The 59,935-nt window shown below is 39.9% G+C and overlaps 3 protein-coding genes across 6 annotated transcripts; all 3 read right to left on the bottom strand.

Moving 5' to 3' along the window:
• Positions 1-349: 349 nt before the first annotated feature.
• LOC145441260 (lactadherin-like) lies at positions 350-13,199 on the bottom strand. The gene is made up of 5 exons (XM_080319080.1): positions 13,004-13,199; positions 10,953-10,982; positions 1,197-1,325; positions 970-1,136; positions 350-618 (listed from the first exon to the last, which is right to left on the bottom strand). Exons 1-5 carry the CDS (start codon positions 13,008-13,010, stop codon positions 481-483), a joined length of 471 nt encoding a protein of 156 aa, XP_080175206.1. The 5' UTR covers positions 13,011-13,199; the 3' UTR covers positions 350-480.
• Positions 13,200-16,427: 3,228 nt separating this feature from the next.
• On the bottom strand, positions 16,428-48,980 carry LOC145440215 (uncharacterized). Of its 4 annotated transcripts, none has more exons than XM_080317787.1 (3): positions 48,491-48,980; positions 48,268-48,393; positions 16,428-16,957 (listed from the first exon to the last, which is right to left on the bottom strand). In XM_080317787.1, exons 1-3 carry the CDS (start codon positions 48,630-48,632, stop codon positions 16,875-16,877), a joined length of 351 nt encoding a protein of 116 aa, XP_080173913.1. In that variant the 5' UTR covers positions 48,633-48,980; the 3' UTR covers positions 16,428-16,874. The 4 variants fall into 4 exon arrangements, with proteins under 4 accessions (XP_080173913.1, XP_080173912.1, XP_080173910.1 ...); XM_080317786.1 differs by lacking the exons at positions 48,268-48,393; positions 48,491-48,980 and adding exons at positions 19,564-19,689; positions 19,789-20,013; XM_080317784.1 differs by lacking the exons at positions 48,268-48,393; positions 48,491-48,980 and adding exons at positions 19,564-19,692; positions 19,789-20,011.
• LOC145441567 (retinoschisin-like) lies at positions 35,647-37,467 on the bottom strand. The gene is made up of 4 exons (XM_080319464.1): positions 37,422-37,467; positions 37,076-37,204; positions 36,854-37,020; positions 35,647-36,499 (listed from the first exon to the last, which is right to left on the bottom strand). The coding sequence occupies exons 1-4, from the start codon at positions 37,465-37,467 to the stop codon at positions 36,362-36,364; spliced, it is 480 nt and encodes a 159-aa protein (XP_080175590.1). The 3' UTR covers positions 35,647-36,361.
• Positions 48,981-59,935: the final 10,955 nt, after the last annotated feature.

The following is a 59,935-nucleotide window of genomic DNA, read 5'->3' as shown; positions in this document are numbered from 1 at the left end:
CAAGTACTGCATTTTCAAAATGCGTGACTACAACTAGAACTCACATCCTTTAAAATTACTAAAATACAATTGAGTAAACTCCATTCCGAGGCAACTCAGTTATTTTCAATGCATTGGAATTGGATCCCCTTTCCATATGAACACTCACACATGACGCCCGAAACCCACCACGTAGCCACGCCACTATTAGCAGTGAAGACTCTGAGCTAGCAATGGTTACAAGGATATGACACAACAGGACACCGGTTCCATTATGAGCGCCCAATGATGATACGTGTTTTGTAGTTTATATTCCTTTACTAGAACGACAACTAGAGCTACCAACTTATGAAAATTCGCAACCAGAACTAGAACTACACAAAAAGTAGCAATTACGTGATCGTAAACTAACTAGATTGGTATTTGGCCAAGTGTCATCGTCTGGCGATGAGCCAGTACGTGATATATAAGTTACATCCGAATCTCGATTCTTGAGATCCCTCAACAACCTCTCATTTCAATCCTCATGCTCATGTGTCTGCGAAACGACACAGGGTGAATTCGGACATATCTGGCGTAGATTGGTGCAGAGAGCTCGTTCTGAACGATGGTGCTTGCGTCAAAGTTTCCAACGAATATCTGAATTCAATACTTATAAAAATGAGACACTGTCGGCAAAACTTTATCGTAGAATTGAAAATATATTCGTATTGAAATAAGCCCGAATATTGTTGGCTGACATTCGTCAGGGATAATCGTCAGGAACTACCATTGCAATTTAATATTAATAATATTTCGGGGCTATTGAGAGCTAGCCTGTGAAAGTTTAAACTATATCTCGCGAATAACGATAAAACACAGCTTTCCATTTACACTGCTCAAAGTAAGACCTGTAGCTGATGATACTGATAATATGAGAGATATGACAGTTTACATGTCGGAGTGCATTGATCATGCGAAGAGCCAATTTCTATTGACATCGATACTCACTTTACGACTGCCGAGTTCTTCGTAATCTTGCATGTTCGAAGTACTATTTCCATATGATAACCGATAACTCGTGACCCATTGTGCATATTGTACCCTTCCTTGGGTTAAAATGGCTGTGATTGTTCTGGCAACCAGGTAATCGACCTGTATCCATTGATCTCCTTCATCTAAACCCGAAAAGTTGAGTAGTACTAATTTTTCTCCACTCCACCTACAATCGAGATTACTCGTTGCTGCGCACCAGGCTCCTCCGGAATTGAGAATTGCTTGTTGAAAAGGACAGGAGTAATGTACGGAAGAAGCATTTAACTGTGAAAGTTTGACCAAGCCGGTGGAAATTCCTACGTAGCACATCCCTATCAAAAACAACACAGGTGTTGATCATGTGTTTCCAATAAATGCATTTTATAACTTTTAACGTTGATGTATCAATTCTAATTTTTGTAAAGTGAATATTGTCATCACAATTTATGAAGTTGGTCATTTCTACGAATGCAAAAATTATAATGGAAAGGTGAAAATTTCGACTACATGCGTTCTCGACAATAATGCGACAAACCATGCACTGAACACCGTGGCGTGGCAAAAACAGCACTTGGTCAGGCCCCAAAAAACGCTGGTTTTGGGCCCCCTTAAAGTAATAAAAAGGCCGTGTTATTTTTGGCATTTCGGGAACCAGATGCGAAAACTGCCAAAAATGAAAATTTCTAAATGCCAAAAATAAGGCTTTTTCAAAACATAGGTTTTTATGAAAGTTGTAGATTAGTGATTCCCAACGTAGGCGATATCGCCACAAGGGGGTGATTTTGATAAACAAGGTAGCGAAAACACAAGGGGGGATTGGGGCGATGGGGGGTTAAAATATTAAAACGTCCTGTAATTTTATATGTATATTATGCCCCCTATCTAAAACGCACCCTGGAAATGACATGTAGATTCTGTAAAAAGCCTTCCCCATGTAGCAAAAGTGTAACAATTATAGTTACAAGAGGTCACTGTTTCCATATAGCTTAGTGCAAACCTTGATTATTGCCATTGTAACATTTACACGCGCAGTGCTTCAAATTGTTACGTGATACGTTTCCAAATCTCGCATTCGTTAAACAAGACACGTGATTGCCAGTCATCATCACCCATAAACAGGCCTGTTTATTTTTGGATTTCTCCAAAAATAACAAAAACAGCTTAGTTTTGGATGTTTTCAAATTTTAGTTTAGGAGAATCTCCAAAAATAAGAATTGAAGGTGTTTTTAAGCCCTAATACTACTAAAAAACTTCACCGAAAGTATGTTATTATCATGTATTCATGTCCTTCAACACATCGACATCATCAGTGATCTTGATCTAACTTTCCAATACTTTCTTCACAAAGTCTTTGGCCTGAAGAATGGCTTCCAAATAAAAATCAGTCAGTGACGCCTGGTAGAGACCCTTCTCACAGTTGATTTTCGAGAAATCGGCTTCGACCGTCGCAGTTGTGGGAAACATCAAACCATATGGGTCCAAAGAACTGTCGGATGGTTTCAAACTCTTCAATCTTCCAAACCTTTGCTCCTGACAAGTGCTGAAAGTGACGTCCATTTTGTATCGGAGAGATATGGATTGGAATTGGTCTATGATATTCTGTATCTACTCAGGTGCCCACCCCGGTGTTTGTCGATCAATTCACTGAGCTGCAAATAAAGTAGCATATATATATATGTATCACTCTTGTTGATAATATTAGAATCTAAAAGAGCAAGAAGTGTTTGTTCTGTCCTGCCTACAAGGTTGCACCACAGGGCAGGACCCTTTCATTGTCGGCAACTTCAATTTTCTTTATGCCGTCGATGAGCCCTGCAATAAATTCTCCTTGCTGCCTCGAACGTGGACTGCTTCTCCTCTCCGTCGATATTATCGAGAACGTTGAGGACTGCACAGTGCATACCCCTGATCCTCCACGAAGTTGCGTGCCTCAGTGAACTTGATAGCCCAGCACCGTCTAACCAGAAAACCTTCCTTGCCGTAGGTGTCATTGTCCCAGTCCTCAGCTGGGCACTGAGCTTGAAGGCGTTCGACCAGGCGATGGAGCTTCTCTTGCTGCTCCACAATCAGATGGGCAAGTCCCTGAAGCTCCGTGACGGTGGTGCTCAGCTCCGTGGCCATGCGATCGAGGACGATCAGTTGGATCCACCACTGCGGCTAAGGTGCACAGGCCGGACTATTCTCGTTTATAACTCCGAGGAGTTGGGTACGGTGTCTAGTTAACCAAGTGGTCATCTTCTTAATTGACAACCAACAGGTGTCAACAAACTTGGGGTACGTACTTTTCATCTCCTGGATCAAGTCCTGTTGCTGTCTGAGGTAACCAGCATTCAGTCCCATCATCGTGTGGACGACGTGATTGCTGTAGAGGTGGCGGTATTCGGCCTGCGCCACAAGGTCCAGTGGTGCAGCCCGCACCACACTCGTACGATTTCATACCATGCCGCCTCTTCAACCCTTGTCGCCACGCCTGTGGTCCTTCCAGTGAGTGGATGTAGCCTACTTTTCGCGTTTTGGAGACCCCCTGCCTCACACACATGCTGTTTTGCGTGTGCTTTTGTGAGTTTCCTGGTTGTTTCAGCAGTATTTGCACTGCTCTGACTCGTTTATTTCACTAAAAAACTTGAAAAAAATCAATTAAAAAAAGCTTATTTTTGGATGTTTTCAAATCTTATTTAAGTCGGTTGTCCCAGTTCTTAAAAAATCATTGAAATCTAAATCTGTGAGCAGCGATCTGTTTACTAAATCCACTTTTGGTTCAATTCCAGGACAGACAATGCTGATTGCTGACAGCATCATAGCCATGTTACCTTCAAACACGCTTATAGATAAAATATAAATACCCTAATTCTACGCATACAGACAACGAAACTATCTAAGACACGCGCGAATCGTTTTTTATAAGCACATCACTGAAATAAATATAAGAGGAGTTGCCAATATGAAATCACACTCGCGATCCGAATTATGTCAATCTCATTTTGGATTTCCGTGATATTTAGCATTTGAAACCTTTCAAACTGCGTGGGCCTTGAGATCGGGCTGTCGCGCCAGAAATGAAACATAAAAAACCATAGGAAGTTGTTACCTTAGAACACTGGTTCTCAAACTTTTTAAGACACGCCCCCCCCCCTTATGATGGTGAAAGATTTCGCGCCCCCATTATCGTCATACCACAAAACGCAACCAGGATGCTGGCAAACCCAACGGACAGATTGATGTCATGGAAGGCTACGACTGTGAATGAGAGATTTTTAAATATGTAATTCAGACTAAATACAGAGCAAAAACTTTGAATTGGATGTGAGTCGCACTTAGCGCGAAAAAATTTTCAGTTGAGCTCAGCTTCACACTCACTTCAGATGCTTTAACGCCCCCAATGGGGACGCGTCCTCCAGTTTGAGAACCACCGCCTTAGAATTATCATGATGAAAAATATTAAGAAATAGTTCAATCAAGTCCCTGCAGTAATTTTAAGTACGCATTTTGTCAATATTAAAAAAAAAAATTATTCAAACTCTCGCGGGCCGCACAGAACGGTGTTGCGGGCCGCATGCGGCCCGCCCATCGTAGGTAGCCCACCCCTGAGCTAACTGGAAGCGCCCAACACTGAAAATACGACTTATTTGGCAGGACACAGACTGAGATGAGCGATTGACAATGAACATGAAGAAAGGTGTGATTTTAGGAGACAAAGTCGCTATAATGTTGCGCATTATGCAAGGAAAATTACGGTATATTTAATTACCACGGCAAAATAACGCTCGTGAAGATGGCTTATTCTGCATATGACGCAGGAGGTATCTATTTTCGACAGAATAAGCATTCTTTCGCATCATGGGATGCAAAATGATAATATTGATATGAAAATGCGATACTAACCCTTTGTTTAAGAAGACCCAATTTTAGAGAATATATTATCATGGCATGGCGCCCTTCCACATTTGATAAGGCTCCAAGTTTAGGCGAAGAACAATACGTAGACGTTGTATCGGATACGGTTTCATCACTTTGCGAGATTAGTATACGTTAATAACAAATATTGTGGATCGTAAAAAGTTATATTTACTGTAGCTTTATTTTCGGAAAATGGAGGTATTGCTACACTTGCTTTTATGCTTCAACATGTATGTTCTGCAGACAAAAGAACTGAAAGTAATTAGAACTCAAAGTATGATACTCGTAATTGAAACAGAAATGCAAATACCACTTCTAAAAAGCCGAAAATTTATTTCTTGTCTTTAGTCCATAAAGCTTCAAAGGTGACCTGCTGAAACAGGTGTAGCGTTAAAAAAACAGGATTTTCCAGATTAGAAAAACACGTAATGGGCTGCTAGATCACGATATGATAGGTAGGGGGAGACCGGGAACAAATGTAACACTGGGCAAATGTAACAACCGACCTCACCGCTAGTTGGATGAAGAAATCGCCTTCATATTTTAAGTGCACATGCGGTAGTTATGTCTTCTAATATACCTGAAGTTACGTCGAGCTACGACGCGAAACCCCGGAATAATTTAAAAAAAAACGAAATTTTGGACCCTTGAGTAAATATTTTCTGATCTGGAATAATTTGTTCTGAAGAATAAAACCTCAAGTGGTTACAATGCAATACATGTAGCTGGAAAAATGTTACCATAGTCTACCGTGATGATAGGGAAACTGGACACTCGTCGCCGGGAATTCCCCATCCTGAAACATTATTCATGGTCGAGCGTGTCAGGGGCAATTGTAACACTCTGTTACTTTGGCCCTGTTACAATATCTTTTAAATGCTGAATATATGTGTTCATACGTTGGTATAACCATTTATCTACTGCAGATGAATCTTGCAACAGCCAGAAGTTAAATACCAGAACAGACTCTACCTGGTCATACCAATTCTACAATGATACTCTGTCGGAACGGCCATACAGAAGTGGTGATGTGAATCTTAGTGTCCAGTTATTTCCGTGTTGTGTCGACCTTCAATGGTCACTGAAGAACTTGCCCATGACTGAATCCTCATCCCCTGACTTTGAGCATGGCCCACTTACATTGTGTCATCTGGTGTGAACAATTTATTTTAATTTTGTACGGAGCAGAAGAATACCATTAGCTTTGATGCCACACAATATTGTTTTGCTACACTATCATCGGCCCATTCAACAAATATATTCTAGCCAGGTCGGTTTCGCACCTTCGCAGATGACCGAATGCCCAACCAATTATGCACGCTGAACTACAGCACCTTGTTAGAAGATCAAAGGCCATTAATTCTGCCATCGGCAACCATCTGTTAGATAATCCGATTTGTGCGAATAATCATCGAGACCACCGATTTCGAATCGTTGGGCGAGGCCGTTCACAATCCCATTTGTGTGCTTTGGCATCGACTTTTATCAAAATACACCAACCAAAACTCTGTCAACAAAAGGAGTTCGTGTACCACCTAAAAATAGCACATTGAACGCTCTCTCATTCACGAAATTTCATGCTGGTGACGTCATATTTTTCGATACGATTGTTGATATACAATGTTCTTTCCAATTCTCTACTGGTTGCTGACGATTACCCCTGACGAGTGTCAGCCGAAAATATTCGGGCTAATTTCAATATGAATATACTATTAAAATGATACTTTCGTGAAAACATATTTGTCACTCCATCAGCAGACATGGGGTGAGTACTTTACGAATGTAATCGGTTGTGTTTACGATTACTTCGGAATCAAGCGATTACGATTACGATTACAGCAAAATCTGGAAGTATTCGATTACGATTACGATTACATGCGAAAAGTATTCACGATTACTCACGATTACATTTATTTGTGCTTTTTATAACCTATTTTTGAAGACACATTGGAACACAATATAACTTGCGATGAAAAGGCCTCATGAGAGAACAATTTTGTTCTTAAATGTGACATCATTCGCTTGTTACGTCACTATATACCATATACTTGAAAATTTTCGTCCCGCTTCGCGATTTCATGTCGCTTGAAATCCTGATTTTAATATGCATACCCCTTCCTATCAATAAAATAATACGCATAATTTATAGAAATCGACATTTTGGTGCCGACCACTACCGCGTTACACAGAGGTGGTCAGCAACGAAGTACTTCTACTTTTTCGAAGTACTCAAGTAGTTTTCCTCTACTTCTGGTACTTACTCAAGTAGATCTGATTTTCGCTACTTCTACTTCTAGTTCTTAATATTTTGTGATCCACTTACTTACTTTTCGCTATTTTCAGTTTGTCAAGTAGAAGTAGTTCAATCTTCCAATTAGGAAGATAGTCTGATGAATTTCGGAGCTGTTTTCACGGAGTATTAACATCTAATTTTCATAAAAATTTAGTAAAGCACAGAATTTTCGTCGCGCTTCGCGCGCAGTGGATACGGAGTGACCAGTGTTGTTTCACGAAAGTATCGGTGAATATAATTTAGGTGGAGGGTTGGCGTGGTTCCGTTCACACCACATTGTCGCCCATCACTCATATGAAATAATTCATCACAGTATATATGGCTCATCATAACGTTTGAAACTGATGTTTCGCAATCTAGCATTTTCTTGTCATATCGTGATCTAGCATATATGTCCATGGCGTGTCCTAATCTGGAAGAGTGTACTTTGACTTTTTTTTAGTTTTAGGGCTGTTTTAGCATACCACCTTTGAAACTTTCTGGACTAAAACATGAAATACATATTCTGCTTTTAGAAGAAGTATTTATATTTCACTTTCAATTCCCAGTTTCATATATTTTGAGTTATAATTAATATCAGTTCTTTTGTCCGAATAACATACATGTTGAAGTATAAAAGTAAGTGCAGTAATGCCTTAAATTTCTGGAAGTAAAGCTACACAATATGGCATTTTTACGGTCCACCATATTTTTGATTAACGTTTACTAATCGCGCAAAGTGTTTACACCGTATCCTATACAACTTCACCATATTACTCTTCGAATAAACTATACGGGCCTTATAATATGGAAGATGGCGCCATATCATGTTATTTTCCAAAACGTGTTGTTCAAGAAAACAGAGGATTAGTATCGCATTTCCTTATCAATACTATAATTTTCATCCCATGATGTGGACGAATGCGTATGCTATCGAAAATTGGATACCTGCTGGTATGCATCAATATGAATCAAGCTCGTCACCTATCACATAGCTCAATTTGCACCTTTTTATAATCCATCCAATCAGGATCGTTTTCACAACTACTTACTTACTTGAGTACTTTCAAAGTCAGTCAATTCTACTTCTACTTCAAGTAGTTTTAGGTTGCTCATGAAAGAGGTACTTCTACTTGTACTTGAGTTGATTTTCTCGTCGGTACTTCTACTTCTACTTGAGTAGCTTTCTTGACTACTTTGACCACCTCTGGGCCGTTACAACACACCTATCCTAACACTAGCCCCACAGGACCATGCAACCCGGTGTACCCACAGAGGAAAATGAAACATCCCGTGAACAAAAGACAATCTGTGTATGCGTCTCATGAAATATGTTTTTCGTTTAGTTTAGTTTAGTTTAGTCTGCTACGTTTGGACGACTCCAATATCTTTTGACTATAAAGCAGGTGGGAGATTGTGAATTACCAACATGCAACAAAGTAATAATATAAACGGGCCCGTCCTGAAATGTTATAATTATTGATTACACACCGAATCCATATTGTCTCAAACGTGTCTTTTAGTTGCTGTGAGGGGGTCGATCGTAAAAGGGTGGTGTAGGGGAAGTGCCTCCAGACGTTTGAATGATCACCCTACGGGGGCTGCTGTTTCGGTCCAGATTCAGCAATACAACGCACACTAACATGGTGTATAAGCGAATGGCTATGGCCACAGATTCAAATGTTGAGTAAAGAATTGCGAAATACCGATTAGTGCCTGTTTCATGTACGGGCATATGAGAATAAAATAAAGTGAAGATAAAATTCAGCAATATTGCATAATATTTCTCGCAGTTGAATGATGAACAGACGCCTTTACGCATGCATATTGCCTACAATCCATTTAACACCTGTATTGCGAACTGCCTTTACTCGCAACAGCAAATAACTGCTGGGTCATGATTTATATCAGCAGTCGGTGATTTGTAACGATTCGATGTGGAAATCGTAATATTTGAAGAGTGCAAAATTTCAAATCTTTGTCCAGTGAACGCGGTCATAGGCCTATTACTCGCCAAAAAGCAACGGTAAAACTGCATGATCAAACATCAATAGAAACGTGACATTCGAAACTAGGCAGAGTGGTGGTTATTATTAATAGGTGGATATGTTTGGAGTATATTGTTAACCTGATATACGGCATGCCGACGATTCTTACAATCCCACGACTACCTATACATTGAATATCTATTACTATGTGTGGATAATTCGTTACGTAGTGATCGACGAGCAAAGCTACTGCTTGTGAAGTGATAATTACCAACGGCGTTTGAAAAGCCGACCTGCTACGAGTAAAATAGTATAAGATCGCACTCTTCCTCGTTCACTATTCAATTTCAGTCAATAGTCACTTCACAAAGTAGAAGTAATCGGTCTTTCACCAAGAAATCGATAAGACATGTGAAATAATCGATTACGATTACGATTACTTGGGATTTTTTCGAATGTTATCGATTGCGATTACGATTACTTGAAAATGATCTAGTCGTCGTAATCGATTACGGATACGAATCACGATTGCCCCATGTGTGTCCAGCGTCCATCACTATTACGTGCGAAGCGCAACAAAATTTGTGGGCTTTAATTGACTTTTCTGAATATTAAATGTTGGTACTCTGTGAAAACAACCATGAAGTTCCTCAGGCTATCTTTCGTATTGGGGTATTAAACTACTTCTACTTGACAAACTGAAAATAGCGAAAAGTGAGTAAGTAGATCACAAAAGTAGAAGGGGAAGTGGAGAAAATCAGATCTACTTGAGTAAGTACCAGAAGTACAGGAAAACTACTTGAGTACTTCCAAAAAGTAGAATTACTTCGTTACTGACCACCTCTGTATACCACTGAGCTTATTTGGCAAGGACAGGATTATTCGGCGTTTGGACATAGCAATATCGAAGGTTTCGGTGATCGTGCTTCTATCATTATGTGCAAATGTTTCATCGCCGACGATCTCGCTGCGAGCGCACAAGCGAACTCGCAAGGCGGAGGACACGTTATCTCCTAATTAGGAATATAGTTAGACTCAATTATGTAAATTACGCGTATCCATAATTTTTAGGAGGGGGCTCCAATACTAAATGCAAGAAATCGAGTGACAATAAATCATGCGGAGTGCTAAGAAAAATTTCAAGTCATATAAATCTGCTACGAAATATTTTACTTTAAGGTCACAAACGAAGATTTGCGATAAATGTGGCTGGCCTCTGGTTACACCAATGCGTCGGAACTGATGTTTTAGTTATCATTAAATATCGCGGTCAGGCTAATCAAATTTTGGTTTTTAGAACTAATTTCGACAAATTACCTCGCGGGCCACATTTAGTTACTACTAATGACAGTAATTTATGGTACATAAAAATCCTATTTTAAATATTATTTTATTCATCATTTTAGCAAATTCCGACTCCGACTTCAGTCTGTATTTTTCTCACGACTCCGACTCCGACTCCAGTCACAATAGCTGTCACGATTCCGACTTCGACTCCGACTCCATTGAGTGAAAATTAGCCCAACTTCGACTCCACCGACTCCGACTCCAAAGCCCTGCCTATCACTGAACGATTTGTTGAGGTTGGCTTTCTCTTGGAAAAATCGTGGGTTGGATCATCGTCTTGGTACTGGTAAACTATCAAAGTACACAAACATGAAAAAGAATTTCCGCGCAAAATTTGAAAGATTTACACACCATACCATATCATACTTGAACATTTCCATATTCTATACCGAAATTTTGTTCCACACTATACAATATTTCCATACCATACCATGCCCTGCTTATATGCAGCATACCTGGATATCGTCCCACTGTCTTCAAGAAATCTGTAATACAACGGTTTTCGAAAGTATTATGTAGTGCAGTGGCTCTTAACTATCGAACATGGAACCACCAACTGTGTGACGCTGATAGGAGGAAATCATTCGCAGAGCAACCATGTACCACGAACCCAGGTAACAACAACCAAAGAGATGATTCAGTAACGATGTGTAACGATTTTTTTTTTATCAATAACGGCACTAATTTTCAATTGTAATGCCACAGGGGATTGACATTGTTACATGGCTTCTTGAGAATAACAATCGAAAATACTGGGCAGATAGGCTTTCTCAGACGAAGGGGGTTTTCGACACCTATGTTAATCTATAGATAACTAACTTACGTAGGTTAGATATCTATAGTTAATCGGAACAAAGAATATCTTTGACCAGGACTACATCGTCTTGTAGCATATTTACGGTCGGCGGTCATCGTCATCAGAATATCCAATTCCGTTTCAGTGATACTGATATATCACTATGCGTGCTGCAACTAATGAAGCGACTACGATGTGTTGTGGATATTGCCTTCAGGCAACGTGTTAGCTTTTCCACAAATGATTTTAATTTAGGTCTACTATACTATAGGCTACTATCGTAACCCTACGCGTGTGTGTTACACAGTTATACAGTATACGGCATTAGTTGAATCATTTGGCCTCGATATACTGTACAATGTGTAATTCTGATGCGTTTTAACAATCTGTGGGGGGAGTTAGCGTAATGGTGACAACAAGCGCCTTCCACACAAGCGGCCCGGGTTCGATCAGCGTCGGAGGTTTGTCTGGGCTCCTCTTCTCCCGCCTCGCTGTTCTTATGGCGACAAAAAAGCCCAGACAAATAGACCTGATGAAAGAAAGCACTCACAAGGAATAGAAAGAGCCGCGCCCCAAAGATCAACATCGAAAAGAACTCGGACATCGGGCACTAGGCTGAAGTCGATGCCAGTTTGAGAGACCGCAACTGCGTGTCGGTCGACATCCTCTTACCTGTTCATTACATTACATTGTGTCTTCTCGCATTGTACATTTGTGTGTGTCTTGTTCAGATGAAAATATAAACCTGACGATTATTGATTATTAACAGTGCTAACCACTGCAGCATAGCACCACTGCAGTTCATTTATTACGCAACTGTACACTATTTTAATGCATTGTCTGCGTCGAAGCACGACCATGAAACGAAATTTTTGATTTTTCGCTTAGTTCGGGCAAAACTGTTTCTCCGTCTATTTTGACCAAAAGGGAGCTGGACCAAAGTGTCCGAATTAGGTGAAGTCGACTGTAATTTGTTCTGTTGGAAAATTTCCATTGACGACATGGCTTTTGGAATCATTTGTAAAAGTTTGCGAAACACATACGCGCAATTTTGTTGTTTTCAAACAAATTAACAGCACCGAACATGGTGAAACTCCATAGAAAACAAGGATCTTTTAGGTTTTGGGATCGTCTGAAATAATAGCAATGGCAACAACAGATAATCGGGTTATTGAAAACACTAAATATAGTGAAAATTTGCAACAGTCAATGATGAAATAGGTACCACCACATTGCCTAATAAATCATTACTAAAAAGGGGTTTATCACGTTGGCGGGTGTTGATCGACTTGGGTGAGCCAAGCTTGTCGATCGCAATTCGCCACTCGTGAACTGGATTGGAGTCCGAAATCTCGTAGATGAACTGAAACGGGCTTAGTTTATGGTTTTCTGGAGCTTCATGGAATGAATTACTTAGAATCATGGCGTTCGCAAACTTCAACTGATTATGAAATTATATTGTGATGCGAGGAGATCTTACGCAAACGCTATGACAGAAAAACGTTCTCATACGGCGGTGACACTCAGAGGCTTAACATACAATAACGCTACTGCCGTCGTTGTGTAATTATTATAATAACAGCAACAGTAATGATGATAATACTAAAAATATGCCAACGCATTATAAACAGCCACATTGACAAAGTTGAGGCCTGGTACAGCCTTCGGCAGATAAACAGTTAGATACTGTATCCTAGCTCATCCGTTTACTTTCCATCGTGGCGATGATCTTATCCTCCGACGTCTTAATATCATTCCTGGCGGCGTCATTCAGCTCTGCAATTATAAAATTTTCATGAGCAGAACGCGATGTTGCAGTACATTGACATAAATTATGTGCATCGTGTAAGTGTCGGGATGACTCTGATTATACTCGAGTCGCGTTTTCTGAATAGTCAAATCCGGCAAATTTCCGACTTGGTTCAACTTGGTGTTTCTGTATTGAAGGCTAATAGGATAAGGCCATGATTTTTGCTAATTGAGAAGGCCATGAGAAATGATAGTTTGAAAGCCTTTTTTAAAACTGTCTTCATTTTGTGATTGCTAGGAAGAATACCAATGATAATATTAGGCAACAATTTTGAACGAACAATTTGTTGACTTTGATTTTGCATTTGATTTAGGCCAGGGGTCACCAACCTTTTTGCAACCGAGGGCAACTTTTGCGTAATGATTGAAGCGGCGATCTACTATTTACTCCCGCCGTTTACCCGTACCACACTGAATTTCCGCTTTGATATTCATAGCACTGGGCAGGACTGGACATCATGTTATCTGTTTCTATAGCAGTCAGTGGGAATCCTGGCATTGTATGATATCAACTAGTGCGCTGTACCCAGCTGGTATTTAACTTGACACTGCAATTCTGAGTGAGTGTTCCAGAAGAGCAATAATTAAGCGTGTTTTGTGTTTGTTTTTGATGAAGGTCATGTCCGAAAAGGCTGATTCACAACGATAAGTTGAACCATTGACGCTTGCAACCTTTATAGTTGATGCGCAATGCGCATACACCACTGTACTTTTCCGTATCAACAATGCACCAAACGTTTGCTGCACAGTGAGCTGGGGGTCATTTTGCAGTGTTACAATTTCAATCTCCTACTGTTTTGCATCCAGAAATGACAAGATTTCATTATACCGGACAGCAGCAACGATTACAGAAAGTTAGAAACATGGTATATTAAACTGCATTGAGTGTAACAGAAATAAGCCGTGCCAAAAGATGCAATACGTAATGGGTATACAGATACTGAAAATCTGCTAGTACTTCACGGCTGTCTGAGTCCGAATAGTAATATTGTTTACTACTTTGGCATTGTCCTGATCGTCGAGCTATCGTAACGGAACCCCCCACCATTTCAAGAAGACCGTGGAAGGCATTCCGTCATGTCACCTGTATAGGCAATGCGCCGTATCTTGAATTTCTGGTGATTCTATCACATACTTCTATATATTACTAATTGTAATCGAAGATATTTTTAAGTGTTTATATATGTAAGTTACATGTTAGTGATGTGTTTTAAACAAGAATAGATGAATCAATCAATCTACATATTTAAAAGCTCACTGGTAATAATCTGACGAATATTGGTAAATGCTGCTATTCCACCTATTTTTGGAATGGGCTCGCGGGCTACTCATCTAGTCCTCGCGGGCTACCTGGTGCCCGCGGGCACCGGGTTGGTGACCCCTGATTTAGGCAAATTATGGCGTGCTGATTGCAAAAATGCCTTTGTTTTTCTTCCATCACTTCAAGTTTTCACTCTTCCCCATTTGCCCAAAATATGCACATTTTCACGAATTTAGCCACATTATTTTCGATAGCATTTAACAATTCACAATTTTACCACCTAATAAGTTATATAGCAAAGGGCTCAATTGAATTATCAAGAAAACGGTACTGGTATCGATCTAGGCCGATGCTTTCAACCATTTTTGTTAGAGGATGCAATCATCCGAGGGTCTTTCACACACATATTTGATGCACACTGCAGCATATTGCATGATATGTAATGCCACAGTGGATTGACATTGTTATATGGCTTTTCGATAATAACTTTTGAAAATACTTCCTCAAATACTCACACGAAGCGGGTTTTCGACACCTATGTCAATCGGAACAAAGAATATCTTTGACTAGGACTACATCATCTTGTAGCATTTTTACGTTCGGCGGTCATCGTCATCAGAACATCCATTCTATTTCAGTGGTATATCACTATACGTGCTGCAACTAATGAAGCGACTACGATGTGTTGTGAATATTTCCTTCAGTTAACGTGTTAGCTTTTCCGTAAATGATTCTACGTTAGGCCTACTTTACTGTAGGCTACTATCGTAACCCTACGTGTGTGCTACACAGTAATACAGTATACGGCATTTGTTGAATCGTTTGGCTTCGATATACTGTATAATGTGTAATTCTGATGCGTTTTATCAATCGGTGGGGGGGGGGGGGGGGGGAGTTAGCGTGATGGTGACGATAAGCGCCTTCCACACTAGCGGGCCGGGTTCGACCAGCTTCGGAGGTTTGTCTGGGCTCCTCTTCTCCCGCGTCGCTGTTCTTATTGCAACAAAAAGCCCAGAAAAAAGACCTGATAAAAGCATGCACTTACAAGGAATAGAAAAAGCCGCACCACAAATATCAACATCGCAAAGAGCTGTGACATCGTACACTAGGCTGAGGTCGATGCCGGTTTGAGAGACCGCAACTGCGTGTCGTTCGGCATCATCCTACCTGTTCATTACATTACATTGTATCTTCTCGCATTGTACATTTTGCGTGTCTTGTTCAGATGAAAATATAAACCTGACGATTATTGATTATTAACAGTCCTAATCAATGCAGCATAGAACAGCTGCAGTATATTTATCACGCAATTGTACATTATTTTAATTCATTGTCTGCGTCGAGGCTCGACCATGAAACGAACAATTTGATTTTTCGCTTAGTCCGGGCAAAAGTGTTTCTCCGTCTAATTTGACCAAAAGTGAGCTGAACCAAAGTGCCCGAATTAAGTTTTGTTTTTGTTTTAATAACACATCATTCGCACTTATCGCTATTACAGTCATTTGCGCCATTACATGACTTTCATTAATGTCAGATGTGTTTTTGCTTTTGCTCCTTCAACGTGATCTTTAGCTGCCATCTTTCAATAACTCGGCTATCCCTTTCTCTGGGCTTTTTAAGGCGCTGTGTTTGCAGTGGGATCGGCGATTAGGAGCCCAGATAAACCTGCGACACATAGAAACATGGCAGAGCCGAGGCCCGAACCGGTAACCATTGGTGTCGCGACTGCAGTGTTTCACCAACTGCGCCACCCGCTTCCCCTGTCCGTATTAAGTGAAGTCGACAGTAATTTTTTGTATTGGAAAATTTCGATTGGCGACATGGCTTTTTGAATCATCTGCAAAAGTTTGCGAAACATGAACGCGCAATTTTGTTGTTTTCAAACAAATTCACAGCACCGAACATGGTGAAGCTCCTGAGTAAACAAGAATCTTTTAGGTTTTGGGATCGTTTGAAATAATAGCAATGGCAACAACAGAAAATCGGGTTATTGCAAACACTAAATATAGTGAAAAATTGCAAAAGTAAATGATGAAATAGGTATGCTATCACATTGCTTAATTAATCATTAGTAAAATAGGGTTTATCACGTTGGTGGGTTTTGATCGACTTGGGTGAGCCAAGCTTGTCGATCGCGATACGCCACTCGTGAAATAGATTTGATTCCGAAATTTCGTGGTAGAACCGAAACGGGCTTGCTTTATGGTTCTCTGGAGCTTCATGGAATGAATTACTTAGAATCATGGCCTTCGCAAACTTCAACTGATTATGAAATTATATTGTGATGCGAGGTGATCTTACGCAAACGCTGTGAGAGAAATTCGTTCTCACACGGCGGTGATACTCAAAGTCTTAACAGACAATAACGATACTGCCGTCGTTGTGTAGTTATTATAATAACAACAGTAATGATGATAATACCAAAAATATGCCAACGCGTTTTAAACCGCCATATTGACAAGGTTGAGGCCTGGTAGAGCCTTCGGCGGATAAACAATCAGATATTGTATGCTAGCTTATCCATTTACTTTCCATCGTGGCGATGATCTTATCCTCCGACGTCTTAATATCATTCCTGGCGGCGTCATTCAGCTCTGCAATTATACAATTTTCATGAGCGGAACGCGATTTTGCATTACATTAGCATAAATTATGTGCATCGTGTAAGTGTCGGGATGACTCGAATTATACTCGAGTCGCGCTTTCTGAATAGCCATATCCGGCGAATTTCCGACTTGGTTCAACTTGGTGTTTCTGTATTGAAGGCTAGTGCGATTACACCATATTTTTTCTAACTCAGAACGCCATGAGAAATGATAGTTTGAAAGCCTTTTTTAAAACTGTCTTTATTTTGTGATTGCCAGGAAGAATACCAATGATAACATTAGGCAACATTTTGACGAACAATTTGTTGACTTTGATTATGCATTTGATTTAGGCAAATTATGGCGTGCTGATTGCAAAAATGCCTTTGTTTTTCTTCCATCACTTCAAGTTTTCACTCTTCCCCATTTGCCCAAAATATGCACATTTTCACGAATTTAGCCACATATTTTCGATAGCATATAACAATTCATAATTTTACCACCTAATAAGTTATATAGCAAAGGGCTCAATTGATTTATCAAGAAAAAAACGGTCCTGGTATCGATCTAGGCCGATGCTTTCAACCATTTTTGTTAGAGGATGCAATCATCCGAGGATCTTTCACACACATATTTGATGCAAACTGCAGCATATCGCATGAAAAATAAATGTTACATTTACTATCAGCTATGGGTCCAATGCCCCGTTCAGCTTGTCCAGTTTAGATTGAAACTCCTATACGCTCGATAATTTGGATCAAGATGAAGATCTTAGGGATAGCAGGCTAATGATGAAGACTTGATATCGAAAATGATTCAGAACGTATATAGAGTAGTTCATCAACACAAGTTATTGATCGGACATAAGCTTAGGAACTTGGAATATAAATCTTTGGAACTTTAACATCCTTACGAAGTGAGAAAAGATTAAGCTACTTGGCAAGGTGGAGAAAGTATCTCACTTTCGATCAGGAGAACAGCTTTTGCTTCCTAGGCCTACTTTCGGTAGCTTTGTGTATTATCGTGATACTGGCATAGGCGTGATACTGTTACCATGGATTACTGGAAGAGTTAAGAATTCTGATTTACAAATCAGGTGAATGGCAGATGCATATAGGTAGCTCAAAAAGAATCCTGAAATGTGGCATTCTCCAAAATGCCAACGTCTTAAGAGCAGTAACAATTGCGCACTCAGTTAGTCTTCGTGAATTATAAAGAAACATTGAGAATAATACAGAAACATTGAATTCATGCGATATCAAGATCACGATTGGATCATATGTGTCAGCTTTGAAATATTGTGTTTTCTTAGTGGTCAGACAACAAGGATGAACAATTGAACATATATCCGTGATACACATGTGTCACGGTCATATGATTATGTCGGACAGCAGACATTTAAAAAAAAGCTAAAATCTCCAAATAATTTCCATGAAAACCTTGACATAGCCGGAGATGGGCAAGGAGAAAATATCCTCCACCATCTGAAGATGACTGGAGCAAGGAGTGGATTGGAGCTTACATATGTTAGCTGACTATTGCTCGAGTATCAAACTAGATAACCCATATAATTATTGGTTACTAGCGTAAATTTGGACTTTTAAACTTGCACTTTATTTCTCCTTTAGAAGCAATATAAGTTTACATCAACCATGCGAATAAAGCGGCGCAAATGCTCATTTGAAGTCTATTGATTTACTTTCGACTGCTTGTGGTTTTTGCAACAGTTTATACAATAAACACAAAATATTAAAAGTAGTGCTATAATGTGGGGTATGAGACAATGTGGTTGGTGCCTAACCCAAAAAATTGACGTGACGGAGAAAAATGGAAGTCATTTTTGAATTCAGTGCCCAAAAGTTAGTCAGAATCAATTGTCTAAAGTCAACAAAAATTGTGTTGACCAGTGTAATCATCAAATAATTGAATGGTGGAAAACACAATAGAAATTCGTTAATATTAACAATGATATGGTTATGAAATTTATTCATTGTAATTGTGTCTAAAGTTAGGTTTATCACATTGGCGGGAGATGTTGACTCACAGGCCATGCTTAACGATCGCAATACGCCACACGGGTAATGGATATTAAAATCTCTTTTCGGAACGAAAACAACCACCATTTATCGGACGCTGTTGTCGCTGTGCTGGAGCGCGTGAATATGAATATGGTATCGTTGGGAATAATATGGCTCCGACAACGCGCCAGACTGTACATTGTCCCTTTATCTGTATCAAGTCAAAACACTCGGTTTATGGCTTTGCATAGTGCACAATCCTACTTGAATGGCGGCATCTGACTACCTATGGCTGGCAAATCGATTTCAGAATGTTGAATGTTAATACCCGGTTTTAATCATAGCCCCTTTGTATTCATCCTTGATTCCCCTTCCAGAACATGGTCAAACAAGAATTCGTTACCTCGTTTATTAATACAAAAAGTAGTGGTATTCATTTACCTATCGGTTAAAATCAAGCTGATTTATTTGACTGATTAGTACCGTGAAATCTTACAAAAAAATATTAAAAATTCAAAGTTTCAAAAATCTAAATTCCAACTATTCATTATTTTGAACTTCTTCATACACGAGTAATATCCAATATTGCCAACATACCACATTTCTGATTGTTTCGACTCGACATCCAGTGAAATTGCACACCGACAACTGCCAATGTAACAATGAAGAAGACCACCATCACTAAGAAAATAATTCGCAATTTCCCGTTCATCTTGGAGATCGCTGCTGAAAAGGAAACAATCCTTATTCATCAGTTTACTATGTCATATTCTGGTCTCCGTATTTAAGGGGATATAATTATGGGCGGAATGAAAATCGTACCTTCGTTCTTCTGAGTTGACAGTGTTTTTGGAACTTCTTGGGAATTCGGTGGTGGACCCTCTGACACTGAGAAGACTCGTTGGGCGGTAATCCCCTTGCCACCACACTCATAAATATGTTCATCTCCATCAAAAGATGCCATTTTCCTGTCAAAAAAGGATATTCGTGCCTATTGCGCCAATTGTTCGACTATGTGAATTTGTAAATATTCATGACACGAAAATGATGTTCCTAATGATGATGAAGTGAAAAGTATGTTAACGGTTGGCATGAAATACAAACGAAATATAATATGCCGCAGGAAGATTAAGTGGAGCATAGTTTAGGACACAGTCTCGCTGGTTGGCTGCTGTTCGGCGTCTATGATCAATAGGGTTGTTCAAAAATAACTTTTTGCCCGGATTCCAGCCATTCACTGACTAACTAGTAGAAGCGTTAGTTTTTCGTTGATAATTCTCGGATTATCCTTGATTAGCGGGTAATCCGAAGAATTATCAGCGAAAAACTCAAATAACTCCGCTTCTACTAGTTGGAATTGAGTCAAATCTGTTTTGCATCGTCTTTGAAGACAGCTCAACAATCTCATGTGGTTGACAGAAAAATTTGAAATATATATTTTTCCATATTCCCTATTAAATTAAAAATTTTAATTGAATCTACGGAGTCTTATGCATGTTAGAATTGAACCAAATTTGGTGTGCAGCGTTTTTTAGGGTAACCTGACAATTTAATCAGTGAATGGCTGGAATCCGGGAAAAATTATTTCTGAACAGCCCGAATGGTCAATGGTCGAATGGTCATTGTGGTTCATACAATTCTTAGAGTTCGACGAAATTAGAGTATAATTGACACCTCGCGACCAAAGCCGCACACTTCAAAAGAAACGAATTTTTAAATTGTTATATACGGCATCTAGGAATATTATAAAAGTGGACGACTGGATCCACGTGAAGCAATTTTGTTAAGTATCATTTCTTAAAAAGGAAGTGATTCAGGGCGGTCGATGTCACTGGACATTTCAATTTCAATAACACCCGGCTGTTTTCATTGTACTTTATGCTTACATCGATAATTTACGACCTTATCGTCTATAGCAGGGGTTCTCAACTTCGCTTATGTAACGGGCCGCATTTTAACAGCAAAAGACGCTGCGGGCCGCAGAACAATATTACCATGTATTTGTGGGCTACAATTAAATTTAGGCTACTGTAGCCTATTTACCACTCGCATACGGTCATTTAGTACATATTTTTCGCTGGCCCCACGTTTTCCCAGCCAGCATTTCCTCTGCATATATGTCCACTCTGATAAAATTCAACCAGATAATTAGTTATGCAATGTTGGTGGATTTGTCCGAGGTTGAGTTAAAGCAGTCTACGCGGCAACGTGTTTCAGAACATGCGACCGACTGACATTGATGTTACTCCTCTGGACACGATTGAATCAGACAACTGTATCTTCGAAATATGTCAGGTGATAGTGTCCTTGCTGCTACGTTCCGGAAACAGCAATATTAGCGATATTCCAAGTAATTTTGAACGATGCGTCTGTAACGTCGTCGGCAATCTCAACAACCGTTCGCAGTGAGTCAAACACTCTTAAAAAGTGCAGGCCTACTACGTAGCGGGATTCTCTTGAACCAGAGTCCAGCAGAATATCGATTCAAAACAATAATAAGCTGAAGTCGAGCATACATCAATAAACGTGAGCACATTAAAGCAGTGTTGTTGTTTTTGTGGTATTCATGGTGTTTGTCGACTACTATAGTCATTTACACCAGGCCGATACTCTTCATACTTATTCCGTAACAGCCGACTTCCAGCACAGCCCACTTCCAGGCTTCTTGTAAGACACCGCCTGCGCGGACGAGGTGGCGAGGAGGAGCCCAGACAAACCTCCAACGCTTAGGTATTGGAGCAGTGGTTCTTAAACTTTTTCAGACACACCCCCTTTTTGATAGAGAATAATTTCGTGCCCTGTTATCGTCATATCACAATATGCAACCAGAATGCTACAAACGGCAAGTTTGCTGCCATGGAAGGTTGTGACTGTTGATGAGAGAATTCTCAAATATGAAATTCGGACTATATACACAGAGAAACAACTATGAATTGAAGATAAATTGCGCGCAGTGCGAAATTTTTTTCAGTTGACCGCAGAGTTGCGCCCTCGTCAAATGCTTTCACGCTCCCAAGGGGCGCGCCCCCCAGTTTGAGAACCACTGCATTCATGAATGAGTAATCAAACGAAACAGAGACTGTGCGATGAAAGACCTAAGTATGTAAACTAATTTGTTACAATACCGTGTCAGCAATAACTGCGTTTATAATGAAAGATGTCGCGGGCCACAAAATAAGCGTCTGCGGGCCGCGGGTTGAGAACCCCTGGTCTATAGTCACGAACTGTTTGCATAGAGTCATCATACAAGCCATGGTGTAATCGGCTTTAATATCTCAAATTAACATTTGTGATTCGTACTGGGTAATAGCCATATCACCCTGTTGTACAGGCCGACAATGTGATGTGCCGAATCGACAAAGAAGTTGAAAAGTGGGGCACAATGGTACGCCATGAATATTATCAAAACCCGACATTACAAATGCACATCGCTTCGATGATTTAGTAGTGTCATATCGGCCGTAATTCTGATGCGCTTTGATTTTACCAGGGTCACTGTCTTCGTGGGAAAATGACGAGGTTCTTAATTGTGCTAAACTCCGTAAATTTATATTGCTACTTATCGATCGTGTTTTCGGTGGGTAGGCTATATCTCGTTAGTTTTGCTTGAAATTAATATACAGCTTAATCAGAGCAGTTGGTCATACTGTATGCTGTTTTCGACACAGGATTGATATTTTAATTTTTTGTGGGGCTTTTGCTATGAAGAAGTAGGTGGGGCACATTGGGACAATTTGACTGGGCACTATGATTTGTTGATATCCAAAGGAAAATTTACAAAATATATAGAAATCCACCTCCTGGATATACATCCCTTGAAGTGTCATGCAATACATGGAGAACATTACTGAGATTTTATCACCCATTAAAATCAATGGGAATCGACGAGCCGGCAGCGATCCTTAATAAAGTCTCATTACGACCTCGAACTTCAAATGCAAGCACAAACTGGTCTCTGACACCGTCTGATCCATCCTATTCTTCAAAAGTTATCCGTATATTGCTAACTGACGTGGTAATAAATTTCTAATACATCAAGGCTACCATACGTCTTCTTTTAAGAGGATTTGTCCTCTTCTTTGACTTTTTTGAAGTGTCCTCGGTGGACGCCCAAATGTCCTCTTTTTTGAGATTTTGTCCTCTTTTTTTAAATTTTCAAAACCGTACTCTTTTCGGATTTCCAAAATACGGTAACCCCAAAATACATTTCCATTCCCTCCTATACCGTCACATTTTTGAAGTTGCTGTGCCCTCGTTATGTTTCCATATTTTCAAATCTCCCTTCTTTGGATATATGCGGTTTATGTTAATCCGTCTTTTTGCTAAAGTTCATTAGTATTTCTGGACTCGAGAAATATTTTGACTGAAAATATGTTTTTTTCCCATTCTGCCCACCTTCCCCTATAGTACACTGCGCAGTGTACATCGTTAGGTTACGTCTTAATCCTGCTGATACCTTATGTCACAAAACTAAATTGAGAACCCGGACAAATTCCACATCGTAGAGTCCTGGTCCTTGCTACTTGATGGCATAAACATTTGTCAATATGTCTTGTCTGTGCACACCAGTCATTTCAACGCGTTACAAGTCAATCTGTCAAATAAAACTGATCATTCTCAATATAGCAGAAGTTGAAAACGAAAGCGCGAATCAATCATTGAGTGCGGCCTATTATTCAGTTCTCTTTGCTTAATGGAAATTCGTCCGGGACTTTCAAGTATTCGTGCTCATGGCATTACGGCACGGCTCGGTGAATGTGAGAGAACAGAGTGCTTGTATTTCAAATTAATAGGTCTCGTCAAATGACTTACAATATGTCGATTTTCTGCGGTGTCAAAAGGTGTTGTAAAACGTGGGGTTTTGCTGTAGGGGATTTACTCGCAATAATGAATATGTATACAGCCATCGGCTTTCAATTGCGCTGGAACGTGTGATGATTTATGAATAACGGGGAATATTCTTTAAATAGTACGTGCTGTCAATAGATATAATCGGAAATTTGTCACCGAAATCGAACTGCAGCTAAATTATTTTCCCGAAATAACCTTTTCCACTGTTGCTGCTCGCCTTTTGCGACTTCATCGCTTGCTGACACGATTTCTTGACTGTTGTACCTGCTGATCTGTATCAGTATCCGTATCAGTTTATTACAATTTTCATCATTTCAAAACACAACAAAACTGCGATACAATGAAAATAAAGGTAGGTGTCGAAACGATTTGGAGTATAGTGTTTTAGTTCAGACACCCACCCTGGCCTAGGCGGGGTGGAAAAGAGGCATGCACACTGAATGACAAGTAAAGCAGAGAATATAATATGGCGAACGGCGAGTTTGATATGTTAGGTCGTGGTCCGGTAATCCTGAAGGCTGACTATAGTGCTCGACTTGGTTTTTCGACGCGATCTCCATTTTGAAGTGACATTTCTTCAAGTAGTCGCTGGAAAACCAATGAAAACAATTATACCTGCGAAAAGGAGGTTGCCTTCTTTAAACTGTGATGGAGTACTTCAAAACGCCACATGATATTTTTTATTATTTCAATACTTTCCACCAGGCAGATCTTTTAAAGTGTTGTTAAATTCGTGTAAGTCTCAAAAGTATGCAATATGTTCGTTTATTCTAAGTCATTTATCTCTTCTGAATCCTATACGTATATTTCTTTATTCGAGTATAAAGCGTATAGGAGTAAAAGTCCGTACATGGTAGTTTCTTTCAGTTGTCCTGACTTTGAATCAAGATGCTCCTTTAGGGATTCTTGATTCAAGTTTATAGGTAAGAGAGGACTCTATATGCTTTTGCCATTGGCGTGATATTGAGTATAATCGTGATTGCTCGTATTATGTTGGGGGCAGGGCTGTGGAGTCGGTAAATTTTACCACCGACTCCGACTCCGACTCCAACTCCAGAGTCTTTAAACGTACCGACTCCGACTCCCGACTCCGACTCCGACTCCAACAGTATTACCAATATATTTCGAAAATTATATGCCACACTGTCGGTTGAATGACTATTATCATACAACCATTAAACATACGCAAACATGTGATTAACGGTGGCATGCAAAATTGTTTCATTGTGGCACAGCTCGAATTATCCACTATGCAATTTAAATGACGGAATGATTTGCTAACATCCTTCTTTTTTCATATTTCATAAGTTTTTATGGACTCTGTAATATCCTAATATGTATGAATCATTCAAATACGACATATATCCAATCCTGTATCATAAAAATGTAGACGAAAAATCCAAGTGTAGCTCTTGCATATGTGTATGAGTCAGCAACTATGACAGAGATTGAACTTACTAATTTTCTCATTACACCATACTGATTACAAGCACACACACTCTTACTACTAATAGGCATTGGTCATAAATGAAATTTAGCAAGCAGTCAAATACTACAGCCTATGTCTGTCTTGTCTACATGTACTTAGTCAAGTATTCATGGAATAGAACTTGCAGTCTTTCTTAATCATTTGTTCGACCCAAACATCTAAGCTACACTACAAATATTTTTAATTTTGTCAAGTGGGAAGCATCGTTTGGTTATATTTTCATCAATTTTACAATCAGCCGATGCATTTGTTCTGTCACAGTATCATGGTATAATTCCAAAAATTGCATCAATTTTGACTGCATGGCAAAAATGCATATTGCGATTTTCTTCCTCTAGGCAACGAATTGTAATTTGCAAGTAATGTCTAATTTTATCAATATCAGGGATGGCCAACTTTTTCGGCCAACTGGAATGTTGATAACCATTTTCAATCGTCCGATAGGAACGACCCGAATTAGGAAACATTGGAAACAATACTTATATTACTACGCACTAAAATTGATAATAATTATGTCATGCAACTGTGTTGTGGGCAGTCACACCCTGGTCGCGCGAAGCGCGAAATTTTTTCAAAGGTATAACTGAATTCTATCAATAAATATGTTACTAACATCTATTGGGGGTCGCATCTGTATACCACTGGGCTCATTTGGTAAGGACAGGATTATTCGATGTTTAGACATAACAATATCGACGGTATCAGTGAACATGCCTCTATCATTTTGTGCAAATGTTTTGTCGACGATCTCGCTGCGAGTGCACAAGCGAAGCCGCATGTTGGACGACACGTTATCTCCTAATTGCGAATATAGTTAGACTCAATTCTGTTAATAATATGTATTTATAATTTTCAGAAGGGGGCTCCAATACTGAATGTAAGAAGTCTAGTGACAATGAATCATGCGAAATACTGAGAAAGATTTCAAGTCAAATAGATCTGCTGCGGAATATTCTACTTCATGATCATATACGAAGATCTGGGATAAATGTTGTTGGCCCCTGGATATGTCAATGCATCAGAACTGTTGTTTTAGTCATCATCAAATTTCGCGGTCAGGATATTCAAATTTTGGTTGGCCTTGCAATTTACCCGATGTTATAAATAATTTCGACAATTACCTCGGAGGCCACACAAAAGCTTTTCGCAGTCTAGAATTTGACCTGCGTGCCACGGGTTGGCCGCACCTGATCTGTGTGGTTATTAATAACAGTGATTGGTGGTAGCCTACATGAAAAAATATATTGAAAATCCTTTGAAAGCAATTGTTTTTATAATAGAGAAGTTGGAGTCGGAGTCGGAGTCGAAGTCAGAGTCATTTTCACAAACTCCGACTCCGGCTCCAGTCAGTATTTTCCCCACGACCCCGACTCCGACTCCAGCCATTATAGTTTTCACGACTCCGACTCCATCAAGTGAAAATTAGCCAAACTCCGACTCCACAGCCGCGGTTGGGGGCCACTCGCGCAGAATTCTGACGAGTTTGTCGAGCATGAGACTCTAGGTATTTACGACTGGAAAAACTATGTCCAACTGCCCTCCCATGACCAGCAATACCACTCAATTTTCATATTAACACACACAACCTGACCGCTGATCGATGATGCTTGCTGATGCTGTGATACGCATGAGATATGGTAAACCTGCACGATGTTTGCTTCTTAAAATTTATCGATATTGGACATTTTTGAAAAAATAATTTCGGAAAAGTCGCTAAATATTTTACAAAATTGCTAGGTTTATCGTTAGTAACTACACCAATATTTACTGTCGCTAAACCGAACGAAAAACTCGTTAGATCTAGCGACAAATCAGTAAATTGGCATTACTCCCGACGAATGACGAACGAAAAGTTTGTTGACGTTGACTTTGCACTTGATACAGGCTAAATTGGGATTTCAAAAATGCCTCTAGTTTTCTTCTATCAAGTCAAGTTTTCGCTCCACAGCATACACCCAAAATATGCAAATTTTCACTGAATTTGACATTATTGCTTTTCCATTACTTAGAGAAATCCACGCCTTATTGATATAATAAGTTATGTATAGTTTTGTCTGGTCATCGGAGTGTGACACACCAGCCATGATGGACACAAATCCCATCTCGTCATAGTGCATATTTGCGTAAAGGTGTCATACAACTCGTTGAATGACTCACTTCAATATCTCAGATTCGCATTTGAGATAAGTATATCCTGGTTAAATTCAGATCTCCCAATTGTACCACAGGTGGATACGAAAGTATAGCTCAGTCTAAATCCTAATCCTACCGTATTTCACAAAATGAAATTGTGAAATCGGGACAAAGTTGACTTTGTACTGTACGGTGTAGAGTCGTGGTCCCTGCTACTTTGTGGCAGAACCGTTAGACAACTTATGTCTTGCCTGAAGACATCGTTTATTCGTGCGCGTTACGGTGCTATCTATCGAATCACGCCAATCATTCCAAATATAGCAGATGAGGTTCAAAACGGAAGTGTGTTGTAGTCATTGATTGCACCCAGATGTATATAACCAGGCATTGTTGACTAATGGAATTTACAGTTCGGGCCTTTTCGACTATTCATGGTCATAGCATTACGTCGCTGCTTGATGAATGTGCGAAAATAGAGGGTTTGTAATTCAAATGAATACCTCATGTCAGATAAATTACGATCCGAATATTTGCCCTGGTGTCAGAACATATTCCGAAATCTTCACCGCTAGGGGCGTGTGAATTGATTTATGCCTTAATTGAGGATTGAGGAATCGTCTACTTTTGCTGCTAAAAGTATTTTTGCCCGGCGATGATATTTACCAGCTGACCTAATTAAAGTAACAGTAGATTCCGTTTATTTACCGCTCGTTTTTGATGGAATTAAGTGAAGAAATTACTTCGACAGAATTAGGCGGAAAATCAATACTTCGCCACATGGTCAAAGGTCAATGAACACGAATCTATGACGTCCAGTGACGCCATTTTGCTAATTCCAACGCCATATTTCCGCGCAAAATATATTAATGTACATGACACCTGTATGCTACGATGCTGACTTTTTAAACGTCGCATTCTCAGTTGACTTACTTAGTCACACAGCGCACTAAAATAAAATCAACTACCATTAATTTCCTCGTATTGCCAATCGCAGATGTGAATTCGGGATATGTACATCTGGGTCGAACCACAGGGTATGAGCCCGTACCCGATTTTTGTTACTAACAACCTTGATTTGACCCTGAATATACCACTTACGATTAGCATATCGTTTATTATAGTCGAGTGGTGTTTGAGCGCGATTAAAGTGCGAAATATTTCCAATACTAAAGACCAGAACTGCTGCAACCCAAACCCCCCAATCTGTGTGTGTGGGGGGGGGGGGGCGAGCTCGACGGGTGCCTTAACTTATTTCGGCGAATGAACATAAATTACACATCTTGTTTTGACGACTCCACCACAATAAAATACGCATAATTCAAGAAAACAGAAATTGGTATTTCCGTGTCATTACCACCGGCCATTACCACGCCACAATGCACAAAGACATATGAAGTTTCGGCCAATATGGGACTCCGAAAAGTGTCCGAAAAGATCGTTAGCGAGAAAACCTTAGCTGAAGAGGATTGCCCGTATGTTCGACGTAAACGTCGATGTATATAAGCCTAATTGTCCATAGGTGCTTGAATCGCTCGTGCTGAATTATAATGTACTCACAATCTGAACCCCACAGGACAAATAACATCCATCAGAAAAATATTTTTTGCCAGTGAACAAATACCAATTTTGAAGCGCGTGATTCCTTTAGTTTAGGTTTATGCGTTTCAATATCTTTTGACTATTTAGCGGACAAAAGGTAACAAAATAACAACATGTAACGAAGTAATTGTACCAACAGGCACGTCCGAGTATGTTTAATTATTACGTACCCTACATTTTCCAAGACGACAGCTCACTCAGCTCTACTGGGGAATCTGATTGCGTGGGCTGAGAGGATAAAAAGTCTATGGGGACATATATATGCGGCAATTACCACCTATTCTTTCATGTATTATAGACAATTTTGGCGTCTAGAGCGACCAGGCGGCATAAACTTTGCTGACCATCGAAATCACGCGACGGGGCTCTTGGGAGCGAAGCCCCCAGAAGTTTGGTTTATCACGCTATTGGTGCTCAAGACTATCGTTTGTTTAGGGGGGCAGACGAAGTGCTGTTACGGCTCTCCCTCTTACCCATGGTTTTTATTACAGTCCTTACAATATGGGGTGGGGCGGGGGGCGCTAGAGCACGATAAATTTGGAAAGGGGGCGCTGGAACCACAATGTTCTTTCCAATCCTCTACTAGTTGCTGACGATTACCCTTGAAGAGTGTCAGCCGATAATATTCGGGTTTATTTCAATATGAATATACTATTCAATTGTATATTGAAGTTCTGTACCTCTAAGAAGCTCTTTATGAAATAAGAAAGGCAGTGCCATCAACGTAATATTTTTGTCCACTTCCCTGGCATCTACTTAATCTATTATTAGTAGGAGTAGGAGTACCGGCGTGCTAAGCTACTTGAGCATTAGTTTTCTTCATCATATCAACGCCAATTGGTTTTCAGTTGTTTATTCGACCCGTAATGCCATGAAATGAAAAGCGCAACATACATACACAATGAATTTTAATTAATGCCGGATCAATACCCGAGATATTAGGCATTAAAACGGTTATCATCCGAGCGTTACATTATTGCGCATATTTCCATTGAGAGCTTTTTTACTTTGTAACTGCGTTGTCAAACAAACGGCCGGCCGAGCGATTTCATCCGGCCCGCTATGTAATGCTTATTGTAACTGAGAAATGCTGGTATCATCCAGCACATTTCTATCAGGAGATGAGATCTATTGTAAGAAGCGCTTCCACTCAAATACTCGCAAGACAGCACATGTCGAACATGTTCAATTGCTCCTATGACACATAACAATCTTCGGACCGCTTTCAGGCCATCATCAATAACAAGTATCTTTGACAACGACACCGAAAAGTAGAAAATGCACGTACAGTTCAGAGTTGTCAGAAAAAATAAATCTCGAAGTCCGAAAGGATTCACAGAGTAGGGTTATAAACCGGCCCAGATATCAAACGCCGAGTGTTTAGGTGGCGTTTGACGTGTGAATGGCTGAATCGCTATATGGTGATTGCATCCGGTATTTTTAGACGCCACATATAGCTAAGTGGCTTCAGGTGTCCCTCGTTTTCCGAAGCCAAGCAGCTATACAGGATGTGTGGTTCCAGATATCATGATAAGCCGGGTCGCGGCTAAATCCTTTCACGGCGCGACTTCTGGCGACTCGTGTTCTCGCAGCAATCAGATACTTGAAGCTGGATATTGCAGAAATAAAATCAGAGTAGCTTATGGTCATTTAACACATTTTCAGAGACTTAAATTTTCTTCAAGTTTTCATTTTCTCTCGGTCATAGCTGGGCTATGGTTCATATTGAAACATTCGGAAAAACATAACCATGGTCAAGATAATGGCTAAAGAAAGAAAATTTTGCTAACTTAATTTTCTCGAAATTTTAAAAATGAATCTTTATTATGTTAAACTAGTGTAATCTGACTCTAAATGTTACTTGTACGATTCGCAGCTTTTATATCTTCCTTTCGACGGACCAGGGTCCAACGGCATTGACACGGCTTGGTGGCTGGCGTGCAAGCTCAGAGAGTCTGTCTTGTACACACGTAATGCATCACACGGACAACGTGTTATATTTCTGTCTCCAAGACTTGTTTTTATTGAATCCTCCAAAACGTATTGTCGAATGCAGATAATTGAATCAATGAACTTTTATTGAGCCAATCGTACCAAAGTAAAAAGGTCGAATTGAGTGTATCCGAATGAATGAATGAATGTATGTATGGATATTTACATGGTATCACACAAATAAATATATACGTATTTCACCACACATATTATATCACACAACATGTCCTGTTTGGTTGTCATCTCCTGTATGCAATAACGTTTTCGAGATACTACATGGACTTCAATCTATGTTATACCTATAACGTTGATACCAAAACATGTCTCCTTTCCTGTCTCATGTTTTCAAAATATTCTACTGACTTTATTCTAAGTCAGCGGTTCTCAACCTTTTCGGACATGCGCCTCCTTGGCGATGGTCAAAAAATTCTTTCTCCGCCCATGTGATCAGATTCACCGGTAGAGTTCATGGAGTGAGTGCTTTCAAAAATTTAGGGTAAGGTATAAATCAGTGTTTCCCAACCGGGGAGGAATTCCCCCCTTGGGGGGAATTTTGCAATTTTTAGGGAGGAACTCCACTTTAGAATTGTAACGGATTTCCCAAATTGTTCATGTCCGAACTGTCATGTAGTCAACCAGTTATATCAGAATGTATGCTCCTTATAGCTGTTTTTTTGCTGAAAGTATGTTCAAATGCCATTTGAAATCTCTTTCTCACAGACAAGTTCCTTGTTTGTTTTTTTAAAACTAGTTCAGATGTGCTGCAGTTCGCAAGACAATTTTGTAGGCCAGAGACGGCCTCTCAATCAAATATATTCCAAGCGAGCAAATGTCCTGCCGAATCTATCACAACAAGGCCTCTAACGAAAGTATTTATCTTATATTTTCAAGTCAACATTTTCATAAAGTGACAAAATATTCCAACGCCATCGATTCAAGTCGAAGAGATCGCTAGCCTGCCTTTATTTTTAGTGAACAGCTACTCGATCGAAAAAATACATGTTAAACTTGGTGCAATGTTGCCGAAACAGAATGAGTGTCCTAAATTTCAATGAGCTCAAGCAGGAAATCTGATCACGTGTATGTTATATATTAGAGCTGTAACCAAGTCACGAGGCTCCGAGTCACAAGTCAATCTCACTTTAATAGTTTTGACTCGAATCAAGTCGAGTCATTTTCAATTCACTATTGAGTCAAGTCCGACGGTCCAAGTCACCGAGCATAGGGTCGAGTCAGATTCGTGGTATTATGACTCGAGTCCGAGTCCAAGTCATTGTGTTGACTGCTCAATTTCCAGTTGAAGTCTTGTTAGACTCACTTTTTATAACTCTGTTTGGTAATATTGAATGATTTTGATTTATAATATACTAATTTTCTTCACTTTGAGCAGTTTATTGTCGCATTTTTAAGTACCAGGACCAATAGACGAAATTCCAATAGGAACGCCACTTTACTGTTCTTCGAAATTACAATGAAATGTCGGTCTTGGCCGTCTTTTAGTCACGAGTCATATGACTTGGTTCGAGTCATCTACAATGACTCCAAGTCTACTCAATACACAGATTGTCTCTAGTCGAGTCGAGTCGTTTCCCTATTTTGAGAATATGACTCGAGTTAAGTCGAGACATCAGAAAATGCTGACTCGAGTTCGAGTCGAGTGTGTTCAATCCTGCTATATATGAAAGTACCATTATTATTGCCAAATGCATACGCAAACTTGAGAAAAAAATCGCGAGACCAGTAAATTTATGCATACTGATTTTTCACAGCGGTTATATTAGCGATTAGTGCATGATAAGCCAAAAACACATATGGAAATATGGGGTCTGTTGAGTCAAGCCTTCCAGAATTTGTTTGATTGGGATCAAGACCATTGTTTTTGGAGGTCTACAAAGTGTTGTTGCAGCGCTGCTAGAAACAAACACTCGGTACCGCCCGGGCAGATTTCTCCTAAGTGGGGAATTTCGGCTCAAATTTCGGCCAAGGGAGGCACCAGATGAAAAAGGTTGGGAACCACTGGCATAAATGATAATGCATCTTCGGGTGGGCCAATTGCTATTAGTCACTTTGTTGCATGCTGTTATTTCTTGACGCCCCATCAGGATTGTCGATTGTATTGGTAGTGGCAATATGTTGAAATCGCCCTAATGTACCAGTAACAAATTTCTTTCGTGAGGAGCACGCAATTCCGATTCCGGATCAGATTGAGAAGGGCGCTACTATATTACAATATAAAAATGAAGCTACGTCGAATTGCGCAGAGCGCGAAGAAAATTTCAAGATTAATTGTTGAGAGCGAATTAGTAATTATTAATTTGCATGTCGACGGCCGCCAACACATAGGGGAGATGTGGTACCGATGGATCAAAAATCGGAAAATGATCGCTGGCCCTGAAATGTACAGCCGAAAACAGCAGATCTTTTGCTGGCTCAGCACTTTGATACAAGCTCTACCTATCGCGCACATTTACATGAATATCCGTCTTTTCAAAAAATATTTATGGACGTTCAAAACTTGTTGCTCGAACGTGTCATCGGTCCCCACCCGGTGGGTCCAATGACACACGACCCGGGGACCTATGACACATACAGGGCTTTGGAGCAGCCGGAAATTTAAACTGCTCCGGCTCCGGCTCCGGAGCTTTCTTCTATCATACATTAGCTCCGGCTCCGGCTCCGGAGCGGCATTATTACCACTGCTCCGGCTCCAGCTCCGGCTCCGGCTCTGAAATTATCGAATGGGCCTGTCTATATCAGGGGTGGCCAACCAGCGGTCAAAATGTGGCCCGCCCGAGAGGGTTTTGCGTGGCCCGCAATGTAATTTCCTTCCTATTATTATCGAAAACGAATTGCTCAGATTTTGAAATTGCAATGCCAAGCAAAAATTGCAATGCCAACCATAAATTACAACTCTGGCTGCGACATTTGGGATGTTGATGACTAAAATATCAGTTCCGACGCATTGGCAGGTCCAGGGTCCAGTCAAATTTTCAGTAAATCGTCATACATTACAATAAACTAAAATAGTAGTGAAATTTTTCTTCGCGCTTCGCGTGTTAATTGTCACACGATTTCTTGCTGCCTACCCCCTAATTTACCCGATTGAGTCTCACTGTATTCGCAATTACGGGAGAAAGTCTTTTCGCGTTTGCGCTCGCATAAAGATCGTCGACGTTGAAATGTAGGCAAAAAATGAGTATCGGATATTATCGGAGACCTTCGATATAGATGTGGCCAGACGCCGAATAGTCGTGTCCTTGCAAACTGAGCCTAGCAGGCGGTATACTATACAGTAGACCCGCAATATACTCAAGTAATAATATTATTGACCTGGTTTATTTATAAACTTTGTAAATTTTACCCGCATGGCGCGGCTAGTGGACCGCGCGCTCGATCGTCAATTTCATGTGTCCCTTATAAACCAGAAGGTTGCCCCTTCCTGGTGTATATACAGATTACCAATCTACCCATAGGTTAGTTATCCATAGTAATCTAAGAGTCTGTCAGCCGTCAGTAACATCCGATGTAGCAACGAAGACATAGGTGCCGCCTTGCCGCCTTGTGACGTCATAATGAATACTTGTCACTTGTCGATAACATCATAGTTGCACTAGAACGCACTTAACTCTATGCCATTGCTGCGCACAGCATTAATATTAAGGCCTGCTGTTCAATTATGATAAATCAGCAGATGTGGTTGTTCAATATACAATAGCATCTAATGAAATACGTCGGAGCCGGAGCTACTCCTCAAATAACGGGCTCCAGCTCCGGCTCCGGCTCCGGCAGAATTTTATGTAGAGCTCCGGCTCCGGCTCCAGCTCCGGTGAAAATGCCTGGCTCCGGGGCTCCGGCTCCGGGCTCCGGCTCCGGCTCCAAAGCCCTGGACACATATACCCTAAAAAACTCAAATGTAACTACTTTTCTTTCTCAGTATTGTAATCTAAGCTGCAGCAAGCCAAAGGAGAATGTTTGGTCGCAACCGTCAAAAAATAGAATAAATACTACCTCAAATGTTGTCATAAAATCACGTTTCGATTTAGGCTCGGACTTATAAATTTGAGGGTACATACATTATGCCCGAAAATCGACAGTGTGACTTCCAAATACCTCGTTATAGCGATAAAACATCATATGCAATTATTACAGAAAGATTTTCTGTACGTAGGCATGTTTCATTTGTTTCATGATTAGTATGTTTGATTATTTTGCTTGATTTGGCTATTGTATCATCGACCCCCACCCTACAAATTTTATACATGAATCGAAAAAAAGTCCACTCAAGGAAAGTACTGAAAAAATATTAGGTGCCATTATATAGCCTGATACAAGCCCTACACTTCACAATAAAAATGATTGCTGGTTTGTTCGTGTTGAAGGTTACAAAGAAAAATGTATATGTCGATCTAAATTTAGTTTAAACCCCCTAAAACAAAAAATCATCTGTGAGAGACCCCATTGCTCGCGCACGTCGATTTTTTTTTGTATGTGAGAAAAGATTTTGCCAGCATGCAATTGTAGACAAGTTCACGGAGTGTAATCATGGAATTATCATAGAGAATTTTCAAAGTATTTTCGGTCCCAGTGATCCATCGGTATTACATCTCCCCTACTAATTGAATCAGGTGTCGATGGCCGCACAAATTCCCTTCTACGGCGGCAGGTTGCCCATCCCTGATCTAATAGTATACATATGTTATTTATGTCTGAGACCAAGTTTGAATCCACATTCCTGTTGTCGAGTCTTTAACATTTCTGAAAAATTTCCCCAGACTTGCTTGAAAATAGCAAAAAACATTGAACAGGTCATCAATATATTTCAAGGTGGGTTGCACTGAGACTAATCCTAATGCTGGCTGGTGATCAGTTCAGGAATTGAATTAAATTGTGTTGATTCAGGGTAGCCTAATTGAGGGCGATACTGGGCAACCTATATTGCATCTAAGTCTGTCTGTCTTAGGCAGTGCAGTTCGCCAGTTATTAACAACAGCTACCCAGCGCAACGAGCCGTAGGTTACTGCCAACGGTTTGAAGTAATGAATGACTTACACGTGGGAATTGCTCTAAATCTTCAAAGAATATCAAAAATTTGCTCAAATGAAGTTGAAATCAGCCTATACTTCATCTATCGTCTTCTCAGAATGGTTGCGAAACACATGTTCAGTCAGAATTCATACAGACTTTGTCAATTTCTCGCGCCCCCTGAGAGCCTCCCGGACTCCCAGGTTGAGAACCAATGTTCTATGTGTTACTTATAGTTATCTAGAATCTAGATAACTACCGAGATATATTCCGTTATAAATACATAATAAACTCGATTCCAGAGATCTCTCAACAATCTCTCATTTCAATTCTCATGCACTTGTGCTTGTGATACGACATCGGGTGAATTCGGACAAATCTTGCGTGGATGGGTGGAGACAGATCGTTCTCAACGATGGTGCTTACGTCAGAGTTTCCGACGAATACCTTAATTCAGAACGAGTAACAATAAGGGACTCTCGGAGATACAGAACTTTAATGTACAATTGCATAAACTATTGGTATTGGAGTAGATCGGACTAGATTCGGCTACCATTCGCCAGAGGTTATCGGCAGCAACTAATAGAGAATTGCAAAGAACATGATGATATTTTATCGTGGATATCGAGAGCTAGGCTGTGGAAGCTGAAATCATATTAGGAGAATAAAAAGAAATTAGGCTATCTGAACTTCTAAAGATATATGACCGGTAGCTGAAGTTACTTGAGCGGCAAGAGTTAGCAGGACACGGATAACGGAGTACACGAATAGAGTCGATTATATATTGACATCGATACCCACTTTTACATTCCCAAATTCTTGGTAATATTGCATTTCCGAAGTAGTATTTCCATACGATAATCGATAGCTGGCGACCCATTGCACATAATCTACCCTACCTTGGGTTAAAATGGCAGTGATTGTCCTGGCAACCAGGTAATCCACCTGTATCCACTGATCCCCTTCATCTAAACCAAAATTTCAGTAGCACGAACTTTCCTCTCCATGTAGAATCGATCTCACTTTGGGCTGCACACCAGGCTCCTTCGGAGTTAAGACTTGATTCTTGAAAAGGACATGAAGAATGTACGGAAGAAGCGGATAACTGTGAAAGCTTGACGAAGCCGGTAGAAATTCCTACGTTGCATATTCCTTTCAAAAACGGTTACTGATGACCATGTGTTTCGAAACATCAATACGTCCAGGCAACTTGGATTAAGGGGTCGAAAATGAATGCATTTTACAAATGAGAACGTTGGTGTTTTTATTCCAATTTTCTAGAGTCAATATTCGTCACGATATATGAAGTTGGTCATTCCTGCGAATGGTGGAAAATATGGGTAAATTACAGCGGAAAGGTGAAAATTACTCCTAGACGCGTTGACCAGAATGCACCAAACCACGCACAAAAACATCGTGGTGTGATTATAAATAATACTATATTATATTCCCTAATAAATGTTTCACATAGTCCTGTTTACTTCGTCGGGCTTGTTAGCTGGTCCATGGCCATGATTGGTCATGAAATAAATAAATTTCGTGAATCTAGTTGGAAGAGTTTTGTGATCCATATATATAGGACACAAGTTATCTATAATCGACAGCGCATCAAGTGCAATAGCGTTTAGTCATCTCAATGATTTAGTCACTTCGACGAGCTATATACTTATATGAAGGGTTGCATTTAAAATGAAAATCAATATAAAAAAAGAATTTTTATACAAGGCCCTTGTTTAAAACATGTTTTTATTGGTAGTTTTTTTTAAGCCATGACCTCACGAATATTCAATAGTGACGTCATAGCAGATTGACATTGACAAGTGAAAATATAGGGTAAATATAGATGCTTTGACGAAATATATACGTACTACAGCTGTTGAACCGACTATTTGAGGGTTCCAACCATCCCATATCGTATACGTTGGCTATATCGGGTGGTGATTGTCCGTAGGCTCATACAGCATATTTTATGTAAGGTATTTACACAATTATTGCATGATTCTACTACTCCAAAATATTTTTTTTAAAAAGCCTTTATTTATGAAACTGTTTAAAATATGTTTTAAACAAAGTGTTTTAAACAACCATTTGTTTTAAATGCAACCCCACTCATATGCATCATAACTGGAAATCGTTGTACTTTCCTTATCAAATCTGTAAAACAATGGTTTTCAAGTGTATTATATCGTAGGGATGGTGTGAACGTGAAGTTCACGTTCGCGTTCTGTGTGTGAACCTCGGAAATTCACGTTCACGTTCACGAACGAACCTTAGTAGGTTCTGGACTGTGAACCTCTTTCATATATTACAATTTTCACTTCATTATAATATCTTTGGTTTAAATGTGTTGCATTTCAACTGCAGGCCACTCTGTGCATGGCGCTGGCAGCATAAAAAAAATCAACACTAAACGAGCATGCACCTTGACAATCTCAGACATTTTACTTGCTTTTTTACAAATGTTTGGTCGAAATATCCAGCTTTTCGTTTGTGAATATTCAGTGACTCTCTGCTATAAGCTTCACCCGCAATGACACAACACCAGGGGCGGGCAACATACTGCCCGCTGGCCGGATCCGACCCGCGGACAGTTTTTCGTCTTACATGATAATGTGGGCCGCCGGCCTCAGTCTTTCGAGATTCCCAACTACTTGCTTAGATACATCAAATTTTAGTGACTGTATGGTATTATATACATGTATGCGCAGCGAGCGAGGGTGGAGCTTACGCGTAAGTTCGTCGAAGCGAGAAGACTTGCATTATCGGCATTTACGATGTACTGAACCCTAATGTAATTTGTGGTAATCATGGTGTTTGTCGACGACAATGGTCATCTACACCAGGCCGATATTTCTTATTTTTGATTCCGTAACCGTTGACTTGTAGCACGGCGCACATTTCAAGGCTTTTGTAAGACACCGCTTATGCCAGGTGCCGCCAACTGAAAACGGGTCGCGGGCCAATTTCAAATGTCGAGGCCGCGGCCAGCATCAATTCAATGTCGAGATATAGACAGGCCACACAGTTTAACAACCACGCTAACTCGTCCCCTACTAAACCATAATGCATTGATATCTTGGTAAATCTGGGGTACCGGGCTTATTAAACACCTTGAAATCTTAATGAAGGATTGCACCGTGTGTTGATTGATCAGAGTGAAGCGGACATGGTGGTACCTGTACGACAGGGGTGGCCAACCTGCGGCCGTAGACACGTAATACAATTAGTAGGTGTTGTCGGCCATCGACGTGGAATTTGAATTTACGAATTGACTCCCGATTTCTTGAAAGATTTTAATTATTCTTGAAATTTTCTTCGCGCATGGCGCGATTCAATGCGACTTCATTTTTCGATTTTAATATAGTTGCGATCAGAGACCCACAGTACAGTTGCGAGCAGATGCGCCTCATATATGATCCTCACTATACCCACAATCCTGACGGGAGGTCAACGCATGCAAAGAACAGCATGCAACAAAGTGACTAATAATAATTGACCTGCCGGAAGATGCATCATCATTCATAACCTGTCCTAAATTTTCGAAAACAGCCCTCCATCAACTCTACCGGTGAATATGATCACATGGGATGGGAAATAATATGTAAAACTACTAATTTTAATGACGAAATTCATGAATGAATCTGAAAAATTTTTCGCGCTTGAGCAGCCTACATTATTTAATAGATTAGTACGGGGTTCACCGGAAACGGACATAGACACTTTAACATGAGCATTTGGCGTCCTTCTAGTTCATTACGACTATATCCCGGAATGCGGCCGTAGGCTACATGAGTCGAAATGCGGCCGTGACTGGCAAAAAGGTTGGCCACCCCTGCTGTATGACAATGCTGTTCTCAAATCCACATTGTCTTCGTCATTATCGGCGAGAAATGGCTTTGAAGTTGCATTGCTGTCGTTGAAATACATTCAATAAATACGATTTATTCCTTGTATACGTGGATAAATGGCCGAATAATGTATCGATTCAACAATCCGGCCCGCCAAGTACTTAATTTTCCTATATCCGGCCCGCCGACTGGAGAAGTTGCTCGCCCCTGCACAACACCAAGAGCAAAATGCGCTAGTCAGCGAGTGATGGTTATTCAACCAAATAATGAAATCGATATCGTTATCTGATGTAAAAAATCTGGCAGAAGTAGGGGTCAATCTGGACTTCATATGTTTATTTTGTCATAAAAACCAAATCCGTGCGATTGGGATCTTGGCTACTGATGTATAACTTGTTAATGGGGTAATATCGGTAGCAAGTAGCCTGTAGAAACCCGTTTTACATTCTGCTCAATATCAACGTAGCAATATTCAGACGCAGAATACATTGCCCGTTCTGGCTTCGACCGTTCTGACGTAAGTTTATACTCCCTTGCAAGTACTCGTCGAAATTGTTGGCAAAGCGACGAAAGAGAGTGATTTTAAGGGATTATTATATCATTTGATTGGCCCATTTCGTACATTTGACAACGTTTAAAATGTCAATATGTACTTCAGTATTGTGGCATTATGTGGCCCGATTCGTCGCCAGGTATCGTGTACATTAATATAGGCTATCACTTCACTGAAATGTCGGGTTGGAATAAGCAATGACGTCATGAGGTTCAGGTTCGTGTGAACGCGAACCTTTTTGAAAGGTTCTGTGGTTCTGTGGTTCACACCATTCTATGTAATGCATGTCGATCATGGCCCACACATGGGCGACAGGACCATTTTGTGGTGGCGGCTTGTCACAAGATTGGGTGGAGGGCCAAGGGAGAAAAATTGTTGAAAGTATATAGACAAGGACCCAACACTCAATATCGTCAACGTTAATGAGCTATTGTAGTGATTACGACGTCACAATCTAAAATATGAACGTTATGCCTGAGTACTCGTTCCCATCCCGCCGATGTCCATGTGTTCGTACATATCTACCGGTTACCTGTGTCACCAATTTAGTTACCGATTATACTAGTGGAGTCTATATTATATGGATCAGATTTATTTTCGAACAAAACGTCAAGGTCGGACGCAGTTATTATCCTTCCTCGTTAATCGGCGCCGAGCCTAACAATATGAAATGAGAAGTTTTCAACGTCTGATTACGACGAGTAAAACGAGAGAAGGGGGGTTGCCAACTTTTTGCTATTAACAGCCGATTTCGATTACACATCTCGCCTACGGCCGCATTCCAGGACATAGTCGCAATGAACTAACTGGATACCAAATACCTATGTTAAACTGTCCATGTCCATTTCCGGTGAACTCCGGACTATAATCTACTTTTTCATATCGTTTTACTATACGAATCGAAATCGCTTGTGGTAATGTAATGAATAGTGACTGGGAGTGGTGACGGTCGCACCAAGCGCGACATTTTTTCAGATTCACCAATAAATTTCGTCATTAATATTAGTAGTTTCAATTATTACTACTACTAATATTACTACCAGATAGGCATTCTTCCTCAATCCATGTAATCAGATTTACCGATATAGTTGATGGAGGGAGTGTTTTCGAAAATTTAATCCAAGTTATAAAGGATGATGCATGATCGGGTGTGCCAATTGTTAATAGTGACTTTATTGCATTCTGTTATTTCTTGACCTCCCATCTGGATTGTCGGTATAGGGGTTAGATATTGGAATCTCCCAAACGTACCAGAAACAAATTCCTTTCGTGAGGAGCAAACGATTCCAAGTTCGTATTCCCATGGGGTGCATCATTTTGCGCCGTTTTTCGCATCTGTACTCTGGGGCTCTGATTGCAAACGGCGCTACTATATTAAAATCAATATATGTAGTCGCATTGAATCGCGTATAGCGCGCATAAAATTTCAAAATCAATCAAATCTCTGAAAGATTAATTATTCTCTCAGAAATTCGGGAGTCAATTTGTATATTCCATTTTCATGTCGACGGTCACCAACACATACGTATTGAATCACGCGTCCACGGGCGCAGAAATTTCCTTCTACGGTTATGGTGCTTGTAACCGGGATGGTCTTTTGCACCACAAACCAGGGCTGTGGAGTCAGGACAATTTACCACCGACTCCAGCTCCGACTCCAGGCGTTTCAATTGTACCGAATCCAACTCCGACTCCTGAGTCTCTAAATGCACCGACGCCGAGTCCGGCTCTGACTCCGACTCGGACTCCGGCTCTGACTCCAACTCTGACTCCAACACTACTATCAAATAACTTCGAAAATTATTTGCCATAGTGACGTATAAACCACAATCATATTACCATTGAACATACATGCAAACATATGATTAACGATGGCATGCAAAATTGTTTCATTGTGGCACAGCTCGCATTTATTCACCATGCAATTAACATGGAAGAATCCCTTTCTAAATATCATACCTATTTTTCATATTTTATAAGCTTTTATAGCATGGACGCTCTAACATCCTTATATGTATAAATCATTCAAACTTGACATATATCTTATCCTGTATAATTGTTAGGTAAATAAAACAATCGAAGTGTAGCTCTTGTTTATGAGTTAGCAACTAATAAGATGTAACGAGACGTCACTTACTAATTTTCTCATTACACACTATACTAATTACACTCTCACTACTAATAAACATATGGTCATAAAGGAAATTCAGGAAGTACTGAAATAGCATATGTCTAGTCTACATGCAATTACTCAAGTATCAAAGCAGCTAAATTACACTACAAATATTTTAATTGTGTCAAGTGGGAAGCAGCGTATGGTAATATTTACACCAATTTTACAGTTTTATGAAACCAGACGATGTATTTGCTCTGCACAGTATCATGATATAATTCCAAAAATTGCATCAATTTGTGACTGTGTCGCGAAGATGCATGTTGCGATTTTCTTTCTCCATGCAACTGAATTGTAATTTCAAATAATGTCCAATTTTAACAATATCGTTACTAATAACATTGATTTATGGTACATAAAAAATCTATTTTAGTTAATATTGGTAATTTAAAGATACCTTTGAAAGCAATTGTTTTCATAATAAAGAAGCTGGAGTCGGAGTCGGAGTCAAGGTCATTTTAACAAACTCCGACCCGACTCCAGTCAGTACTTTTTCCACGACTCCGACTCCATTAAGCGAAAATTAGTCAATCTCAGACTCCGACTCCACATCCCTGCCACAAAACAATAAATTTTATCAATAACACAAGCTAATTTGATAATTTAGGATAGGATGTTCGCAGTAATCTTAAGTTAGTAGTCAATAATTATATGCGTCGTCCTGGTGATGCTACAAAATTGATGATTGTGAAGAAGATGGTGAACGTGAGATAGGATCTAAAATGGAGCACTGATGACTCAGACATAGAGAGAATCAAGACAAAATCAACATCATTGGAACGAGAAGGATCATGCAAGTGTAGCCTACCATCCGTTACTTGTTAACAAACAGCTGCATAATGAACTTGTAGGCACATACAAATATTAGACTATTGAGATATCGCTATACACTATTGGAATGTCTTAATAAAAGACAAACACAATCCCTGTTGGATTGCCAGGATTTAGGATTCAAAGGGACGAGCATACCAACCAAGGGAACATTGTATCGTATAGATATGGCGAAGACAACATACGGCTTGTGACTTGTTGACAACTTTTACCAACCACAGATGTCTGATTGACTTCAACAGTGCAGTGCTTTCCAACTTGCTTGACGGTTCGCACTTGTGCGAATGGAAAAAATGCAGTGCGAATGACGAAGGTGGTGCGAAAAGTGCGAATGAAAATTTGGATGAGTGTGAATGAAAATCGTACATAATTGTTAATTTTTCTGACGTGGAATAATTAAAATAAACCTAATAGGAAATTAAAGGGCAGTGTCTCCCTAACTTTTGCAGCTGCGGGGAATTTTAAGAACTTGCAGAGGTGTTCAGTAACGAAGTGCTTCTACTTTTTCGAAGTACTTAAGTAGTTTTCTTCTACTTTTGGTACTTACTCAAGTATATATTTTTCTCGCTACTTATACTTCGTAATATTTTGTGAAGTACTTACTTACTTTTCGCTATTTTCAGTTTGTCAAGTAGAAGTAGTTTGATCCCTCAAGAAGAAAGATAGCCTAGGAATTTTGGGTATGTTTTTACGTAGTAGCACCATTTAATTTTCATAAAAGTCATGCAATACCCAAAATTTTCGTTGCGCTTCGCGCACAGTTGTTGAAGTGACAAATACGTTCTAACTAACGAATCACTGAATATAATTTAGATACCGGGTTGCGCGGTTCCGTTGACACCTCCTTGTCGCCTATATCAAATATTTAATCACAATAACTATGCTGGTTCCCCATAACGTTTGAAACTACCGTTTCACAATCTAGCAAATACCTATTATACCTAGCAGACCATGACGTGTCCTAATTTGAAAAAGTGGACGTTGACTTTTTTTAACGGTAGACCTGTTCAGCACACCACCGTCGAAACTTTGCGGACCAAAGACATGAAATTTATTTTTCGCTTTTTAGAAGTAGTATTTGTATTTTTCTTTCAATTACGAGTATTAATAGCGGAGGTCTAATTATAGTTTCAGTTCGTTTGTCTGGAGAACATACATGTCGAATTATAAAAGCAAGTGTAGTAATGCCTTATATTTTCCGAAAATCCGAAGCTATACACTATGGAATTTTTACGATCTGCAATATTTTTAATTAACGTATACTAATGGCGCAAAGTGTTAAAGCCGCATCCGTCACAACTTCTCCGTATTCTCTTCGACTGAACTAGGGGCATTTTAATATGGGGTAGGGCGCCAGGCCATGATGTTATCTAAAACGGGGTGTTCGAGTGAACAAAGGATTGGTATCGCATTTCTATATCAATACCATGATTTACAGCTCATGATGTGGGCGACTGCTTATTATGTCATATAGTGACACCTCCAGGGATGCATCAGTATGAATCAATCTCTTTTCACCTTCCGCAAAGCTCCATTTGCAGCTTTAGACAGTCCTTGCGAACGAATTACGATCGTTTTCACAACTAATTACTTATTTGAGTAGATTTAAAGTCAGTCATTTCTACTTCTACTTCAATTAGTTTTAGGTTGCTTATGAAAGAAGTACTTCTACTTCTACTTAAGTAGCTTTCTTGACTACTTTGACGACCTCCGAGAACTTGTTTGACTTACAACGCACCACTAACCGTAGCTCTGACAATACCAACTCGTCTGAGCCGGCGACAGGCTAGCAAGTGTTGTCAAATGACTTTCTGCTTTCTTTCGCTGTACATCATCATATTTTCGTACTAACTGTTCGATAAACGCAAGGCACGAGGATAGTAGTGAGTACCGTCATTACAGACCCACATTTGCAAGTTACCTTAACTTAAATTTTTACCCCTTCAAGGGTTATTAAAGTATTGGCCGCAAAGGGTTATTTGTTAATATGTATGCAATATTTGTGTAATTTAGTGCAAAAAATCCTGCGATCGTTTTTACATATCCAAGGTCACTGCGTTGGGTACTATAGCCAATAATCAAGACATACAGAAAATATGGCTTGATCATGAGAATCTGCCGACCTTTGGTTTGAATTTATGATATGGCTGGTTTTTCTGGAAAACATGGTCGAAGGCCGCTGGGATGCACTTTTATGGGTGTGCAACGAGCGAATTCAGGGCGAGGCCTTATCCAAAATTTAGTTAATTGCAGTTCCATTACGGTGGCGTTCAGAAAAAAAAATGGCTGCTGCTGCTGCCATTTTTTCGGCGATATGGGATTTTTGGCGATATGGCAATTTGAGATCACATCATTTTTACAGCGCAGTGCACTTTTTAGGTTATTGAGCTGTTCTGGACTTTCAAGTTCCATTGAGCTATAGATCCGAGCACACGGTATCGTAACTTTCTTTGCTCTTTTCATATACGCGTGAGACAGAAAATGGGAAATCGAAAAAAAAGATCACAAGTTGGTGCAACGTATCATTAGATAGCGATCTCCAATGTGCCGACCTTTATTAATCGTTTCGGACCTTATTTTCCATGACATCCGGCAAAAGCCTCAACACAAACATGTGGATTTTTTACCCTTTCCTACAAACTTAAACCTCTGGGACCTTTGTGTCATCCCTCAAAAACGATTTCTGTCCGCAAATATTTTCTCTCGCGGACGACACGCTGTATTTCGGAGAGGAGTGCAGAACAGTTTTCAAGACCTGACCATCCAAGCACTATTGTAGAAGTTCTTGTACAAAACCCAACAACTATTTTGGCCGAGAAGGGTTTCAGGGAAATAGTTGAAATGAAAACGATGAAAATGAGTTGCCTTTTTAATGAGACATTTGACGGCTTGAAGCTATATAGTAGCCATTCTGTTGCACGTCTGAACAAAATATTATTAAAGTATCATCATCTTCTTTTTGTGCAACAATGTTCGGTTAGTTTGTGCGAATGAAAGTTATTTTCCAAATAAAGTACGAATGGACCTCAAAAAGCACTGCGCTAGAGTAATAAATTCATTAAATAATGTTTTTGATCTCTTTAAACTTAAAGGTTACATTAACTACGGTTTATTCCTTGTAGGTCTATAGGTTGATAAATACTCGAATAATTTATAGCTAGACAAGCCGAAAGTAAAATAATTTGCAGGATTGCAATGTAACCAACGGAAACCGAGATTCGGCATGACATGACCCCAAGCAATTTGACCGTATTACGGAAATGTAAAAGTTTACTTCAATCTCGCCATTTTCCTTGGGGGGAGGGGAGGCTGCTCACCGGAATGTATGTGCATTTAATAGATTTGCTGCGAATAAAGAATATATTGTAGGGTTGATATGATATTGGTGGGAATGATATGGTTCCGCCAATATGCAAGACTGGAGATTTTCGTCTCTCTGTATCAAGTCATAACTAGGGCCATTTAAAGTCATTAAAGTCATATTTTTTTCTATGCATCAGTAAGCTGTGAAATCAATTTTAACGCAAAAACCGCATCCATATGCGGTATATTAAGAAAGTTATAAAGTCATATAAAGTCATATTTTCCTGGTTAGGCCATATTTGAGTTATAAAGTCATATTGTTGTATACTTTAAATAAAAAGTGCCAATTGAAGCAATTACGCACTAAGAAAGTAAGGCAATTTCTGATTGAACGAAGTCAAACTGTAGGGTTACGCTACATAACATTACAGTCGCAGACCTATGAGGTCACACATTGCATTATGAGGTCACACATTGCCTTGTGTTGCTACACAATCTGTTTTACTTCTGTGCACTGAAGTGGGACGTCGACTTCCACAAGTGAAAGAAATAGTCAACGCACGGGAAGCTGAAGGAGTTATTGTAAAGGGCGTCAAAGATTCAGTGAACGATCCAAAGTTGACGAGTCAGTTAACAGAAATATGCCTCCTCTTCAAAAATATTTAAAACTTGATACTGAAAATGGAAAGTTGTGCGTACACTATCAAAGCGGCTGCTAATGCTGATCTAAATGCCCTCGATTTCGGAAAAGATCCGCTTGAGCTCAAAAATTACATTAAGAAGCGATTGGACAAAAACGATGTGAAGCAAATTATGGAGCTACAAAGACAAGACATTTCAGCAGCGCTGTATGCAAAACTGCAGAAGTGTCAACCAACATCAACGTCTGTGAAGAGCTCATTTTCCTTACTTAAGTCATTTTTACGTCCAAATCGTAACTTTAAAGACTCCAACATTCCACACTACATGAAACTGTACTACAAAAGTGGTTTAAAATAAAAATGGATGTGTAATTACAGTTATGTTGTTCCTGTTTTACTCGTCAGTTCCATGAGTGACGTTGGTTACATGTAAAAATACACGATTTTCGCATAAAGTCATATAAAGTCATATTTTCCCAAAAATAAAGTCATATAATGGATTTTTTAAGGTCATATAAAAATGGCCCTAGTCATAACCTATTTGATTTATGGCTATACACAGTGCGCAATTATCCTGGCATGAAGGCATATGGCTACATATGGCCGTGGATGACACCCCGACTTCAGAATATTGAATGTTAATACCCGGTTTGAAGTATAACCAATTTGTATTCATCTTTGGTTCCCCCTTTCGGAATAGGGTCAAACAAGAGTTCAATACCTCGACTATCATTTCAAATAAAACTGATTTCTTTGACTGATTTGAAATTCTGCGGTAAATATTCTGCATTTGAAATTTCAAATTTTCAACTATCGTAATTTTGTACTCCTTCATGTACGAATAAAATCAGGTATTGTCACCATACCAATATTCTGACAGTTTATTCTTGAAAACAAGTGAAATTGCACACCGACTACAGTCAGTGTAACAATGAAGAACACCACTATCACCAAGAACATAGTTTGCAGTTTGCAGTTTAACTTTGAGATCGCTGCTGGAAAGGAAAACATCCTTATGTATCAGTTTGCTATGGCATATTTTGGTCTTCGTATTTGAGGGGAAATAAGAGAGCGATATGAAAATTCTACGTTTGTCATTTTGAGTTGTAGTTGTTTTCGGAAGTTCTTGGGAATTCGGTCGTGGCTTTTGTGGCACTGCGGGGACTTGTAAGAAGGTTATCCCCTTGTCACCACTCTCATATGATTGTTCATTGCCATAAAGAGATGCCATTTCATGTCAGATCAGAATATGTGTGCCTATTGCGAATATTATTCTATTAATTGCATTTAAGTAATTATGACATGAAAGTAATATTTCTCACGACGCCGAAGTGATAAGTATATTACCCGTGGCCTTGGAAATGTGAGCAGATGAGTCGGTATCAAATATAAATCAAATATAATATACTGCGGCAAGATTCAGTAATGTATAATTTAGGACCCAGTCTCACGAGTTGGTTGCTATTCGACGTTTATGGTCAATGGGCAAATGATCATCCTCTTGTCAAGTGGTTCAACGTTGTTTTACAGATCGAACAAATTTGCGTATAATTTAGATCTCGCGACCCAAGCCTTAAAATACTTCGAAGGAAACGCATTTCTAATATTATATTATACCCGCTATCCGGTATCAAGGAAACTTATAAGTTGACGACAACTAGCTGAACGCAAGGCAGTTCTGTGGAACATCATTGCTTAAAAGCGAATTAAATCAGTAAGGTTGTTGTCACTGCATAGAATTTCAGCCTCAATAATGCAAGACTGCTTTTATTATAATTTATGCATACATCAATAATTTACGGTTTGCATGGAAATTTCAAGCTCAGGGATCGCTGAGCCCTTAAATTTGGCGTTTGAATAACACACCTTCCATGAAGGAAGCAACGCTCACTTGCTCACGTAAGCGCCGTAAAGGTGTCACTCAAGCCATGGTGTAACCGGTTTAAATATTTCAAATTCACATTTGAGATACGTGCCAGCTGGTAATAGTCAGGCCCCCAGTTGTACAAAGCGAGAAAGTGATGCACCGAATCGACACGAAAGTACAGTACACTGTACATAGTTACGTCTAAATACTTTATGTCGAAAAACTAAATTGGAGCTCAGACAACTTTCACTTCGTAGAGCACAGGTCCTTGCTACTCCTTGGCAGAAACATTTCCAATATGTCCCGCCTGGTCAGGGGTCACATCACTCATTTGAACACGTTACGATTAAATCCGTCAAATTAAACAAACCATTCTAAATATAGCAGGAGCTGAAAACGAAAGTTAGAATTAGGCATTGACTGCGCTTCGGTAATCAGTTGCTTAATAGGAATTGACCAGGACTTTTCAAGTATTCGTGCTCATGGCATGAAGGCACGGTTTGGTGAATGTGCGAGAACAGAGTGCTTGTAATTGAAATGAATAGCTCTAGTTAAATGAGTTAAAATCAGAAGAACTTTCGCGGTGTTCAAACATAGCCTATATTGTAAAACAGGGGATTTGCTGACGTTTTGTACTCTCAATATTAATTATGTATATAGCCATCGGCTTTTAATAGCGCCCGCAGGTCCGTGTGGGGGGATCTTTGATTAAATCGGCACTGTGCTATAAAAAGTCGTGGTCTCAAATGAGAGATATTATCGGAAAATTATTTGGGTCACAGATATTTTCTCCAGAGAGCTACAGTAATGAAACTGAAGCCAAATGTTTTTTTTCCCGAAAAATCCCGCCCACTCTAGCTGCAACAATAAATGCCTATGCTCCATCGCTTGCTGGCACGGTTTCGTCACTGTTGCACTTGCTTGACTCAATATGTCGACGTGACCTCCATATTGCAGTCCCATTTCTTTAAGTAGTAGGCTACGTGCAAAAAACACGAAAACAATAATTGCGGAAATGCGCATGCTCTCGATAAACTGCGTTGGAGTACTGTTACATGACATGGCATTTTGTTTCGTATTTCGATTCTCTCCCAGGCGGATCTGTTAGAGCAGTAGTTCCCCACCCGGTGGAAAATTTCCCAAATGTCGGGAAGTCAGAGATTTTTGGTGGGGGCACAGACGCACTTGCCAAATAAATACAAGCAGTATATGCAGATGTACAGAGGCGTGGCACTGAGTTTACGATTACCGGTATATTGCTTTGGGTTGTATGTGTTGCCAATGCAATCAAGTATAACTTATTTTTAATCCTGTAAAACCAATTTCGGGGTCAGAAACACGTTTAGAGCGAGCAACATAACGTGCAATAACATGTTCGTACCATTTTGCCGGATACCTATAAATCAGACGTTTCAAAATTTGATTGTTAATGCCCACTGTCAGACGCCCCCCCAGAGATATTGGGGGCATTAAAATAGGCCAATACCTTACCCGTGATATCCAGCATATCCTTCTGGCGAACCTAAAGTTTGACTAAACGCATCGACTAAAGTCAAAAGAAAATACGACCATAGTTATCGCGACCTTGGATTCACATTTAGCCAGCTTAACAGCTACTGCCACGATAATTGGTTATCTTTACACATATCATCGCAATTAATTATTGGGCGTCCTATCTTGCATCAATATCAAGTTTTGAAGGAAGTGTTTCTAAGGGTTGAATATAGGGGTTTTAAGTTTTGGGGAATGAAGAATCAGAAAAGAGAAGGAATGGAGAAGGTTGGGAACCACTGTTCTAAATATAGTAGAAGCAGAAAACGGTAGTGTGAAGTAATCATTGACTTCGCTCAGATATAATAAGCACTTTTCCAACAATGGAAATTACAGTTCGGGGCTTTTCCACTATTCGTGCTAATAGCATAACGGCGCGGCTTAATGAATGTGGGAGAACAGAGGGTTTGGGATTCAAATGAATGCATCGCTTCAAGATGAGTTACGACGAGAACATATTTCCGTTGTACTTGAAAAATTGGGGATATATGCTGACGTTTTACTCGCAACATTGATCAAGTATATGGCCATCGGTTTTTAACTTGGCTGACAGGTGCGTGTGAATTAATTTATGTTTCAATTGCGTAATCGTGTACTCTGGTTGCTGAAAAGTGTGTTTTGTCCAACGATAATATATAAGAACAGACAAAATTATAGATACAGTAGACTACGCGTAATGCGGACTCTTTGGTTCCGCCCACATTTGGCCGGAACACACATATATGATTAAAATAGTACAGTAATTCTTCAAGAATTGAACGAATATTTTCACTTGACAAAATTACTCAATAAAACACTGGGAAATTAAAAGCGAATAGCTTAATCCATTCTGTTCTATAAGATGAACACAATTGTACTGAAGAAGAAGAATCGGCTTCATCTCAGTTCATTGTCGATTGTTATCTGATGGATCGTCTACATTTATAATCTCTCATCTTTATTAAAACGTACTAGGTACTTTTTATTGCAGGGGTGGCTAATTATTTTTCTTATAATATAAACTTATAATATAAATAAACTTATAAATAAACTTATAATTAGCCTCCTATAGCTACGCCACTATCAGTAGTGATGACTCTGAGCTAACAATGGATGCAGGAACATCACACAACGGAACGCCGATTTCACTATTCCCGCCTAACGACGAAACGTGTTTTGTAGTTTTCAGAAAGTAATGTTTTTCAGCGCTCAATTAGCACTGAAACCAGAGATATTAACTTTTCAAAACTCCCACCTAGAACTGGTAGTTACAACCAATGTTTCCTCTAAGCTGCACGTACGCATCCAAAAAGAAATCCCCTAGTGCAGGGGTGTCAAACATACGGCCCGCGGGCCGCATCCGGCCCGCCATACGATTTTATCCAGCCGCGAAGCAATTCTGAGTGGATTGAACAATTCTCATATTTTCCAGCATATTTTTTACGAATGCTGAGATTTTTCGCAGGAAATACTTCCTTGTTCACGGGACCCATTACAACCACCCGACTATACGGCGCTGTGATTCCACTCTAGTTACCACTAATAACAAGTCGGTGAAATATACATCCAATTTCAAGAAGGCGAAAAGAGCACACTAAGTTCTGAGTTTTATACAAATATGAACCAATGCGGAACCGTAATATGCAGTTTACTTGGAAAATATATTATTTGCGCAATGCTCAAATATATAATTGAAATATCTATGGTCGCACTTTGTTGTGTTACTTTCGACCCAATAGATCACGAAACATGAGAGAACCCAGACTCGCGGTTTAATAATAACACAGGTCAACAAAATGAAAAAAAAATTTAGGCAGAACATCTTAGAGCCGTTTTTGGGGTTTTTGATGTTGCTGATTACGAATATCACATTAGTTTTGTCTGATTGGCTCTCTGTCAGAAGATATTTATACCCCTAAAAATGCCCAAAATTACTGTATTTACCCTTAAATATTTTACTTGGTGGGAAGAAAATGGTAGTTTTTTTCTAATTTTATACTGCGCATAAATGGCTAATTGACTATGAAGAACCCTCATGTCATTCTCAGTCATTCTATCAATATTAACATATGGCATGATGCGAAATATTTGTTTTTCAAAAAAAGCAGTTTGCCAAGCCTAAAAATTGTACTTTTCCAAAACGGAAATTCATCTTCTCCTGTATCAATTGGTCATTCTACCAAGATTACAGAGGAGAATGAAACTATAAAATTTGTCCTTGAAATAATTAAATACAATACTTATATGGGTCTCATTTCTTTTGACTGGTAAATGGATAATTTTCCACTGAGTCAACGAAGTGGTTATACCTAGTAACCCTATCAAACGAGAAGCTTGAATCTGGTATCTGGTATATTCGAATACAGATGAAAGATTCCAATTTCACATTAGGAGGAGTTCACAGCATGTAATTTATCCTAAGATGTAGTAAATAAAACTTTTTAGCTCATCACAAAGAACGGCATTTTGTTCGGCCCGCGGACAGATTCCCTTCTTACATGATAATGTGGCCTGCGGCCCATCAGTCTGCCGAGATATCCCACTTCTTGCTTACTACGTCAAATTGTAGTGGCTGTGTGTTATTATATCCTGGTGTGCGCCCTGCGCAGCGTGCGAGAGTGGAGCTTGCGGGCAAGTTCGTTGAAGCGAAAAGACTTGCATTGTCAGCATTAACTATGTACTCATCCCTAATGTTATTGGTGGTAATCATGGTGTTAGTCGTCCACAATGGTCATTTACACCAGGCCGATATTTCTTATTTTTCATTCCGTAACCGCCAAATGCTGGTAGCACGGCACACGTCCAGGCTTTTGTGAGATACAGCTTAGTAATCATGCCGATGAGATGGCGAGGAGGAGCCTAGATAAAGCTCTAACACTTAGGTAGGAATTCTGGTGTCAAACTCGAACCCACAACACATCTGTTTTGTAGCTGTTGCTGTCGTTGTATCAGATTGATACAATGAGTTTTGCGAAACGGAAATGCAGACAATACAACTTGAGCTACCTTCGGTATGGTTTTATTCCTGCGCCCAAATTCTGAGCTTCAGCCTATGTATTTGCTATGCAATAAAGTTTTCTCTAAAGAAGCAATGAAACCTTCCAGACTTTCGGAACATTAATCAAAAATCCACCCAGATAAAGCAGACAAAGATTCATCGTTTTGAAAAGAGAAAAACTGTCGGGGCACTGTTTTCAAGCTCTCCCTTAAAGGTGATGATGGATTGCTTGCATCTTACAATTTATCTTTGATGATTGCAAAAAAGGCCAACCTCACAATATCGGCGAAGAAATAATCCTACCAGGCGCCCTGGAAATTTTTAACAATATTGTTCATCACAAAAACTCTTCTTCCGTCATCAAGTCCATGCTCTGGGTAATAGGCCTAGGGTACAGAGGCGGATTAATGAGGTGGGTAAGCCTACCGATATATAAGATAGGATGTGTAGCATAATTAAGGACACTGAGTTTAGCCTTCAACTGGATTAGTCTATTTTGCGAAGAAATGAGTCGCTGTCACTTGGTTACGTTCGTTCTGTACACGATGGAAGCTTACATGAAGAACTGGCAATGGCTTTAACTCTGGATACATATACTCGGGGTGAGACAGTGTTTCAAGCTATTAAACCCTACTTCGGCAAATTTCAAATTCTACTGACGAACATCATAGCATGCGCAACTGATGGTGCCTCATCAATGGTCGGCCGTTATCGTGACTTTAACGCCTTCCTAAATGGAGCGAATCCCCGTGTACTCACTCTTCATTGTGTAATTCATCGGCAGCATTTAGTGGCAAAACATTTGAGCGCTCGTCTCCACCACGCTATGAATACTGTAATCAAATCACTGAATAAAATCAAAGCTCACGCGCTGAACACACGCTTATTCAAACAACTGTGCAATGACAATGGCGAAGTGGGCTATTTGTACGTTTGTTGCTGCACGCCGAGGCGCGATGGCTTTCCAAGGGAAACTGCCTGGCGCGAATTTACTCGCTATTCCAAACGATCGTGGAATTTTTGCAGATCTACAACCCAGGGCTTGCGAATGACGTTCTGGTTTCAAGAAACGACATCGCTTACCTGACGGACATATTCTCTAAATTTAATGAGTTTAATTTATCTCTTCAAGGTAATGAGGTAAATCCTATCACGGTATAGTCGGCGCTGTCCGGGTTCAGAAATAAGCTCGTGATGGATCAGCGAAATTTAGCACGACGTGAATTCTTCCAATTCTCAAGCCTGCAAGAGCATGATAACAGTACCGCCGGCATATCCAATGTTGACGTCGAAGTATACAGGATTCATCTTGAAAAACTGCATGAGGACATGATAATTCGATTTAAGGACAAATTCTAGTTAGACATTCCTGACTGGATTATAAATGCCTTCAGTGATATATCCGAACATGGAGTTCTTGAAAAGCTGATTACATTACAAAACGATTACAAACCGATGCTCAATACACCCTCGTATCAATCGTTCTGGCAACAGAAGAAAATTAAAGAGAAATATCCGGAGATTTGGAATCGGGTGAAAGTTTTCTTCATTGCCTTCCCTAGCTCATATTTGGTAGAGCGTGCTTTCAGTGTCGTGGCAAGGACTGTTAAAGGACTTAAAGGACTTAAATAAAGGACTGTTCTTGCCGATACTAAACCGCATGCTATCCATTCCTTAATAGACGTGCCAATCATGATTTGAGTGTAATGGACTTGCGTTGTAAAAGAGGTAGTATTGTAGTGTAACTGTAAGATCAAAGCACGGTACACACTGTACGCAGCAGCCGCAATTTATCTTAATACACACCGGTACAGTATATATTCGCGTGTTTAATCTAGACATATGTGCGTCCAAACAAAGAAATAAAAGTAAAAAGATCGCTTTTCGTCTAACCCAGTGGTTCCCAACGTGGGCGATATCGCGATGACGCGTCAAAACAGCTGACCTTTTTTTTTTTTTTTTAGGAAACCCACGGCAATTTAGTTACAAAAGTGTCAAATTAGGCTTCGAGCCGTCAAGTTGACCTTTTTTTTTAGTCAACCCGCCGGTGATTACAGAATTGTATGCCCAATTTTCGGTACACAAAATTTGGGGGGCGATGATCGGTGTTGAGCTTGAAAAGGGGCCGATGGGTCGAAAAAGGTTGGGAACCACTGGTCTAACCCCAAAAATTCATCGCGGTCATCACGGACCCCAAATGTCTTGTCACGTACCCCCAAGTGAAGCCACTCCATTAGAGAGTGCGCTGCAATGTTATACAATATGTTTGGTATGTATGGTGCGGTAGTGGTTTTCTAGTGACACCAGCAGGGATGCCTCTGTAATTCCGGCAGCCGGGATGTGTTACTTGACAATCCGAAATAACTATATCCTACTCATCAGAGTCAATAACCCGATACCGATAGCATTTAGACAAGCTTACTTTTTATTTTGCAAATATCCGAGTTCTCAAATATCTGCTTATGGCAACTAATTGTTATCCGATATAATCACATGTACACTCCTTGATCGCTCTTGCTTGCTATTCGTTTTTATAAAATATCAAAACACGCCGATTTCGGCAAATTATTTATTTACATGCTAATAATCATTTAGCGAATGTCACTCGTACGCAAATAGGCCACCACAAAAGAAGGGTGTAATTGCAGAGCGTGCAGTATAGGCCTATGTATTAGCTGTTTGAGGAGGTCTTCGGTCAATCGATTGTGATATTTATGTTTGATTCTGATAATTTAGCTTAAAAGTACTCCGCATACATAAGTTCAGAGAATCAAACTGCAACTGTCTAAATTTTTCGATTACAAACCAGATATGCCTCTCGTCACTAATATTTGTTTGATCAGCAGGATTTATCGCCTCGGTATGTTAGTCTCCCATTGGTAGTATTGCAACCTCGATTTCCTGTACCACAGCACCGATGACATGAATTAAAAATATTTTTATTTTAGGTCCTCCCCTTAGATCAGTGGATCTCAACCTTTTTGTTGTCACGGACCCCAATAGACAAACTATTAAACCTCCGGACCATTGCCTAAATTTGCCTGAAACTCCATTAACGTAGTATTGACCATATAGTAATAATTCTGCTACTCAACTACTGTAATGTGTCAAATTTTTGTTATTTTTGTTGTTGATATAGTTGAAGAAAGAAAGAACAGCAGAACGAATGAGTTGATAAAGCAAAAGCTGAATACACCATTGGCATAAAATTGAAAAAAACAATTGACATAATGAAAAAAATTAAAAAATTAAAAAAAAATGTGAGGAAATACGTAAATCGAGGCGATTTATGCTGACGACCAAACCGCTACATCTGTACAGCAGAGGAAGGGGGCGGATGCTTTAGCGGAAGTTGCACCTCACATTATAGGACTTGGGAGGCCATCGACAAGGGGACATAAATTTAAAATAAGGGATTTAAAGTGCCATGCCGAAATTGCTTCAATAAAAGAAATTGAAATAGAGGCCTGCTGTTGCCTTTACTCTAATGCTTTCTAGTACGGAATACAGCAGTGGTTCCCAACCTTTTTCCACCCACGAACCATTTTGAGGTTTTATGCAGTGCTCGCGTACCACCTATATAAGTTACGCGCGTTTCCACCATTTATGACGTCATACTCACGTATTAGACCTATGCGAGGTTTATTAACAAATTCTATTAAACTAGGCTAGGGATGTCAAACATACGGCCCGTGGGCCGGATCCGGCCCGCCAGACGATTTTATCCGGCCCGCATAGCAATTCTGAGTACATTGAAAAAAGATTATATTATCCATAACATCTACAGTAATAAACCAAATTACAAAGTCCGCGTTGACAGTTAAATATCTTGTATTCATCACAACGCATACGCAGGGATAACGCCAGATTATGACTAAAGCGGCAGTAGCCAACCTTTTTGCTATTCACATTTCGACTACTCGTGTAGCCTACGGCCGCATTCCAGGGCATATAGTCGTAATGAACAAGCTGGACGCCAAATACCCAGGTTAAAGTGTCTATGTCCATTTCTGGTAAACTCCGGACTAATCTATTTAATGGTTGGCTTACTATGCGCACCAAAATCGCGAGTGGTCACTGGTAATGTTAAGGAAGGAAGTTTCACCAATGAATTTCGTCATTGATATGAGTAGTTTTACATCTTACCATCAAACATTTATCCTTTCTCATCCCGTGTGATCAGATTCGCTAGTATAGAGTTGATGTAGGGGTGTTTTCGAAAATTTAACGCAAGTTATAAATTATGATGCATCTTCAGGTGGGCCAATTGGTATTAGTAACTTTGCAGCAAGCTTTTATTTCTTGACCTCCCATCAGGATTGTTAGTATAGTGAGGAGCACACAATTCCGAGCTGATATTTCCATGTGAGGCACATCATTTTCCATTGATTTTCGCATCTGTATTGTGGGGCTCTGATTGCAAAGGGTACTAAAATCGAAAAATGTAGTCGCATTGAATCGCGCGCAGCGCGAAGAAAATTTCAAGATTAATTAAAATCTTTCAAGAAATCGGGAGTCAATTCGTAAATTCGAATTGCATGTCGACGGCCGCCAACACATACTAATTGAATTGCGTGTCTACCAGAGATGAGCGGATTTGAAATTTCTATGTCCTAATCCAATCCAAATCCGAACCTTCAAATCCAAATCCAAATCCGAATCCATAACTTTTTCATATTCAAGTCCATGTCCAATCCTAATCCGATTCCAACTGGAAATTCAGAAAATATACTAATTCATGCAATGAAGGGTTTCGAAAATTTTCTTTCACAACCAACGATTCACTCGATTCAAGATAACTTAGTAACCATGTAGGTACATCAATAACTGATCTGAATAAAGTTTGTCGCCATTCGCCACACGACATTTTAATCTCCCAGAAAATAGTTCAATCCAATCCAAATCCTAACTCGTTCTGAAAAAAATGTCAAATCCAAATCCAATCCAAATCCGACAAAATTTCACAAATCCTGTTTTTTCAAAACCTAATCCTAATCCATGCTCATCTCTGGTGTCTACGGCCGCAGGTTGGCCACCGTTGGACTAAGGCAAAGGGAATACTGAAATATGTCTACTTGTATCGCCGGTAATGCCATTGTATTCAACGGACAAACATCGTATTTTCGCCAATTTCATTGCTCGCAAATAATGGTGTTGCGACTCGCTAGAATGAAACCCCTGCGATCCGTGTATATTATCTATATATGCTTGATAATAAAGTATTCCAGCGAGAAGCAATGGCACGAGGCAACATTTTGGATTCCGTTGACTGGTCCGGCCCGCGAGCGATTTCATGACTTCGATCCGTCCCGCGATGCAATTTGAGTTTTACACCCCTGAACTAGGCATTATCACCCAGGGTTGATGGGATGTATGGAATGGGCGCAACAAGTCGGTTTCGTTTCTTTGACTTGATCGTCATCAGGTATGAAAATCCTTGCTCGCATTCCCACGTATGACGGAAAATTAGCAGCTGATGGGTAATAGCGTGAGACGACGGCTTCAAAACCCAAAATTCACCTCACCTGAACTAGTAACTCCCTTCGGTCGAAAAAAAAACAGAATCTACTCGCGTACCACCTGGAAGACCTTCGCGTACCACTCGTGGTACGCGTACCACAGGTTGGGAACCACTGGAATACAGCCTATACTGATTTGACTGAAATCGACAAGCGTTATGCAAGCTCAGTGGTTTGCAGCCTTTTTTGACTCATTGTCCCCCTATCAAGCTCGATAAAAAATTTCGCCTCGTTTACCTACGGATCCGAAAAAGACGGCATATAAACGGAAAATTTATGTGTCCAACTCTGCAAAAAGGTAATTTTTTCTGCGTCTACTTTCCGTTGAATTGACCTTTTTTAGTCGACCTTCGCGTCATATGCAGAGTAAGACGTCTTCACGTGCATTTTTTGGCGGAGGTAATGTATTTCACCAGAGGTTCTAGCATTTTCGCCCTCTATCGCCTCCCAGACGCCCCCGTTGGTATTTTCACCGTTTCAAAATCACCCACTGAGAGGGGGGCAATATATCGCACGTTGGGAACCACAGTGATAAATGTATTATTATAGTGTAAGGCCAATGTACACACTGTAGGCAGCAGCATACATTTATTTTACTACATACCGCCAGAGTTTATTCT

The sequence above is a fragment of the Botryllus schlosseri genome, chromosome 6, assembly GCF_051294905.1.
Source record: "Botryllus schlosseri isolate E-star chromosome 6, Bs_hap1, whole genome shotgun sequence".
Classification (NCBI taxonomy): Eukaryota; Metazoa; Chordata; class Ascidiacea; order Stolidobranchia; family Styelidae; genus Botryllus; species Botryllus schlosseri.
Note: the sequence above shows the minus strand (reverse complement) of the source record. Positions and strands in the feature narration are given on the sequence as shown.

Coding starts and splice junctions, on each gene's coding strand:
- LOC145441260 (XM_080319080.1), bottom strand. Junction 1,326..10,952: donor GACAGTGGGACGATATCCAG/GTATGCTGCATA, acceptor TGTTTTTGATAG/GGATGTGCTACGTAGGAATT. Junction 1,137..1,196: donor AGCCTGGTGCGCAGCAACGA/GTAATCTCGATT, acceptor TTTCGGGTTTAG/ATGAAGGAGATCAATGGATA.
- LOC145441567 (XM_080319464.1), bottom strand. CDS start 37,467: ATGTTTTTGTGCGTGGTTTGGTGCATTCTGGTCAACGCGTCTAGGA. Junction 37,021..37,075: donor AGCCTGGTGTGCAGCCCAAA/GTGAGATCGATT, acceptor ATTTTGGTTTAG/ATGAAGGGGATCAGTGGATA. Junction 36,500..36,853: donor AAGAATTTGGGAATGTAAAA/GTGGGTATCGAT, acceptor TTCTGAATTAAG/GTATTCGTCGGAAACTCTGA.
- LOC145440215 (XM_080317783.1), bottom strand. CDS start 48,632: ATGGCATCTCTTTATGGCAATGAACAATCATATGAGAGTGGTGACAAG. Junction 48,397..48,490: donor TACAACTCAAAATGACAAAC/GTAGAATTTTCA, acceptor TTTCCTTTCCAG/CAGCGATCTCAAAGTTAAAC. Junction 16,958..48,267: donor AATAAACTGTCAGAATATTG/GTATGGTGACAA, acceptor GTATAATTGCAG/AGCTGAATGACGCCGCCAGG.